Here is a 72089-nt window from a genome sequence, read left to right as displayed (position 1 = left end):
AAAAAAGAAAATTAAAAAATAATGTTGATAATATCGTTCATCATATTCCGCCTGTGTTTATTTACAAATACACGCCATCATATTTTGGTTGGACGATAAATGCCTTGGAAAAGTCACTTCTGATTAATGTTTATTTTATACATATTCAAATGAAGAAATAGTTTGCGGAAATTTTATATAGTACCTCCAGTTTTATCGTAAATTAAACTCATAATAAAATAAGGAAATAGGAAGGTTCACACAGGATCGAACAAGGGGACCATTCGATCTGCAGTCGAATACTTCACCACTGAGCTACATCTCCAGATGACAATAGTTCCGTTTCTTTTTAAGAAGACATTATTTGCTGAGAATTGAATCCTCCTTCATTTGCTCAGCATTATATTCTTTGACCGGTTAACTGAAAACATTTTACTCTTAAAAATCTTTTTCATCTATAAGAAGAAAAACACTGTTTTTTAGATCGGATTTTTTCGATTTCCGATATTGGATGAATTTCTGTACGAAACATATCTAAGAACACTGCCAAACATATAAATTACCTCAGTGTGAAATTTTCAAAAATAGGCTCAGCCATTTCGGAACCCAGGAGCAAGGAACTCACACACACACACACACACACATACACACACACAAAGTGAATTTTATATAATAGTAGATATTTCAACGCAGATTTCGTATTTATCATTACAGAGTCAATTATTTCACATTATATTGTACCCAATATATAGTCATAATTTTAAGATTAAAAAAAAATGATTTGAGGGCAATCAGCTAGAACCGAAACATTAAAAAAAGATGTTTCATGATTGAAACTATGTCTACAAGTTCAGAAATGACTGAACTTTATATTTGCTCAATATAATTAGACTATTAAAAAGAATGTGCATTTTATTAAATCCAAGCTTGTTCCCATGAAAACCATGTTTTGAATGGACAAGATGCGAGCAAGTGCGACCAGACGGTCCACAGAGCTTTATGATTATAGATATTATATTACACTATTTAAAATTGATTCTTCCATGAAACTACATTGTATTATTATGAGGAAGACCCGATGTTGCACTGAACGGAATGCAAATCAACAAAGTGCTACAATTCTAAGATTTTATTGACATCATAATATGGTACTATCGCTTTCCCAGGGAGAGATAATTCTTTGAAGAACGTGCTGGAAACGCAACCACGATATCCAACTATACCTAACAATAGGCACATGTTGGAAACAGCAACAAAAACGGGTCGATATGTCGTCGGCTATAACTGGCTGGCATTAGTCGCTTCTTCATTGCGTCGTTACAGGCATCTTCTCATCGTCGGCATTAATGGCATGCTTAAATCGAACGCTTGTACAAAAAGAGCGAACAACTACATTTTTATAAAAATATATAATTGGTTTGAGATTTCACAATGAGTAGCATACTTTTATAAAGACCAGGTGAAACCAGACCCATGCTATGTCGCGTTCGCCGACCCCAGAATGCAAGCGTCAACAGTTTAAAACAATGAAAGTATACTTAATTCTCTCTTTCTTCATTGAAAGAGAGAAAATAGAGAAAGAACGAGAGAGAGAGAGAGAGAGAGAGAGAGAGAGAGGCACAAATATCATACATTTTGAACATTGTTTTGTTTTCGAATGCTTCGTTGACGAGATCTCAGGGTCTGACGTTTCAAATTCTAAGGTCTTATATCGTTTTGCCTTGGTTCCATATTATAAACAAACTTGGATTGAGTCATACCACCCCCGGATTTGGTTTAGTCCACAATACATTGTAGTTTACATTGCAATATAGAGCATCTATTTTATCGTTTATAAAATTAGTTCATATAATGACTTGAATTAAAGTTTAAAATAAAGTTGTGTTCTAAACTGAAACATTACTCTTGTACGCACCTCTGTTTTATCAAAGAATATTCTGTTGGATGCATATGCTGAGCCGTTCGGGTAATATCGTTATATAACTTCCTAAATGCACTAGTGCTACTAGGTTACATAACGGTCTTGACTTTGGTTAAAATCGGACTGCTTATTCTTAGTTCAACTTGTTTCGATTATAGATTTCGACACTTACTGGAGTTATTCCGATATCAAAAAGACACTATATAAGAAAACTTCCAGACACATAAAGTAATTTTTTTAAATTCTTTTAAAAATCGGGGAGTAATCTTGGAGTGAAAATGCACTAAAGCAACGCGCTGAAAGAGTTAATGTGCTATTTATTTATAAGTAGAGATATTCATATTGTTTATATTGAACTGTACTTTCTATTTCTAAACAATATATATATATACACATGAAATAATATAATACTACAATATACATGTTCATATTGCTTCCTATTATATGTAGTGCTTGCTGTCTTGTATTGTTTAAATTGTCTCATATTGTTTTATATTTTTGATAATACAAACCTAATCTATTGGGAACAGATACGGATTAAATTTATAAAATAAACGAGTGTTTATTTTTTTAGAAATATATTTCGGAGTAAGACTCCCTCGTCAATCTTTTGTGTTTTTTTTTAATATTCAACAATATAATAGCTATTTATTCTCGATTACCGTAAAAAAACACTCGTTGAATATGCAAATATTTTCTCAAACGTAAAAATACTAAACCACATTTGCATTACATAATTATTAGTGGAATCTGTCTTACCCGTGGTTTATTAAAGGATAGAAATACACGAACAAATTAAACAAAGAGAGATTTATATTTCTTCAATAAGTAGACACATTATATGGTATTTTCTTCTTTGGTATAAAGAAAGATGTAAAGAGGGAAAATAGAGAAATAGGAGCTCATCATAGAAAAATATATAAAAAAAGAAAATGGGAAGAAATATATTGTGTTCAATAATTGCATCTCAACATTTCTCACTGCGGTTTGACGAGTTTATCTTTTAAAGTTTTTATTGAGTATATATTATTTTTTTAGTAATATTATGGGAAACCTTTTTAAAGTGTAGGTTGCAGAATAGATAAGATTATTAAAAGATAATATGAAAGAAATATCTTTACGGGTATATATATATGGACTTAAACCGTTGATGGTTAAATAAGCCACCTGATGACCGAAATATATATATATATATATATATATATATATCGGTCATCAGGTGGCTTATTTAACCATCAACGGTTTAAATCCAAGACTTTTCTTCGCACCGAAATTATTCGCGACTTACTCTTCGTTGACGATGTCGCACTGGTAGCCACATCCTTTGAAGAAGCGCAGGTCCTTCTTGATCGATTTTCAGCCGCGTGCAAGGCCTTTGGCCTGACAATTGGCATAGGGAAGACTGAGGTAGTGCATCAGCAACACCCTACTCCAAAACAAGTTGAAGGCGTAAAGCAAAATCCACCAGAGTATAGATTTCCTGCGCGCGAGCTGAAGGTCGACGGTCACGATATCAATTATGTCAAGTCCTTTCCTTACCTTGGTAGCAATGTGAACCAGGGCGGTTCTCTTGATGATGAAATTGTCAACAGGATTGCTAAGGCCACTTCTGCCTTTGAAAATCTTCGCCATCGGTTGTGGAACGAAAGGCGTATTCGACTAGACACAAAAATCCTTGCCTACCGTGCTGTTGTTCTTTCCGTTCTTCTTTATGGATCTGAGTCATGGACCCCATGCAGACATCACATAAATCAGCTGGACGTTTACCACAAAAGCTGTCTACGCTCCATATGTGGTCTTAGCCTCCGCGACAAGGTATCAAATGCCGGATTATTCACAAAATGCAAAATATCTGGCATTGAATCATTCCTTATTCAATCGCAATTGTGGTGGGCTAGTCATGTATTGAGGATGCCGATGACAGAATCCCAAAAATTGTGATGTACAGTCAATTTGAGGGTGGTAAAAGAATTATCGGACGTCCTTGGCTTAGGTACAAGGACAAGTTGAAGAGTAACTTGTCTGCAGTGAACATACCATACAGGAGTCTTGAAGATGACGTTAATGACCGAAATGGATGGAGATCAAGGTGATTTGAAGGTCTCCAGAGGTTTCAATCTGAAAGCTTAAGGTAACTGAAAGAAAACAGAGTAAGAGCAAAACGACTAGCAGCCGCACCAATATCTGCAGCGTTGAATCCACATCCATGTTCTATTTGTGGCCTTGTTTGCAAGTCCCTTTCTGGACTAAAACTCATCAGAGGCAAAAGCATAAATGAGTTTTAGAAATATGGGTTGTCCGAACCTCATACGTCGAAATCGACGGCAGAGTCAATCATATATATATATATATATATATATATATATATATATATATATATATATATATATATATATACATGTATATATATATTTATATATATATATGCGTGTGTATGTGCGTTTATATATATGTGTTTATATATATATATATATATATATATATAAACCTAGGTATACATACACACACAAACGCTTATATGTATATGTATATATATATATATATATATATATATATATATATATATATATATATATATATAAGCTGAACGTCTGTGTATGTGTCTGGTCTAGAATATGCTCCTATATGGTTGACTATTATAGACAACTGATCACATATAATGATAGAAGATGTATCGAGACACAGGATTGTATATGTTATAACTGGCATAATGATGATTCATTAAAACCTTGTCCACGAAATATGGAAATAAAAAATTTTACAATTAAAAAAAAAAAACGTTTACAAGTGCTTTTGATATAGATGTACATAATAATACTTTTACACGTATGTTTTCACTTAAATAGGGATGATATAATAAAATTGTGGGGTCTGCGTTCGCGCCTGACCTCCATAAAATGGAAATAGGCACAAACTTTAATAAATGCTTTTCATATCTATCTGCGCAAGTATACTTTGATAATTATGCTTCAGTTTGAAGAAATATGGTATAATAAAAGTATGGGGTTTTGTTCGCACCTGACCTCCAGAGAATGGAACTATGTCACAAAGTTTTACAAGGTTTGTTTTAATATAGATCCACAGAATATTGTGATAAGTGTTTCAGTGTGAACAGGTATTGTATGATACATTATGGGGATTATCTATTTTATTTTTACTTTATCAAATTTTTCTTTGGTTTTGATACCCCGAAATTCGAAGCTATCTCTTTACAATCCTTCCTCTTCATAACCTATCAGACTTTCATAAATCAGAGTCCATTGTCTGTAGGCTGTTTTTGAACCCAGTCAACGACGGGTACTTTTTTTAGTATATATATATATATATATATATATGTATATATGTATATATATATATATATATATATATATATATATATCATAACAAATAGTTGCATACTTATTTTGAATAAAAATCTGAAAATTTTATTGATGTTGTAAGTCTGATATTTTATTCATTTTCATAGAGGAAGTAAGTCCTGGAGAAGAAATTTAAAAGTAGGAGCTGTACTTTTTTGATGTGTGCGTTCGCCCCAGTTTCGAACAGGAAAATGAAATAAAGAATAAAAAAAAACCCTACGGACTGACTAACTACCCCGATGAGGCTATTTTTAGCGAAATATCGGACTCACAACATCAACAAAAGGTCATAAAAATGATTTTATCATTTTCCTGACACTTAAAGTTTTCAAAATTTTCAAATATATATATATATATATATATATATATATATATATATATATATATATATATATATATATATATATATATATATATATATATATACTGGCAGTTCAGCCCTGCATTGTTCGGGCCGTATGTACTGTTCATCACTTGCTCTACGTGTGAATAAAATTTATGTAAGATTTCAAATGTTTAGACCAAAATTATCTGAGTAATTTAATTGAGACCGCAGAGGTCATTTTTTTTTAATTTGACCCCAATTTTGACCTTAGTTTTTATTATTTTGGTCTTAAATCAAAATAAAAAGTTTTACCCATGTCCAAGTGTCCACCATCTATAATTCCAAGTATTCGACACAAAATTGGAGGAGAGATTTGGTAGAATCTACAAATAACTACTCTTTCGACATTCATCTTTTGGCAGCTAAATATTCGACCCAAATCCGATTAAAGTGCTTGCCGCATGTCTGAAAAGCAGTTATATATTAATTTCAAATGTTTAAACGCAAAATTGGCTGAGTAGTTTGCTAGACACCGCAAAGGGCAATTCTTCTGAAGTTTGGCAGTTCAAATTTTCATCCCAAACCTATTAAAAATCTTGCCTTATGTCTGAATACACTTCATGTAAAATTTCAAATGTTTAGATCAGAAATTAGCTGAGTAATTTATTAGAGCCCGCAGAGGTCAATTTTATTTAACATTGACCCCAATTTTACCCCTTAACATTTGATGTTTTGGGCACAAATCAAATTAAAATGTTTAATTCATGTCTAAAAAGCCTACATTTTAAATTTGATGTGTTTAGACAACAAAATTGGCGGAGGAGTTCTGTGGAGATTTAAAAGGTGAAATCGTTTAATTTGACCCCTTGACAGAAAAATTTCTGGCCGCAAATAAGTTAAAAAGGTTTTCCAAATCTCAGTACTCCTTATGTCAAATTTCGAGTCTCTAGAATGAAAATTGACAGAGTTATTAGGTAGAGAAATGTACACAGACACACATACAGAGAGTTTCACTTTAATATATACATACAGCACAATCCCGTTGGCACACATGTTCTCGCCAGATCTCCGAAGTAAAGCAACGTAGAGCCTGACCAGTACAATGTGGCTGACAATTGGGAAGGCTAGACGCTGTATGTACTGCGCTGAATGGTAGAAATTTCCAGATTATACATGTATCAAGGAGAAGGAAACTCTGATGAAAAAACCTGTGGTCCGCTGTATACTGTCCTGTGGCAGTAATCTGCACCTACAAAGGTCAGCAGTCATACCATCAAGTGTGATTCTTTTTTACAAAGCCTTAACCGCTATAAAGAAATCATCTGTGTTGATTTCAGATCAAGTTAGTTGTTGCGGAATCTCATACGTCGAAATCGACGGGGAAGTTCGTTATATATATATATACATATATATATATATATATGTATATATATGTCTGTATGTGTGTGTATACGTATATACATAATGTGTATGTGTGTGTTCGCGAATATTATAGGCAAATTTATAATACAAACAGGAAACAAAATAATAAAATTAAATAAACCTAGTAATATATTAAAAAGAAATATAACAAATTACAAATGTGTATCCATGAAAGTATTTGTATTCACAACTGTGTGTGCCTGTTACCATACTTATGTGATTGCATACACACGTGTATATGTGTGCACGCATACATGTATGTTTCATATGTATCAATATGTGTAGACTATAACATGTATATGCGCATGTGTGTATGGGTTTTTGCATGTGTGTGTGCGCATGTGTACATATATGTGTACATATGATCGTATGTGTCATACACGTCATGTGTGCATCCATAAACATTATATGTAGTGCGCTTATGTATTTGTGTATGTGTACATATATGTGTACGTATATGAGTTTACATGTGTATCCAATGGGTATGTAAATGTATGTAAATGTACATAATATCACACAATGTACAAATGCAACGTTAGTTTATAAAAGAGGTAACTCAATTAATATATAATTATCCAATGTTTTTTTACTTGCACTTAGAATATTAGGTTTATAGGCATCATTGCGAGTAAGCCACGAGTAGTTCTTTGGAATTAAAATTTAGATTATTATTGATTTGTTTAGATACTACGACGTGCATTAAATAAGTTCCCAGACATTTTTCTATGGACACTTTTATTGATTGAACACGCATTAAATTCTAGCCCTCTTCAAAGTGATCATCTTTGGCTGCAATGCGCTCGTTGTACTGTTCCAGCAACTTATATGAAGTCGCATTGAAGTATTCTTGTGTGAGCGTTTCCATGACCCATCTTACAGCCTCTTTCACTTCCCAAATTGTCTCATAACGACATCCGCTAAGGTTTCCATAAAGATTAAAGAATAACCAAAAGTAACAGCGAGCAAAGTCGGTCCTATAGAGAGAGCAAGGAACTGTGTTGATGCCCATCCTCGTCAAATAATCTGTTACAAGGATGAAGATGTGGAGTAATGTATTGTCCTGGTGGAAATGCCACTGACACGATTTGAAGAATGCTGGCCTCTTCCGACGGAATCGTACCATGAACTACGCTAAAACCTCAAAATATTATTCCTTGTTGACTGTCTGTCCAATGGGAACTAATTGCTTATAGATGATGTCCATGTAGTCTAAAAACAAGAATTATCATATATTTCTGCGTGGATTTGCTCTGTTTGACCTAATTGAGTCTGGGAGAGCCAGCTTGCGTCCACTGGAACTCAATCTATCGCAGTAGATTCAGCTTTAATCTCAGGTCACCACAGCATCAAGAACTACGGGATTTGAATTGGTCAGCTGGACAATCTTCTTACCGTTATGTCAATGTTTTTATTTCTGCTCTTCTCTTAGCACTATTGAGAAAAAACTTCGCGCAAATATTCCGCATCTTCAATTCATTTTGAATAACTTTCGGTACAGTTTATACACGGAAATCAAACTATGATCTCTGCCCTTATTCAGGAAACGCTTTATTTGGCAATTCAACTCTAGTATTCTGACTTCATTACTCTTTCCACACCTTTCATCATCTCTCATGGACTCTCTGCCTTCCTTGGATCTCTTATGCCCCTTGAGCACTGATGCTCGATTCATGCAATATGGCCCAAAAGTAGTCTGAAGCATATCATATGTTTCTGTGGCGTTTGTCCAGTTTAAAAACAGAATCTTATTATATATCGTTCTTCTAAATGATCCTCACACCGAGATGCATTTTTGAAATTCAAAAGCTGAAACAATCAGAATTTAGTATTGTGTATTTCACTTCCTACTGTATTTGTTCATTTGAACCTGAAATAAGAAAAATTGGTCCGCCATCGCATAAGATGTATAACAATAATATACTGAATCTTAAAGTGTCTAAGACAATTTTTAATTTCTGTGCAAAAAGTCTGGAAATTCATTTAAGGCACCGTGTACCTGGAAATATGTTCACAAATAAACATACCAATCCTAATATATATAGCGATATGTTTACCGTTATAAAGTAATGTGCTATATACACGATTGACTCTTATTAATTATTAATTACTCGAAAATGTGCGCATTTTTGCGTGCGTATATGTACTGTTGCTTTTATAATGTGCAATACGCCTCTCTTTAATCAAAAACAATAAAGAACAATGGATAGAATTTTTAAAAAAATCTCCTTTAAAAGTCACGTTTTTCGGGTCGGTAAGAAACGACTCATAAACAAAAATAAACTACACTCCAGTCAGTTCATACTTTTTCACTCATAAATATTTTCCCCATATATATGTTGGTTGTAAAAAAAAGGAAAATTAATACGGTAAATTTAAGGGGACGTAACCCTCCTTTCTTTTTCTTTTCTTTCTTTCTTTCTTTGCTATTTTTTTTTTTTTTTGCAGTTTTCTATAAACAGGTAAACTCCCCGTTATGTTTGCGATAAAAAAACTAAAAAAGAGAGAAAAATACCGGTAGATACAGATTATAGGTTTTCGAATGGCAATTACCATAAATAAAATCGCTAAGAACGCATGAAAGGCTGCATAAATCAGAACGCTCGCACTTCTCTAATTCCCAAAATGTAAAAAAATGATGGAAACTAAACTCGCTAATACATTCTAATAGATAATATAAAGACAAGAAATATGTATATATGTTAAATCCCTCCATATCTATCCACATCTCACTTTCTCTCTCTTTCTCTCTCTCTCTCTCTCTCTCTATATATATATATATAGGGTGACCCCCTCAAAACGGGCCCTAACTCGAATTAGGCCCCGTTTTTTAGTGTTTTGTCCAAACGAAATAAAACTTTGGTTATAACTAGTTTATTATATTCAAAGTGTCTTTGGCCTTTTTTCTCCGTTCTACAGCATATGTTCTAGATGGCCTTTTTTGTTTTTTTGGGTGGGGGGTGCCACCCTGTATATATATATATATATATATATATATATATATATATATATATATATATATATATAGATAGATATATTTTTTCTGTAGAAATATATTTTCTTATAACGTATACCGATCCTTATTTAAGAAGCTCAATGAAATTACAGAGCAATATAGAGAATAAGTAACAAAAAGGTATATTCCAAAATTCATGATTTGACCATCTTATAATTTATTCCTTTAATTCAGTTGACAGGAATTGTATAAATAAACTGAATTAAAGGAATACATTATAATATAGTCAACATCATGAATTTTGGAATATAACTTTTTGTTATTTATTCTCTCTCTCTCTTCACCCCCCACATATATATATATATATATATATATATATATATATATATATATATAAGACTACCTGTGAATTATTGCGTCTGTATGTTATATTAGCTATGGAATTAATATATGAGCGTAACTCTTGTGACCTAAAGAAAATAGTTGTTTGTGACATAACAGAAACATTTCTATGAAAGTATATTAAAATGAAAAAAGAATATAGATAGTGTTGTGGAGACGCCCACTGATTAACATAGGTGGGTGAGTGAGATATATAAAGGTATTAATCAGCAATACCGTAGAGTTCTGCAACGACCGTTAAATGGGCAAGATGCCTATGTTGCCTCCAGTAAGACATGCAACACGCCACCTGCCTGCTTATCTCCAACTGAAGTATATCTGAAGACATGTAAATATGTATATAACTTTTCTTTCTAATATATTATTGTATACCTTTACTTTCGTGTTCTTTGTAAGTATTTGTACAGACACAACAGATAGATTTCAATGAGTCGTTCTGTTTTATAATTGTTTATTTTTGAAAAAAACAAAAACAAACGTACAGCCATTGAATTATAAGTGGTTTTCCATACTTATAGGTAAATTTACACTGAACAGATCCCATACTACTTAAAGGTAAATTCAAATTTTGATATATCTTTTAATTTAAACGCAAAAAATACAATTGGGACGCTGAAAACGTACACAGTAAAACAATACATTTTATTGTCGCGTTGATTATTTATTTGTAACGCAAAAAGCATATTTTAAGGTTTATTTATTTATGTTGGTAGTCTAGAAAAATGTATGAATGTTTTTTAAGATAGGTGAATTAAAAATAGAGAATACATTTAAAAAAAAGGAAGGCGGTGGGTAAATAGCCGCTGTAAAATGCTCTCATGGTTAAGTAAATTTATTTGTAAAATGCTCTCAAAAGGTTCAAGTAGATTTATTTGTAAGAGAATTGCTTTAAAATAACTTAAACGTAATACAGAAATGAACGATGTAAAAAAAAAGCAGAAAGTATTAACAATTGTTTATTTGGATAATTTAAACGCGAAAAACATATTGGGACGCTGAAAACATACACAGTCAAACAATACGTTTTATTGTAATGTTCATTATTTAGTATAATATATATCGTGTGTATAAAACATGTCAATGGTTATACGTATTATTTGGAATCACGTTTTCCGTTGGCTTCCCATGTCTTGAAGTTTTTTATTCAATAAATTTAAGGACTTCCGTTTGTTCGAGCGAAACCGGTCCAGCGATTTGTGTTTATTTGTTTACGCTGTTATGGGTTTATGTTTATGTAAGCATATATATATATATATATATATATATATATATATATATATATATATATATATATATATATATGTGTGTGTGTGTGTATATATATAAATATATATATATATGTATATATATAAATATATATATATATATATATATATATATATATCGTAACATAAATTAGAGGATGTGAATCAATCCCCGAAAAAGCTAATCTGACAATTTAAAAAATGTAAGTTGCCGAGTGAAGGTCAAACAACGACATTACAAATATCCATGCATAACGTAATAGCTATTTATTCATGTTAAAATTCTAAAAAGGGAAATCTTGCTTATGTTTGTATTTTACCGTCTTTATAGCTCAGGCAAGAAAAAATGAACCGTTAGCTAAAAGTTTTTTGGGTTCGATTCTCGGTGGTTGCGCCTTTTCTCAAAAAGAACTATTAACCTCATTACTATATATTGGGTCGAAAATAATATAATAATAAATACGTAATCTGCATGAATACCAATATTATAATTACACGTATTTTCCGACCGAGCAATGCCGGACAGCCTGCGTGTATGTATATATTGTCTTAGTCTACACCCAGTTTACGTAATATTCGCTGTGTCACGTCTTCGCTTGTATTGCGCACTCTAAACATAATATAACATACTTTTGTTTATACGATTTTGTTATTTATATAAGTTGATTAAAACCGAATAATGCGAAAAGAATCGATCAAGTAGAACAATTTGTTGATACTTTTAAAAGAGGGTTTAAACGCGATCTGCATATATATATATATATATATATATATATATATATATATATATAATGAACTCGAATAAAACCACTCGAATTTTCATGTAAGCAGTGAAAGACATGTTCCCTACAAAACAATTTAAGACAGACTGTCACCCGGTTATAAGAAATTTCAGGGAATATAAATGTACGATATATTTATATATATAAATGGACGATATATATATATATATATATATATATATATATATATATATACACATATATATACATATTTGCAATGGAATTCATTATTGAGATAGTGTTTATTAATTGATTTATTTATTACGGACTATTATCCTCGTCTTTATATAACTACAAAGGTGAGACGACAACAACTACGGATTAAAGTAATTGCTTAGAATGCAGTTAGAAGATTTGGAGTTCCTATCCCGTTGCAGTTGTCACCTAAAAGGCCAAGGAATAGTTGGCCTAAACATCGTGGATAATAGTCCCCAATAAATAAATTAATAAATGTACGAGTTTTCTTATAAAACTAAAGCCTACAATTTTTATAGGAAACATGTTGTAGAACTACAAAGGTAGGAGTGGAACCATTAAATCGAGCGGCTATTTATGTTTCAGGATATATTCTTCTTCTCTATTTTCGGTGCACTTTTGCCAACGATGAACGATGGCTGTGCATATGCACCCTTATCACACTCCTACGAGTGTAATTCTAAAATAAAGTGTGCTCTTTTTTTAAACGTAAATAGTTGAAGAGCTGCGAAAACGGTTATGAGCAGACGAAACCCGAAAGACTACGCCGGGCACCAAAGATAAACAGGAAGACGTCTCACGGGGTCATTCGCCGATATATGAGTTGTTTTTTGGCTTTTAACGAAACGCCTACCCCCGCAAGTTTAACAGTTTGTTTGGTCACCCAGAACAATCTCACACACGATACCTTGGTGATCGTCTCCACGCGGACAGAGTTCGATGAGGGATTCTGGTTAGCTGTTTCACTAAGAAATCTCCGTCCATCCAGGGAGATAAGTGCGGCCACATATCACGTTGTTATCCCTCGTTGATCAATGGGACAACTCCCTCCCAACGCTGAAGTAGGCACTACTTCTCCGATATCTGTTACCTGAAAAATAAGTCGAGTTAACCGTCCGGTCTGGTAACAATGTTAACAACCTCCCAGAAGCAATAAGTATAAACTAGAGTCGTTGATTTTTTTTTAATAAAAAGTATATTAACAGAACCTCTATATCTATAAAGTTCTAATATAATACTTCTGTCAAAGACAAGTGTATAGTTAGTTGAAATCTAATCACTTCAGAGTCCACGGTTCAACACGCGCCGTATTACCTGCGACAAATAGCGCTTCATTAGGAGGGATAGTCGTCCATAATTCCGAAGTACAATTTCTGTATATCGTAAATCGCGATAGTGGCGCAATAGTAAACAGTCACTAATAATTGAGTTCGTCTGTTCCTTCATTTTATAATGTTGTCAGCAACAGCCTGCTCATACGGGGTAAGGGGGATTTTTTTTTTAGCGATAACGTCAAAGCGATGAATCGTTTTAGCAGCAAAGAGGTTTTAGCAAGCCACGAGTCTATTTTTGCGAAAGTGCCATACATAACAAAACTACTCAACCAGGGTTTTTTCAACTCGCTTAAAGAACAATAGTTGACGACGATACTAACCTCCGCGTATGGCTTAGCGCTCAGGCGCTTCGTGATCTTTTCTCTAAAACATAAATTCAACTCTTATCTCCTCTCTATTTCATTGTATTATCATCTAAAATCGCTCGTACATAAACTTATGAAATGTGGGGAATGGTAGGAATTGGAGATCCTATCGGTGATCGCTGCGTCATATCCCTTCTCTTCTGGTTGATTTATTGCCAACCGTACATAATCGCGTATTGAGGTAAATTTTTATCAAGGTGTTCTCTTGTCGGAAAATCCTTGGGATCTGGTTTCATTTCAGGTACTGCTACCGGCCATTGAATAAACAACTGTTCACTACGATTCTCTCGAAATACAGTGTTTTCTTAGCAAAACAATATTAGTATCAAACTATTATTATCAATCCCAAATCCGCCAACTGAAGCGGTTTTCCTGTGGTTTGAGTTGTGTCATTGACAAAGAAATGGAGTCAGTGGGATTATTCACATAATACAAGCTTTAACTTAGCTCTATTATAACGTTGTTAATGTAAAATTCCATCATAACAAATGGTTGCGTCTCAGGGGAGCGGTACAATTAAAATGAACGGCCTTTTGTGCACTAGCATTTGTTTTTTTTAATATTTACTATCATTTACAGTGTAAGTTTCCTAGGAATTCAATGACGCATTTCTGATTCTGGCGCACGCCCATGACAGGAGTCTCACACCGTTAATGGATTCAACAAAAGGTTAAATTTTCACCTCATGTATGCATCAGATCTGTTATCATTAAAAAGCAGTTTGCAATTCCGTCTGGCCGATTCGGACGCAAGAAAAATTAGGGACATTACATTAAGAACGCTCTCGTAAAGAAATAGACATTTTTTTTAATAAAAGAAAGTTATTTTTTTCCAGAAGGGATTCAACACCCCGAAGTATGTGTTATAATTGGCATTGTTGATAAACGAATTGAGAATATTCTGTATTTGTGAATAAGACAAACTCCACCCTCAAGCGCATGTAAAGTTAATCAGAAAATTCATTCCGATATTGCGGAAACCAATACTACTAATAATAACTAAAGGACATTATGTTGGACAGATTTTAAGTACCAGTCGCGCAAGTAGTTTCAGAATAACAAAAATCTAATACAAAAGAAGAAAGGACTGACTTCCCGGAAGTGAACATCACGAAACAATGTTCTTAGAATCTTATAAAGCAAACGCCTCTAAATATATGTTATATTGTAAACTAATGTACGTGTTACAGGAATTAGCGACTTAATCAAACTAAATAAATATAATTAGGAGTAAAGTCGTGGCAAATATTGATGGCAGTTGTGTTTCAATAAAAAATGGTGCGTACCTCAGTAATACACTTGTGTTAATACAAAATGAAATCATTGTGTGAGCATTTATTATTAACGACACAGCAAGGATACAGTGATTTGCAATGCAACACTTAAATAATGGAGGATTTTACTTTCAAGATAAGATTCGATGTTTTTTTTTTTACTTTTTACGTAATACTCGCATTGATAACAATCAGTAATATATTTAGGTTGCTTTCACACAAATTTATTTAGAAAGTCGCTCATAATATATTTAAACGTATATAATATTTTTTAATTTATTTTTAACCACTATTTCAAAGAACAACACTTCTATAATTATAACCAGAATTCCTTGTTTATAATATCCTCTCTCATTAGCTTTGTTCTCCTCATATTTCTAAGTGTTAAATTTACCGCTTCACATATGACACGCGTACTGAACTTATACAGCCCAGCGTAGAATTACACACCCCCTAAACGAATTACTTACCAATTATATCCAATATGTGATAATCACAATGTCGTCCTATGCAACCTTAATTACTGTAGTTCGCTAACTTTCTTCTATTCACATTTATACTGTTTGCCCTCTCCCGAAGACACCAATTTTTTTCGTTCCAGATGTAGATATCTCTAGATGTCACATTTGTTATCCTCTACTGATGAGAAACATTAGACCTCTAAATAGCTAGGTATAAAAAATATGTCTATCCCGTGCGCTTAATTGATGCAATCTCCATATTGAATGAACGATTACATTTATATGCATTAGAATATATCATTATATTGCCAGTTTTTCCTTTTCCTTCTGTATGTATAGTAAATGAATAACACAAGTCTGAATTCCAAATCTCATGATGTTGATCATCTTATAATTTATTCCATTACTTCACTTGACATTTAAAACTATTGACAGTATCGGGTTCGTAGCGCAAAAACAATCACTTACATATTATATCAACTAGTGAATCTTTTTTTGCCCGCAACAATCAATCTCCCAAAACGGTATTATATATATATATATATATATATATATATATATATATATATATATATATATATATATATATATATATATATTGGTAGTCATCGACATACAGCTCTGCTTCGTTGTATCACAACTTATTAGTGCCGCTAGACTAGCATCTCTCCCAAGTCAGGGTTTGACCCTAGAACTGTCATGTTGACAGTCGGCAGTTCTCCCACTCGACCACGGAAGCGACGCCCGCAAATAACCCGTCGGAAGTGGACATCCGCCACCACTTTTAATGTGCTCAAACCGCCTGTTTGTAAACAAACAAATAACGAGATTCTCACTTTTTAGCCAATTAAGTAGATTGATATTAATATATATGATATGGAAGGACCTGAATACTCAACGTTTCGACCGATTTATACGGGCTTTTTCAATGGCCATCCCTCTTGAAAACGCCCGCATAAATCGGGCGAAATGTTGAGTATTAAGGTATTTCCACCTCAATTCTATTTTCATATTGCCGGATTTAATCCAGCTTAACAATCATATATATATATATATATATATATATATATATATATATATATATATATATATATATATATATATATATATATATATATATACCATTATATATTTTTTATTAATATTATTTTAATATATAAGTAATATACACAAATATATTCTAAGTAGCGCAATTGGCCAATACGCTATAAGCATGCCTAATATATAATATTACAATCTAACTATTGCTATTATTAGCTCGTACAAAATATATGAAAAACTGTAATATAGATATAGGTATGATAAATTAATGTAAATAATAATACGTGATTAAATTAATTAACATTATTTTTTTAGATTAAAATATAATAATAAAATTAAAAAAAAAACTTATTCGAATCTTATATAAAACAATTATCTGATGCCAATTACCGGAAGTTGTGTATAGGACGTAATATATCATATATAGTGTTTAAAAAAAGATTGCTATAAATATATCAATGCGTCTACGTAAAGACACGGTATCTTAAAGATACTGTATTATAAATAAACTAAAGACTAAGTATAAAGCACCAATATAGAAAATGTGATTTACCTATATGCATGACGTATATTTGTTGGGTGTATATTGTATTAAAAACACATTTCAAATGGTAAATACAAGGTGGTTGTAAAATACCTCTTCCATATGTTGCTGTTACGTTGGTTTAAATATTTTTGTGCTAAAGAGTTATCTAGCTGCTGGGTATTTTATAATTAATTACTATGAACTTAGATACCAGCTGTAGTTCGGAACTATTGTGTGTAAATATATATATATATATATATATATATATATATATATATATATATATATATATATATACTTACGATTAATATTTATTATTTTGTATTCCGCCTGATAGCAAATTGCATTTTATGATGAATTTCCTTATGCATTAGGCCCGGAAAGATACGTCTCTATCTCGAAGATATTGACATATGAGACTTTAATACAGCAATCCATGTTATGAACGTGCGCGCGGAGCATCAATGTATTATTGAATCCATACATAGAGAACAAATTGAACCGATCAACATTTATAGGCGCATGTTTAGCGCTTGCAAAGTCTATGTAGTTTATGTCAACGGAATTAGAAGGGTTCGTAGATTTCAAACTGCCTACACGTTGGTTAGTGAGATAGCGCAATTTTACGAACCAGGCATTAAATCAGGCCGACAAAAATGGATTGAGAATGAAGTTACTATATAGAAAAATAAATTCTGGCGCACCAAAAATTTCGCTTGATTTAGTAGTACCTATTTCCTCTTTGTAGCTTTTTTAAGATTTCGCTTTGGAGTTAAAAATAGGAGGGTTACCGTTGGGACTACTTTGTATACAAACACAGACAGACACCACGCACGCACACATGTAAACGCACACACACACACATACACACACATATATATATATATATATATATATATATATATATATATAAATTAATACCGCAGTACCTTTAACGTGCGTACGTATGTGTATCACGGTTTCCAGATTTAATTTATTCCATAGGAAGATCTCATTCATGGAAAAGGATAATACAAGGTGATAAAATACTGCGACCATTAAATTATAGGGAGGTCACTAAAAAAGCGGATCATTTGAAGGTCAGCTTAGATCATGAATAAAATGCGTGATTGTTATTTTTGATTGGTTCTTTTGTTGTCGAATAGTTGTGCAATCTGCATATTGATTTCATTACATCTTGCTTATTTATTTCTTCGATTAAGATCTTGATACCCACATTATGGACGGGAGCAGCAGAAAACATACACCCTATTGATGACTTGAAAACGTGCTTGGCAAGAGCTTGGAATGATATCCCACAACTTAATGGTTCTCGTCTTGGGGAGGCCTCATGTTTTGTCAAGCTTCTGGGCCTGACCTTTATTCCTGATCTTACATGGAACACATACATCAAATCCATTGCCAAGGCCGCTGGAAAAATGGTGAAATGCTTCTATCGATCCAGTAGATATCTCACTGCATACGCAATTCTCTATCTATATAAGAGCCAGTACCTGGCTCTTATATAGATCGTACTTATACTGTTGCCACATCTGAGAAGTAGCTGCTAGAAAGGACTTATCCTGCTTGATAGAGTTCAAAATAAACTTCGCACCCTCGTAGGGGATGTCATTTTCACTTCCCGGTAACTTCTTTCTCACAGAAGAGATATTGCGAGTTTGCCTCTGTTTTATTGTTATCTTCATGGCAAGTGCTCGACAGAGCTTCAATCTATGGCCCCCCTCGCCAAACTTTGACATAAAAGACCCGTCTAGCAGAAAACACTATCAACAATTTCCCCCACTCTTTATCTGTGCCTAAACCTAAACCTAGATTCCATGAACAAAGATATTTCTTAGAATTACACGCCTATGGAATTATCTTCCGTTTTCCTGCTTTCCAGCTGACTACAATATGATTGTCTTCAAGTCTAACGTAAACAAGTTTTTGATGAGCCGTTCGATATAAATTACCACATTTACCGAATCTTCATTACTTACGATTACTATATTGTGCAATTTCTACTGTACACTCTTTAACCCTTATCCTCGAGTGGTTTCTTGGCCTTGATAAGTGGTGATGCCTATGTAAATAATAAACGTTACCCTTCAAAACGCCACACGTGCTTGGTTTTCTAGGTTAAGAGGCTACAGTGAAGTGCACGGACGACATTTGGAGTATCTGAGTATAATATAACATTTGTCTTAAAACTTTGTAAAAATTATTCTTTGTAAAAATAAATCGTTATTTGACAAATTTTCGGCTTTTCTATCGATTACCCTGTAGTATGTAGACACTTGTTGAATGTTCGTAGTATATTATCATTTTCTACTCTCGTTTTAATAAATGGGATCTCCCGATCACTGAAGACGCAATGCAAAAAAATAAAAATAAAAATAAAAATAAATGATGTCGCTTTTGGGCCGTACGTTAAACAAATATATACATTCTTGGTTTTCTGGCTAGAGTGCAAGGATATTATCTGTTATTTCTAAAAATCGTATACTGATATCATAGCGTTTCCGTTCTCGCCAGGCGTCCACATAATGGAAGCATGTCACCGATACCTATAAGGAAATTGGAGATACACCGTAAGAACCAGATATATTCTGACACTACATTGGCTAAATTACTTAATTACATAATTTTAGAGTCTTAACAAAATGGCTACAAAAATATTAATAGTTCTTCAGTCACACTAAACATCCACAGTATTTCCATCTGCAATATATTACACATGAAAGATGCCGCTCTGGAATTACCACAAACCTCGCTATTATATATAATTTAATTAAACGTTTGTACATATTTATTTAGTATTTTGTGTATTGCTACTAGTATGAGACGCCGTTATTTTATTTACTATTTGTGTAAAAGCTGAGGAACAACAGTTTATTGTTTATGACAATATCTTTAATCTTAAATGAAGAGTTTTTTTAATCCCTGTAGACATCAACGTCTTTACATGCCAGACCGTTATCTCTTCTATCTTTGCGTATAAATTTTACACAACAATTAGCTTTTTTTCTGAACATTTTATATTTTATAATTTTTCATGAGCAGTCGAAGTGGCCTTTGTAGTTATAGTAGTAATTTATATTTTTTATTATTGCTACTCTCCGAAATTACATCTCTGCTGGAAAGTAGATGAAAGTATTCGGTTAGAGCTCTCACATAAAATCGTTTACAGCCTTTAGAGCTCTCACATAAAACCGTTAAAGTTTACAAGTGGTTACATGTGAAGACACCGAAAATATTTTAAATTTAATCGGAGATTATTTTCGCGTATATTTTAAGTAATATTAGTCTCGTATTTTGGAGCTATTCTAAATATTTCTAATTTTCTTATCTAATACCGACTGCTTGCGACGGGAAATATTCTAATACAGGTTCAAGTGGAATTGCAATGTTGTTGAACTCTCATCCGCCTGAATGATGTCCTCTTATACACAGTGTTGTAAGGACTTGATGAAGAGAATCTCCATGTCTTTGCGCTACTTTTAATTTGCTCCTCTTAGCTTCTTACATCAAATGGATTGATACATTTACGGGGATGGCTTCTATAGTATTATATATATATATATATACATATATATATATATACACATATATATATACATATATATATATATACACATATATATATACATATATATATATATATATATATACCATAATACAGGAAAGAAACACTTGTGTTTTAAACTCAGGTTTGAAAGAGAGATAGACAGAAAGCCGCAAAATAGACTGCCAAACACACACAATCTCTCATAGATATTACAAGACGCATCTAAAGAAATAATTTTCAAGTAAAACACCAAAAAAAAAACATTTCTGAACGATATGAATATCGGTATTTCAACACCCATTATCTAATTAAATATCATTGCGCACGCTTCAAAATTACAATGTGAGAAACGATAACTTAATTTACTTCAAACTTGCAAGCAACGACATCTTTGTTTTGCGATATATTGTGTTTCTTTTATTACTCTAAGTTATTTGTAGATTCAACAAAGGAATATTACTTATGAGACAAAAAAATATTGGGTTTTGTAAAATAATATATACCAGACTTAAACAATGTTAACGCTAAAGTAAACGACATGAGATACACATTATTAGTGTATAATCGTATATAAATAATACTTTTAAAAAAACATGCTCTCTTTAGTCATATAGCAAAAAAGATGTGCTAGAGGATGTTCTAACGCAAAGAGAAAATATAATACACTAATATCTCATAGATTTAGAATTGGATTCTAAAATTGTATAGTAAACCGAATTGGATATCACAATGTGAAGAATATTGTTTCCATTTCAGCTAAACAAGTCCCAGCATGAAGCACACAGATACCTAATAACTATTTGCAATATGTAATTCATGTTTTAGATTTTGTATTTCTCCTTATATATGCAATATTCTAGATCTCGATAGTATTAGTATTGTAGAGATGACTATAAAAGCAAATCTCACAATGCGAACACCGCAATATAATTCAAAATTTACTCCATTTTCGAACACGTTTTCTGATGAAGAAATGATTGAAAAAGAAGTGAAGCATCCATGGTCCCTTGTGACTACACAGTGAACGAGGCAAATGACTAACTTCAGCATTTTCCCACCCAATTCAGCCCCAAAATCTCCCAGGAGACGTCAAATCCTAATGGAAATGAACCAACCCTGCAGTTTTCGGCCTTAACATATATAAATTTGAGGTCTGCATCATGCAGAAAAAGAAATGATTAAGCCACTCATTCCCCCCCCCCATTTACCCTTTAAATCTCCAAGGTCTTAGCATATTTAAATTTGAGTTCAGCACCAGGCAAAACTGCTAAATACACATACACAGTAAACATTAGACAAATATGGTAAGCTAGTTTTTAAAAAAATAGAGTGTTTTTTTAGCCCTAAAAGAACCCCTGTGGCACACTCAAGAATCATTGCGAAGTATAGACAAACAAAATTATATAGAAATCGGTTAGTTACAACTTTTCAGAAAGTTTTTTTTTAAACTCTAAGGAATCATTTGTTTTTAATAAGCACTAAAGTGGCAATTTTAGCCGTTTTCACCCAAAGGCATCCCTAGGGGGCAATGGCGTTTTTCCAGAAAATCGGTGCTGTTACTTTTTTTACTCATAAGATGTTTAATGTTTGTGCAAAATTTCAAAACATTCCAAGACGTAATTGTTGAGAAAAGTGGGGGCAGAGGACCGGACGAACGGACAATGGTGAATTTAGAGGTCCACGCTTCTTTCGTCAGGTGACGAATAAACCATCTAAATGAGACAATTGAGTGGACGGCTGTTGCAGAACATTATAACAGTATAAATTATTAGGATGGCGCAAAAATAAGTCGTGTATATATATATATATATATATAGTTGAACGTACAAAATGCAACGTTATTTTTGCCCCAACCGAATACAAAGTACGTTCATAGTTGCTTTACTTTACTTGTATTTAACAGCTGCCTCGCCGCCCGACGTTACACGACCTTAAATTACATATATTTTAATTCATGCAGATTTCGGAATTATTATTACTCTCTATCTATCTATCTATCTATCTATATCTATCTATCTATATCTATCTATCTATATCTATCTATCTATCTATATCTATATATCTATAAAAACAGAGATGTGTGTGCCACAGACGATTTCTGATTGGTTAATCCAATAATCACATCTCCTAAAAAACAATCGTTTCTACGCTCTTACCTTTACCATAAAATATTATGGCTTTATTTATTGTCCATCTTGGAAGGGTTTAATTTTTTAATAACTTGTTATTTACAAATTAAAAAAATACGAAACTATTATGCGAAACTAAACTACACGAAATACGCGCACACACGCACACACACACGTTCACTACCGTCACGTTGTTATGGCAACCAAACCCGCTGACTTCTTTTTCTCATTTCACTCGTGGTCTTAAATTAGATTCGAATAAGTTGCCAAAAAACAAATATATAACAAATAAATGTTATCAAAGGCAAATTTTTCGTGTTTTTATTCAATTTAACATGTTTAATCAGCTCGAAAAGCATACAGTGTTTACCGATGTATTGGAAAATTCAAGATGGCGGCCGATTCTCTCTTTAACACGGTAAGTTTGGAAAAAGGTGTAATAAATAAAAAACCGGTTAAAATACTGTTAAAAACTCGCTCAATATATGTTACCGTGACATAGGTTGACATATATTCGGCGGGTTTTTAATGGTATTTTGTATAGTTTTTTATTTATAACACCTTTTCCCAAACTTACGGTGTTAAAGAATGTGTGAGACGCCATCTTGAATTTTCCAACACATCGGTAAACACTGTATTCTTTTCGAGCTGAATAAACATGTTAAATTGAATAAAAACACGAAAAATATATCCAGTTTTTATCGGTTTTTTACCTTCTCTGCAGAAGTACAAAAAAAAAAAACAAAAAAAAACAAAAAACGGAAGGTACTTTTACAGAATGTTAAACTAACCCTAACCGATGTTTTATGTTTAGTTTAGGAAAAGTCAGAAGAAATAAAAGTCATTATTGCATGAAATATACGTATTTAGTTGAAGTATTGTTTATGTCAATTCTTTCGAAGAAATTTAGCAAGAATACCTGTAAACCAGGAAATCGGTAAAATGTCATCATGGATGAATACTTGTCTATTATAATTTCTACCCTTGACAAAAACTTAGCCATAACAAAAGAGATTTATTGTTCAGATTGTTTTTGAGATTGATTTCTAAAAAGATATTTTATAAATAAAATCGACTTTAAAATTAAAGACTTAAATTACAATAATTGAATTTAAACATTCTTATTTCAATATTTGGCACATAACACCTGCAAAAATGATCACAATGTCAGGATTTCATTTTATTTCAGAATCGATGGCAAATACTAATATTTAACATTAGTTTATCATTTAAGCCGATAAAAAGCCCTTTTTTTCCGAGTCATAAAAGGATTTGGAGTTTCCTAATCAACCTTTCGGGTGCAGTTGCACGCTCTCAAAATAACTAAAGTGTTGGCTTTAAAAAAATTGGTTCATTAAAACTAAACAGGTTTAGTTTTAATAAAAAAAAAATTTAAAAAAAATCGCTTTGGTAATTAGATATGTCGTATGGTTATCCCTAATCGCTGAATAAAACCGCTAACGAGTTGAATGATTACGACATAAAATTAAACTCGGGTTCCTGAAACGGAAACTTCGTTTGTTTTTGTTTTTTTCTTATCAATATATTTACATTGTTATTTTGTTTTCATTTTCAATCATTCGAACAGTTTTCTTTTTCAAGTAATCCAAGTTACAAAATTCCCACTGTTTACTATGCTAAAATCACAATGACTAATGTATCCTTATCCTTGAGTGGCCTCTGGGCCTTGAGTGGCCTCTGGGCCTTGATAAGTGGTGACACCCATGTAAAAAAAAAAAAAAAAAAATCACTCGAACAGTTTTCTTTTTATAATGTACAGTTTTAAAAGTTTAAAAACTATATAGTTTTTACTTCAGGAAAATTAATGGGTCAGTTTTTACGATGTGCCCTGTTAAAATACTGTTAAAAACTCGCTCAATATATGTTACCGTGACATAGGTTGACATATATTCGGCGGGTTTTTAATAGTATTTTGTATAGTTTTTTATTTATAACACCTTTTCCCAAACTTACGGTGTTAAAGAGGGTGTGAGACGCCATCTTGAATTTTCCAACACATCGGTAAACACTGTATGTTTTTCGAGCTGAATAAATATATTACATTGAATAAAAACACAAAAAAGATATCCAGTTAGGTAGAAAAGTAACTTATCTTGCCTTTGATAACATTTATTTATATATTTGTTTTTGACTATTTTTTCGAATCTATGTGTACAGTAATCTTGCCAGGATGCGGAGGAAAATGAATGAAGGGGGAGGGGAATAAAATAAAAACATTTTGGAAACAGAGTAAGTTTGAAAGAATTGCTTTGCACAGAAAGAAATTAATGAAAAAATAAAATTAAATTTCTTTTCTTTCTTGATTTTTTTTTTAGTTTTTTATGAAAAAGGAAGTCAAAATTAAGACTATAAAAAACAATTTTTATTAAGAGCGAACCTCAGTCGTCAGGTCTGTAAAAAAAAGACGTGGAATAATAAATGTTTTCTAATACAAATTGTTTTTACTTATGTGTTCATTTGTCTCTTTGAAGTTCGTTTGTTTAATATATCGGTTTGCAATATAATTTTGTCATTCTGTCAGACTCAAATTTTAAATCTATATATCTATAAAAGTTAAAGTGTGTGTGTGTGTGTGTGTGTGTGTCTGTGTACATTTCCCTACGAAATAACTCTGTCAATTTTTAGTCTACAGACTCGAAATTTGATATACAGGGTACTGAGATTTGGAAAAATCTATGTGATCGGTTTTTAGCCAGAAATTTGGCGATTAAGGGGTCAAAGTTCAACGATTTGAGCTTTGAGAACTCTACCAAACTTCTCCGACAATTTTGGGTCTACACACTTTAAATTTTAGATATAGCTTCCGTGGACATGAATCTAACTTAATAACTTGATTTGAGCCCAAAACAATAAATTTTCAGGGGTCATAATAGGGGTCAAAGTTTAAAAAATTACCCCCTTTTTTTTGCTCAGCATACACCTCCAAACACCCGGGCAACGCCGGGCACCCATGTTAGTAAATTATAATATTGTACCTAATATATAGGAGTTATTAAAAATAAAAAAAATACTACTTGAATGCAATCGGCTAGAATCGAAGGCAAAGCATATAGTGCTAAAGCCTTACATGTTACTGTTTGAGCTATTGCCAGCTTGATAAGAAATACTAAACATTGAATATACTTTTAAGTATAAACTAATGTTTTCGCATGTGTATATTGGTAGATTCTCGGTTAATTTAAATAAACTTAACATGTAAAAACTCATAAAAGTTCAAGTGAACTTTTTAAAGTGGGGTTCTTGGTGAATTCCCGCAAATACATTATTTCCCGTGTTGTTGAGCGTTATAATTCGGTGTTTAAAAATGTGTCCTGATAAGGATATCTTTCGCTCTCCCCCTCTCAATCCTAGGGAGTATATTACCTCTTTATGGCTAGTAACACTTTTGTAGGATTGCTCAAATTGAAACCTGCATTACGAGGAGCTAACCCTGTCTGCCCATTAATTATTATCATCTTTCCTTCCCCAATCTTAAACTGGTTTGAAGCAGTCATCCCTGTTGAAACATTAAATAAAGCAAAATGCATTTGAGTGAGTTTACATTGTCCTCAGCGATGATTGCTCTCTTCATTATATATTTCAGGGTTTATTCTCATCAGAACGGCTTGGACAACCACCCCGATCTGCTATAGATCTGCTATACAATCCTACAGGTCGCCATCTTGTAAATATTTGTGCTAGTGTTCTCTTTGAATAATTTATAATTACAGCTATTCTTCTTCTTCGCGAGTCAGTCAATAAAAACAAATAGTGTTTGGTAAAGTAATATATATATATATAATATATATAATATATATATATATATATATATATATATATATATATATATATATATATATATGGCGATTGTCACTTCTTGACAGAAGAAAAACATCTTTCCCTTGCTTTATTGTTGATTACTCAATAATTTTCATGTATTTTTGAAATATATTTTTAAAATTATATACACATGTATACACTTATATAAACACACACTCACACACACACACATATATATATATATATATATATATATATATATATATATATATATATATATATACATGTGGAGATTTGATCAAGATGCATCAACTCCAATTTTCTGTGAGAAATACATAAATAAATACACACACACACATATATATATATATGTATGTATATATATCTTTATATATATATATATATATATATATATATATATATATATATATATATATATATATATATACGGGAGATTTTGGATTATTTTGGACCATCTTCCAATTACGGGATTTCTTTGGATTTTACTTGTGCAAATGGAAATTCAATTAACTTTCTTGACGTTATATTTTTGGGTTTTACCGTCATTTACGATAATTTACCTTTCACCAGACTATCTATTCACGTGTAATCACCTGTTTCTTCACCATATTCCCTCTGCTCTACTTTTTTGTTATCAAGTAAGATATTTGACTTACTTGTTGTTTCATCAAATACTTTTGTATACAAAATCCGATCCCGCATTTAGCTAATTCCTACCCTCTGATGAGAAGGGAAGTATTTATTCAAAACTCCGCAGATTAAGGACTATTCACTAATCAAGTGTTTCCTTGTCAGGTTAAATATCTTTTTAACTCTTTTTCAAAGTTACCCGGAATTGAATGATGGTCAACGGATATTTAACCCTCTTATATTTTTATTGTCATCAACATCCGTAAAATCGCCCGAGAGGAAGCTTCACATGCCGACATGCAATATCTTATTCCAAAATATATGCTATTCCACATTTCACTCCAGAGAACCTACTTTTTCCTTCATAAAATTATTTTATATAAACTTCTTTCATTTAACGAAAAGAAAAGAAAAAACAATAAGAAATTAACGTGCGGGGTTTGAACCTACAAGCCACGTCATGCAAATAAAAAGAAACACGTAAATTTTCGTCTCATAAAATTCTTTGAAGTAAATGAAAAAGAAAAATTAAGAAATTTTCGTGCGGAGTTTGAACAGACAACCCCGTGCAAAAAACAAAATAAAAACAATCAAACAAACAAGAAAACACACAATCAAGTTACCCACAGTAAAATTCTTACGGCACGTTTTTCTGTCATTGTTGCTAAGAGACGACATGGAGAGAATGATTTTACCGATGATAAATAAATAAAAAGGATAGTTTCGATTATCGATTATCGGTAATTATCTGGGGTATTCGAACACAAAACCTAACTAAGATCACTCCAAGACTTATACACTAAATTCTGTAAATTTGTAAGAAAATATTTTCAGCCGTTTCGAAGTCCATAAGGAACGAAATCACACACAGAGACAAAGCTTCAATAATATAGTTGTAGAAGATATATATATATATATATATATATATATACTATATGTGTTTGTGTGTACATATAATATACATATAATATATACACACACATATATATATATATATATATATATATATATATATATAATCAATTTATACCATTTTTAGGACAAGATTTTACCATATATCTGTTTATTTTGTCTTAGCTTATTTGTATTCATTATTTCGAGCTTTTTTCTTAACTACCTACCTGTAATTGTCTACATATCTATTAATTTCTAATACTCTCCATTGTTGTTACTCGAGGCCTTTTTCAAATGTCTGTAGCAGTTTGATAAATGTTTTAAAAAAATCGCTGCAGATGAGATTTCCTTAATGGCGTACACAAGCACATTTATTTACTTGTCGCAGGTGGTTTCCTCTATTAATTTGACGATTTCCGAACAATAAGATGTCTTTATCCTTACAGGTAAAATTAGTAAATACGTAGATTGTCACTGTTAATAATACTATTTGATTTACAATTAACAGTAAAGTCCTGCGTGTATAAGACAAGTTGCGTTTTGGTAGGTCTGTCACCCATCAGTTTTATATATTACTTTAATCCATTATTCGCCTATCTTCTTCCTTGTGTATCTATTAGATATACGTAAATGTTTATGTATTTCTATGTAAAGGATTAACACCTAAAAAATCACCGATCGTTATAAGTTTTGCAACACAGCTGTTAGCGCCCATTAAGAGGCCAAAATTTAACGACATCGCTTCATGAAAATTTAAATACGCCAAATTTGATATACTTAGAAATATATTTTATGTACTAGTTACTAAATAATCATTAGAGGAAATGCAGACGGTGGGTGGGATTTCCATTAAAAACAATATTTAGATATTAAATCCATATTGGCAAAGCCTTATTATTTTCTTAGTACTGTGGTTATTTTTAACATATTAGCTGTTTATATTAATTCTTATGCTGCGTCATTGCATGAATCATTAGCCTAAGATAATCTATACTATTAATAAAATTCTAAATGTTTATGTATTTATTTGTATATATATATATATATATATATATATATATATATATATATATATATATATATCAATAAAACTTTCGAACGGATGCACCGAATTGGATTTTCCCCCTGAAAGATGTGAGCCCCAAAATTGCCGTTATCTATATATCATTCATAACGAGCAACGCGAAGTCACACAAAATGGCCGAAATATGGGTTTGTGTGCCGTTTCGTGCAATTATCGAAAAAGTTCCATGCCCATGTCAACGGAATTTAGCGCTGTCTGTATACAATAGCGGTAACATCTTTCGGTATACGGACAGGACTTGTGGCGCAATGGATAACGCTTTCAACTACGAATCAGAAGATTCCAGGTTCGAATCCTGACATGTTTGTAATAATTTTAACCATCATTTTATCCAACGTTTACTCGTTGTCCTTACCCTTAGTTAGGGTATTTTTTTCAGTGATTTTGTTTTGTGTATATGGGAATTTCCCATACTCTGAGTTCACAGGGTAAGCGTTGATAATAAGATGATGTTGAGTTTACTTGATGTTGAGTGTATTCAATTTTTTGTTTGACTCGGCGTTGTGTGTGCCGACGCGGCGCAGCCACTACTTTATAATATAAAACTTTTTTTAAGAATAGCATTATTACAATTACTTTGTCTTAAAATGCATACATAGTTGCATTCTTTTGTATGGAGTGGGCGCAATTTTTTGCTATTATAAAAGAGTATGATTACAGTAAAAAAAAATGGAAGGTTCGATTTCTTAACTGGGATAATAGAAACCTAACAAGCATACACAAATATACTCTGCTAACAACCAATTGGAAAGCGGAATACCTCAACAAAACATACTATATATATACGAGAGTTCTCACGCATAACTTCTCATGTCCACATTAAAGCAATTTTGCTGTTCGTCTTCAAACCTTTATAGTTCAATCCTTGCACAGATTGGCTAACCAACGGGAACCTGTATTATTCGTCTTCATCTTGCTTTTGAAAATTCAACACTTTTTTGGATTGACAACTCCCATTTTTTTTTTAAGCAGGACTTGTCTTTTCCTCCGGAAAGAAAATCGAAACAATATTGGCTTATAACTCAAAAGAAGTAATTATTAAAATGAAAAGTCTACTCGTATGCAGTTTCTGCATATTGTAGATATATTCGCTTACATAGGAAGTGACGGTGATCTGGTGGTTCATTATACGGACTGGCATTTTGATGTACCAAGTTCGAATTCAGGTTGTTCCACACGCAAAAAAAATCACGTTCACTTAGGATATTCGCAGCCTTCAACTAGTCGTTCCCGTGAGTATCTGATGTATTTCTAGAAATAATTCTGAAAAGAAAAATTAGTGGGAATTCAATACTTACAATAGAATGTTCAGAGTCATACAAGATGAGGATGAGGAGGAGTATGGCTGCCATCTAAAAATGCTTATAATAAGAGATATGTAATGCTATTCTGGAATTTTATAATGTTGTTATTATAAGAAGAAATTGTATATTGCCTTAAATTAGTATTTTGATTCGGGTTTATATATATATATATATATATATATATATATATATATATATATATATATATATATATATATATATAATGTACGGTGACCCCCCCAAAAAAAAACAACAAGAGCTAAATGGAGGCCATCTAGAACATGTGCTGTAGAACGAAGAAAAAAAGGCCAAACACCCTAATGTTTTGATGTGATGTTTTGAATATACTAAACTAGGTATGACCAAGTTAATTTCATTCGGGCAAAACACTAAGAAATAGGGCCTAATTAGGGTTGTGGTTCGCTCGTTTATATATATATATATATATATATATATATATATATATATATATATATATATGCCTATTTTTGCGTGTATATGTGTATATATGCATGTGTTTATAATGAGCAGCACTTTTTTTCACCGTCCTCTTCGATTTTTTCTCCCTGCTGACTACAACTTGGTTGTCTTCAAGTACAACATGAGCAAACTCTTGATGAACTGCCCCCCCTTAAGTTACCAAATTTACCAAACTTCCATTACTAACGATTACTACGATATTATTCTAATGGCTACTGTAGACTCTATAACCCTTATCCTCGTATGGCTTCCGGGCCTTAATAAGTGGTGACTCCTATGTAAAAAAAAAACTTATTAAGGACATTAACCGAATAAAGAAGCTAAACTAACACATGTTTTTCTATTATTTCTTGCTTCGTAAAAAAGATAAGGTTACGGGAGACTAACTGCAATAGGAAAGAAAGCACAAACGGCAGAGGGAATAAACCGGTCTTTCGCAACCAAATAGCACGTACATCTCTTGTAATTGTATAATAGACTAAAGATCAACGATAGGCGTGCATGGGCACAGCCGGCGGGGAAATACGGCAATAGACAAATCTGGGCCGTAAAACTCAACTTTCTCCTGAGATAGACGCTACTAACAATACTTGATCACAAGTTTATTAGTTTCTTCACCACCGATTTTATTACAAGTTAAATCATTACTATTCTGAAATTTCACACTGTAAGCGAGTTATGACTTTAACACGCTCTTCCACTCTTTGCTACATTGCGTAGAACTGACGTTACGTATAGTAGCAAAAAGTTTGTAACAATCACACTGAACAATAAATCACAGTATGATACAAGTGTTTATAAGTGATTAAAACAAAAAAAAAAACCAAATTTCTCCTAACACGAGCTGCATTAATTCCATGTTCTCCGGGAATATATACATATAGGCTCTTTCAGTCTTTGTCAGATGATGGACGCCCACGAAAGAGTGCTAGCACGTCAACTTTTTGTGGCAAGGGGTGCCAATCTGCAGACACCCTTCTCCTGAGTCGACATTGTTAAATACCAGTGGCAAGTGAAGCATATGTACAAGACGACTGGAAAAATGCCGAGATAAGCGGAGAGCACATACGGCACCTAGAATTCCCAAATCGTAACCCAGTTGGTACTAACTAGTCACAACACAGTTTAACTTCGGAGATCTGACGGGAGCCGGTGTGACAACGCGATTATGCCATCCCCCCCCTCTCTAGTAGAAAAACCTTTTAAAAATATTTCGGTGCTTGTGCATCCTGGGAACCAGATTCTTGTAAATATCCGTTTGCTTGACCACAAACATTTGCACACGGCAAGAATATGCCGAACGCTTACCAATTTAATCAACCAATCAGAAAGCAAAAACAGACACCATAACACAGTGAGGAGTAAAGTAATTAGCTGACAACATTTGCTATAATGTAAGAAAAGGGAAAGAAAAAAAGTTAGTATTAAATTTTAATCATGGAGTAGCACACGGTAATTCATCATAATATGATGGAAAACTTAGTGCAGCCACCGGAGCAAGTCGTTCTCAAATAAGGTGCAGGTCATGGCCACAAAAATAATTCTGAAGAAGAGAATGCGGATTGATCTCCGAAATAATCTTAACTTTTACCCTCACTTTACCTCCAGAAACATAGTTCTTTCAATCACGCAAGAAGAAATGTTTCTCATTATCGAAAAGAAATTAAATATACAACATTAATTCATAAAACTTACGTTAGTTTTAATTTATTTTTTTATTTCGGACTGTTATTCTCATCTTTATAAGTTGTTTTTTTACGACGTTGCGGCCAACTATTCCTCTGGCCTTCATCAGGTGGTAACTGCGATGGGATAGGAACTCTAAATCTCCTAACTGCATTCTAAGCAATCACAGCCATCTGTAGTTGTTGTCGTTTTACCACGCTTTTGGCCAAGTAAACCTCTGTCTGGCTTTGAGTAGGATTGAAACCGCTATCTTCAGACAATGCCCACATGAGACCATAGAGATTCAACGTCTCTATCAACTGCGCCACGGGCCCCGAAAGGCGATCGAGGTTGGATTCTTCGATCTTATGAATCCACGTTTATTTATTATCTGATCTTCCATAGTCGGATCCGTACCGATTGGTATATATATATATATATATATATATATATATATATATATATATATATATATATATATATATATATATATATATATATATATATATATATATATATATATATATATATATATATATATATATATATATTATTCCTTAATTGGAATTCATTTTTGAGATGAGCATTATATATATTAATTTATGTTACGTTATTTTTTGTTATAATTTATTTTCTTGCTTCTCTGTAATTTTTTCTAATTGCCTACCCTATCGGAAGAATGTTGCTATTTTCTATTTCCTAGCGTTGTTATAGTTTGCTCGCCAACACCTGGCATATTGTAGAAACTTAACTTAGGTGCCGGGCAAACCTGAGCGTACATTTAGAGATACCCAGTTCGTAAAATGCAGAAACAAGTTATGACAAAAACAGGTGTGAAATTTAGCACGCAAATATGCAAATATTACTTATCAATGTAGATATTTATGCTTTTGATAATTTGAAAAGAGAAAAAACTAAGGTGATATAAAATTAATGTCATTTTTAAGTATATATGTACATCTGATTTAAAAAAAAAACGACATTATTTTTGCACCAACCTAATAGAAAGCCAGCACCACGAGCACCTAGGCATAATACCAACTCAGATATTGAACCGTAAAACATAGTGTTCTCATTTTTTTTCAAACATCTAGTTCTTCGTGACGCTTATTTATTGTAAATTAATGTATAAGCTTGGTGCTAAAGTAATTTTGTTTTATCAGATATATATATATATATATATATATATATATATATATATATATATGTCAAAAAACGACATTATATTTGCACCAACCAATTAGAAGCATTTCACGTGCCGACTCAAAAGTTATTTTAGATTCATGAATGATAATATAAAAAAGAAGACACCTCGATAAAGTGTCACCTTTAAAACTATAAATATATTAGCAGGGTAACCGGAGGATACCTGGGATTGAATGATAATCAACGAATATTCCATACTCCTATATTGTTGTAGACATCGAGGTCCGTGAAATCGCCCAATTTTCAATCAAATTACTTGATGTCTGCTCTAGTTGTGAACACAACAGAATGCATCGGGAGTAAGCTCACATGCCTCTCTATTCTCATGTTATGACTTATTTCACAATACATTGTAGTCTACATTGAACTACAAAGAACCTATTGTTGATTTTCTATTTTTGATATGTAGTGGCTGGGATTTTAGTTTAAAATAGAAAATTACAGCTACCATACTCTAAACAGAAATATTAATTTCAAACGAAACCCTGTCATATCGAAGAACTTACTGTTGATTTCATGTGTCGAGCATTTCGCCTTGTGTGGTAATAAAGCAAATAAAATGCACTTTTCATGTGCGGCTGTGTAAGGTGATGACGCCGGTCTTAATCGCCTGTTTCTTTCATCAGATTGTTCGATTATCGAGTATCGATCATCGGTACTTATCGAAGATATTCCGATAGAAAATATGTCTAATAACACTGCCATGCAATTCCTTCGTATTATATTTCATAAAAATCGGCTTAGTCATTTTCGAGTCCATAAGGAACGAACTCATAGATACACAGAAAATGATCTTTATATATATATATATATATATATATATATATATATATATATATACACTAGCACGCCGCTCGGCATTGGCCGGTCATAAAATACGCTTAAATATGATATTTTGATTAATGCAGATTCTGTATCTATTAATGTTTTATTGGACCCAATATATAGCAATGATCAAAAAGTTTGTTTGTTTTTTAAATTACGTATAGACCACCACTGAAAATCGAAACCAAAACGTTTAGCTTACGATTTCCCATTCTTTCATTTTTTTGACGTTTAAGCTTCAGCTATGTACATTTGTTTGCTACAAGGTTGACAATTAAAACGTGAACCAATACATATTACGTTACACATGCTTATACATAACGCCGTCGTTCGACATTAAGCTGGGAAATTGACTTTTTTTAATTTTCCCTCCTGTGCACAGATTTTCCCAGCTAAAACACAAATACAAAGTTTTACATTGGTTCGAATACTCTATATATTAAATTTCATACATCGAATATCTAATTCATTAAGTTTCATATTTAATCATTCACTTACATTTCTGAGAGTACGTACGTAATCCCCTCTTACACACTTATTATTTTTGTACATACGTAAGCACCGTGTACACAAATTATAATCGTATATATATATATATATATATATAGTAGAAATGGTAATTAATAAAAAAAACCGGTATAAAGTGCTCAATACTGTTGGAGAGAAAATGTGAGTCTTATTTTTTATTACAGTATTCTTCTGTTAAGTTACATTATTGTTTCGACGACACGGCCGTATTTTGGCCGTCATGTAGCTTCCTCAGACTTTTAGAGAAATGTTCGTTTATGGTTGAATGAAAGGGCGAGTAATGTCAGGGGAGGTCTGCGATGAAAAAGCCGAAAAAGAGGAAGGAAACAAGAGAATAAGTTGGTGGGGGTGCTTGGTACGTCGGTAATGTTTTAGTTTTGGTGTTTAAGGAGAGTAGGGGGTGTGGGGGTTTGATAAGTTCATCTCTTGTGTGGGTGAAGGAATAGGGATACATAGAGCGGGGAGGGAGATATGTGGGGGTAGGAGGAGGGGGTTACTTTAAATTTCGAGTCCTAAGGTTAAGGTTTTTGGCGTTCATTTGTGAGATGATTTCTTGATAAGTATGTGTTGACCTGTTGAGTGTTCTATACATATGTACATATGTACATATATACATATGTATATCTATATATATATATATATATATCTATATCTATATGTATATCTATATATATATAGGTATATCTATATCTATATATATATGTATATATATATATCTATGTATATATATATATCTATGTATATATATATATATATCTATGTATATATATATGTATATATATCTATGTATATATATATATCTATGTATATATATATCTATGTATATATATCTATGTATATATATATCTATGTATATATATCTATGTATATATATATCTATGTATATATACATCTATGTATATATATATACATCTATGTATATATAGATATATCTATGTGTATATATATATATCTATGTATATATCTATGTATATATATATATATCTATATATATGTGTATATATATCTATATATATGTATATATATCTATATATATGCATATATATATCTATATATATATATATGTATATACATATCTATATATATGCATATATATCTATATATATATGTATATATATATCTATATATATGTATATATATATATATCTATATATATATATATATCTATATATATCCATATATATATTTTATATATAGATATATATATATCTTACTATCTATATCTACATATATATCTATAAATATATCTATATATATCTATCTATATATATATCTATCTATATATCTATCTATATATATCTATCTATATATATATCTATATATATCTATATATCTATCTATACATATATATATATATCTATATATATATCTATATACATATCTATATATATCTATCTATATCTATATATATCTATCTATCTTTAACTATATATATCTATATATCTATAACTATATATATCTATCTATCTCTTACTATATATATCTATCTATCTATATCTATATATATCAATCTATCTATATCTATATATATATATATATATCTATATCTATATATATATCTATATCTATATCTATGTATATATCTATATCTATGTATATTTATATATATATATATATATATATATTTATCTATCTATATATATATATATATATATATCTTTTTTTTTTACATTTTTAACCTCAAACAAGGCAAATTGCCACTTTGGTGTAGGGGGCTACTATCCGGGGCAACAACTACTGGGGTACTATGTAGGGATTTGGGCAGCAATATGTCTGGTCACGTTACACTTGAACTTCTGCACGTCAGTACCGTTGAGGGAGCAGGGACCTGGAATGGAATTCCCGAGTCTAGCGGTTCTGGGGAAGAAACTATTGGAGTAAAAAGATCTTTTACATCTAGGGATCTCTACTGTGTGGGAGTGGGATTTAGCAGCCAGTCGGGTTTGTCGAGGGTGCTCACGTAGTGGGGGCACAAGTGATTGCAGTTCGTCAGAGCATTCACCACTAAAATACTTGTAGAAAAGGCAGAGTGATGCAACATTTCGTCGATGGGACAGAGGCTGAAGCTTAGAGGCCAGTTAAGGGCCTATCAGGTTTGCGACTCTCTTTTGGACCTTGTCAAGGAGCGAGAGACTAGTAACAGATGCACCAGCCCAGATGTGGCAGCAATACTCCATACATGGGCGAATGGTGGCCTTATAGAGGTACAGGATACTTTCGGGTGTTAGTAGTTTTCTAGCACGGTAGAGAGAGCCCACCTTTCTTGCAGCGGCCCTGGCAATGCCTTCAATGTAATTGTTCCAACTCATGTTTTCTGTGAACGTTAGGCCAAGGAGTTTGAAAGATGGACTCTCAGATAAAGAGTCGTCGGCCATTGCTATAGGTGGTAGAGAGGGTTTCTTGTAATTATTGAATGAAACTAGTTTAGTCTTGGCAGCATTGAACGCGACCAACCACTTTTGACCCCATTCCACTACAGATTGGAGGTCTTCCTCTAGTGTTTCTGCCATTTCTTTAGAAATGTGTTCATTCGTCTTCCTGTCGTGCCTGCCATAGAGTGTAGTGTCATCAGCATATATACCCATCTCAGAGGCAATTTTGTCGGGGAGGTCTTTTATGAATATCAGGAACAATAGAGATCCAAGGATAGAACCCTGGGGCACCCCGCATTTATATCATATTGTGTAGATGTACGACCGTCGAGGACAACCTCGATTTTTCTCTTGTCCAAGAAAGATTTAATTATGTTAAGTACTCTACCAGTGATACCGTATGATCTGATTTTCCTGAGGAGACCCTCATGCCATACCCTGTCAAAAGCCTTAGATATATCTAGAGCTACCGCTCTACCCTCCCCCGCTTTGTCCAGTGAATGGTATATACGTTCAGAGATCACAGTTAGGATGTCTGCTGTGGAACGGGCTCGTCTAAATCCATATTATTTGTCAGTCAGTAGTTTAGCATCTGTAAGATGATGGACTAGAGCATGGTTAATTATGGTCTCAAATATTTTGGCAAAAAGTGGGAGGAGGCTAATGGGGCGATAATTTGATGGGTCTGTCCTTTCGCCAGAATTCTTGAATACTGGTACAACAGAAGCAGTTTTCCAACAGCCCGGAAAGCAAGCTTCATTAAGGCATTTGTTGTAGAGTTTGGAGAGAACTGGAGCTACTTCGGCTGAGCACTTTTTTAATATCACAACCGGGATAAGATCGGGTCCACAAGCTTTTGAAGTGTCAAGGTTTTTTATGATAGCATGCACCTGGGCAGGGGTGGTTTGCAGATCGTCTAGCGTGGCGTCTGTCCGCATAGGAAAATCAGGTTGTGGTTGGTTGGAAGGGTCCAGTGTGGAGTTGGAGGCAAACCGACTGGCAAGCATGTTAGCCTTGTCGGTTTGCTGAGGAGATAACTTCGTGATTGTTGGTTAGTGGGGGAATTGTTGATTGCCCATTATTTACTACACTGTTGTAGATTTTTCAGAAGTCTCGAGTTCCTAGTTTTTGTGCTTCGATGCGCTTTTTAGTGGTTTCCGTAAAATCTCTCTTAGCTGTCGCTATTTCTTTCTTAACATTATTTCTAGCTTCTATATACTTCAGTCTGTTTGAACTGGACTTATGTCAGTTAAACCTACGGTATGCATGCTGCTTTTGAGCAATGGTAGTTGCACAAGTCGACGTAAACCATTGGGGTGAGTGGGGCTTACTATAGAAATTCCGCATGGGAACATGCGCTTCGATTGCGGTTTTAAATCAGTCAGTGGTCTCGTTTGCACATTGTTCAGCAGGGAGAGAACAAATATTTCTCCATGGGGCATCTCTAATTAGTTCCCTGATGGCTTCCCAGGCAGCCTTTTTATAATATCTCGTTGTTTTGAGCACTGGCTCTTCAGTTTTGGCTCTAGAGTCAAGGGCGATTTCAACTATTATCACTGCATGATCAGCGTTCCCGAGTAGGCTGTGGGCCTTCGTTATGCAATCATCGGGAACTGTGGTCAAAAACAGATCTAGAAGTGATGCGCGTTGTTCTTCCTGGTCAGGGAAACGGGTTGGAAGCGTAACAATTTGTGATAGGGAGTGAGATATAGTGAAACTATGAGTTGTGCTGCCCGCTGCATCTGTGCAAGTAGAGAATCCGAGCCAGTTTTTGTGGTGGACATTGAAGTCACCAAATACATTTATTTGTGCGCTAGTGTCGAGGGACAGTGCCGTGTCTATGCTGTCAGATACTTTGTTTATTATGTTGCAGTCCTGAATCGAGGGAGAGCGGTAGAGAAAATAATAGTAGCTAATATTGTGTTGCATGTTTAGTCTAAAGCACATCAAGGCTTGATCATCTGTTTCTAGGTTTGTTTCTCTAGTCAAGGGAAGGGTATTACGAATGTAAACTCCAAGTCCGTGCATGTGTCTGTCGGAGTCCTTACGGCAGAGTTGGAGATATCCAGGCATGTTAAAGTGGTTAGAGGGAATGGAGGAGTGTAGGTTAGTCTCACTTAGTGCTAAGATATCCGGGGTATTTGTTAAGAGAAATGCTTCAACATCAGCTAAGTTAGTTCTAAGCCCACGAATATTTGTGAATGAGAGCCTCAAGGGATGAGGCAAGTTGAATTTGTTTGTCCCTAATCCTGGTTTAAGCTTATTTTTAGATTGTACTGTCGTCATATTTTTTTAAGAGTTTCGGTTTAGGTAAGGGGGAGCTAAACAAGAGGTTATGCAGAGCTTCAGACATGCATCACAAGTACACCATCAGCTGACCTTTCTCCAATTAGGATTGTGGCCTCAGGAAAGCCCACCGGGGATGAGTGCAGGGTCCCTTTCCATGCGCGTCATGGCACTACAAACAACCCGATATTATTCAACTGTTGATGGAGCAGCTGCTCTAAGCGCTACCAAAGAGTTAGGGCTCCTGTACTAGCAGTCGGGAACAGCAGCCAGGAACTGTCAATCCGGTACCCTCAACCCATTAGAAGAAGGTCAACCCAATCTAATTGCTCAGGCATGTCTCATATTCAAGCACTCCCAAATGTTCAGTTTTAGGGGTGGGGCGTGTTGGGAATGGGGAAAAACCGGCGTTCGTTGCTCTAGCCAGGAAACAAGATCTACCGCTGGGTGTTTCTGTCGAATCACTGAGGCAGTGTCTCTGTGCTTGGCTAATAGGCAAAGAAGGAGTATGGAAGCCGGGCGATAGACAGAGCCTATCTACTCCTTAAGCAATTTAGGTTTGCAAACCGGTGAATTTGTTTGAGTCACCAGCTATAGGGAGGTTGTCATCCAAGACTGAAGAGGCCTCTCTCCCCTTTGGTTTAGTTTCAGAGTTGTCCTTCTCCTAGACGGATGATCTGGGTAGACCTACTGGGTCCGTCAGCACTGAGAGAGTTTTCTCCGCACCTAGGTTCTAATCCAGGTATTTCTGCGACCCCGCGTGGTTAGTGTTACTGGGTTAGTTTGTGGGGGTTATATCTCTGTTGATCAGTTACACTCCTCAAAGTAATTTTGGGACATGCTATTTAATTGTTAATGGATAAAGGGGGTGAGTGAAGTTCATGCAGTGTAAGCGTCTATGATTGTAAGAGGGCTTGTTAGGGAGGAGATAATGTGGTTTTAGTCTTACCCTTTTTTAAAAATTATATTTATGTTAGCTTAGGTCTAGGATAATGTTGCAGTATGAGTAGGTATTAAGAATTGTGCTACGAGTTGTGCCCGAGCTATTTTAGATGATAGGAAGGTTAAGATGCAAGTGCAATATAGTATGGATAAGACAGCAAGTTTTGAGTCATGCGTAATTAGGTGAATAGATATATGGGCAGGTTTTCAGCAGGTGCGAATAGAGTTGAAGTTGTAGGTATTTTCAAGTAAGAGTCATGGGACATTTTGCATAACAAGGAGTGTCGTTTCAATACGCATTAACCATTGCAAAACTCGAGGAGACAGTTATGCAGTGCAGATCTCTTTGTTTCTGAGTACTTTGGCTGTTAAGTACCTGCCTCTGTGTGCTTAGACTGTTAAATCTCTTACTGGATAGGAATGAGCTGTAGTGCATGCCTTTGAGGTAGAAATGTATAGATGTTTAGTGATGGCTATTAAAACAGTTTTGATGTGAGGGATTAGGGGCTGGAAGTTAGCGATTCCACTTCAGATGCGGGGCAATGTGGGAGTTTAGTGGCGGGTAGGTTGGAAGGAGTAGATTGTTAGCGTTCAAAAGAAAAGTGGTTATTTACAGATAGATTTCCATTAGGATTTTTGAGTTACAGGTAAGGTTTAGTTTGAAGAAGGGGGGAATTTTTTTTTTTTGAATGCAGGTAAGACAAACTGAATCGTCTTGGAGGTACAATGTATAAGATTTCGTAGCTAGCTATTAGGTTTTTCCTTCCCAGTTATAGGAACAGCTAGTTCGTTGGGATTCGGAATTGTAGTCATTAAGGTCAAGCATAGAGTGCTGCATCTACTCAGAAAAATTAGCCCTAGTATCACAGCTAAGATTATGTATATTGCAGTTACAAATATAGTAACAGTTAAATTATAAGTCAAGTTCAGTGGTTTGGTATGGGTATCATGGAGGACACTTTAATACAAGCAAGCGTACGGTGATTGCATATATTAAGTATACTACTTAAATACAGTTCTTCTGTCTTCTATAGTAGAAAGAAAGGTGGTCCTAGCTCTGTTCTATATTCTTGCATAGGCTATTCGTTTTCGAGTAGAGGTCTGACCATAAAAACGGCTCGCATGGAACTAAAGTGTTAAAGACCATTTTTACGCATATGTAATTAAAATGCATTAAATAAATAAATTTAAAGAGAAGGTATAAACAGTTGGTAAAAGCTAAAAAGAGAGAAATAAATTAAACAAAATGAATAAGTAAATAAAAAATAAAATAATAGAAGAAACGGCTCGCATGGAAGCAAAGAGTTAAATACAATATATGCGCATATAGTTAAAATACAGTAGTCAAATTTAAAAAAAAAGCAGTTGCCATTTTGGTAATATTAGGATTTGTTAAATTAACTTAGCTTATTTTGTTTGCCCATCTTCAAATTGTCGCGTCTGTCAGCGAGCGTAACCATGTTTTTAGTGTGACGGTAGGTGGGGGCTTCACTTCCTTTCCCCGGATTCTGTATCTATTTATAGTGCGCACATGTGTATGATAATTTTACTTTCTTTTTTTTTTTAGGTTAAACTTCTGTCATCTATAGTAGAAAGAAAGGTTGTCCTAGCTCTGTTCTATATTCTTGCATAGGCTATTCGTTTTCGAGTAGAGTTCTGACCATAAAAACGGCTCGCATAGAACTAAAGTGTTAAAGACCATTTTTACGCATATGTAATTAAAATGCATTAAATAAATAAATTTAAAGAGAAGGTATAAACAGTTGGTAAAAGCTTAAAAGAGAGAAATAAATTAAACAAAATGAATAAATAAATAAAAAATAAAATAATAGAAGAAACGGCTCGCATGGAAGCAAAGAGTTAAAGACAATATATGCGCATATAGTTAAAATACATAAGTCAAATTTTTAAAAAAGCAGTTACCATTTTGGTAATATTAGGATTTGTTAAATTCACTTAGCTTATTTTGTTTGCCCATCTTCAAATTCTCGCGTCTGTCAGCGAGCGTAACCATGTTCTATATACACACATATATATACACACATATACAAACATATATGTTAATTTTATGTATAATACATAGTATTTCCAGTTGCATTTAGAGTAAACATCTAACTTTGTTGGGGAGCATACTCTACTAAACTAGTTTGTCAAGCTTTCTTCTGCATACGTTAAACTTGATATATAGGGTATTCAAATCTGTGGAACAATATCGATTCAAAGTTTTAGTCAGAAAGACGCTGCTAAAGGGGTTAACATTTTAAAATAGATATTGGCAGGAGTACTTCGAGATAATGTGTAAGCTCTATGTATGTGCAAATGTCTATTTATTCATTTAACCACGTTACTTTTTTATTTTTGAAATTCATGTGGACTGGTTGTAACAAATAAAATTGGAAATGTAGGGTAGTCCGGGTCTATTAAGTACCATACTTATTCTTTTTTCAATTCTGATGCTTGGGTAAGGCATACGAACACTTGATACAGATAAAAAATAAATCTTACATTCAGTTTAAGTATTATACAAAACAAAGAAAGAATAGAATTATACAAAGTGGAACTATTGCCTTTAAACATCGTTGAATACATTTGAAAATGGTGGGCTTCCATACCTTTTGTTTTACAATTACATAATGTAAGAAACACCAACAAAATCAGAGAATAACAAAGCCAACCAGTACCCTAATCATTTATTTCCCAACATAGAATAGGCTGCGGTATGGCTTGGAAATAAATATACAAAGAGAGACTATTCATCTGTCTATCGTCTAAAAAACGAAAGCAAAAAAAAATAAAATAAAATAAAAATAACGAACATCACAAATACTTTAGACGAGTTAAATGAATTAATTCATTGTACTATTATGGCTAATAATAGTTTAATAACACGAAATATGGCTACTAAACCGTATATCATAGTAAAAGAGCAATTGAAACTCATTACTTGATCGTAATTCCAAACTATGGTTTAAATTTAACCCCTAAGCTTAAAGAGTCTTAGAAAGAAAATTAAATCGAGGGGATTTTGTTGAATTGGTCTAGTAATGAAATTTAATGCAAATCTGAAATATGTGAATTTCAAATAGAATGTGTTTTCGATATTTTCAACAACTACAACTCGTTTTACTATAATAATTTTTCCACTCGAAAGGGAGGAATATTTAATTATCAGTGTCTTATATCAGATTTGTAAAGTTTAAAGGATCTTGGTGATATTTCTTTAGAATAACTTCTCGTCCGGTATTTTGTATTAAACTAAAATATTTGATTAGTGTTTTACCTTTTTGTTTTGTTGACGAATGAAAACAAATTAATTAGCATCGGATAAAAAAGATAAGTATTTGCGTGAAACTTTTTATACTATTTTTGACTTATTATTTTTTAATTAGTTGGGTTAATAAGCAAGCATTTTACTGATTCTACATTGAGGTATCACGACGGCATGATACACTTTTATAATTTTTGCCTAATTAAACCACTGCATCTAGGCTGTACTATGCTAATGCTACTTAAAGCGTATTGTTGGGTCCCTGAAAAGTACCGAGTTTACTGCTTACGAATTCAGTTTCATCGAGGCATAAACTATTTTACCATGTTTATTCCCACGTGATGATTCTTTTGTTTCACGTTGACTTGTCATCATGTTGGTATTTATGTCTTTAGAATATGGGGTTTAAGATAATTAAATATGACGTGGTCTATTTTGTCAATAGAAATAATTGAGTTTTAAGCTCTTTAAATGCAACCCTAAAAGTGTTTTGATTCATGGCTGTTTCTAAGTACAACGACAAACAGACAATTTTAGTTGCGTACATATTTTAAAGTAAAATATATTTCGACGTTACTCCTCAAAACATATTCCGTTTTAATTGTGATGTCCTTGTAATAAATCAAATCTTAAACAACACTAGTTGATACGATGTTTCACTATACAAAGGAAAAAAAAACGAAATAAAATTCTATGGAAAAATATATTCATAATCTTTCTTGACCAGTGTATTAATAGGCAATCTAAGGAAGACCGCTAACTCAAGATAATGTAGAAATAATTCGTTTTGGTGGAAAACCAAATGATGTCGAAATCAATGTAGAGCAATCATCCACTGTTTTTTTTTTGTTTATCGTTTAGTAACTTCCTTTCCCAATCAATTTTTCTTCCCTTCCCTTTCTATATTTGTCATTTCCTCTCTTCTTCTTTATCTTTATCCTTCTCCGTTTCTATATGCAGCTTTTCCTGGCTTTACTGTATCTATTTTTCTCCTTTTACCCTTCCCTTCACTACATCTTTCTTATCTTCTTCTTTTGCGCTTTCATTTCTCGTATATGTATTTCTGTCGCGAACCCATATTTATTTTCCTCTTTCCTCTCTCTTAGCCTTCTTTTTGCCTATCTGTTTTCTTTTGCCACTCCCTCACCATCTTTGTTTCTCCCTCTCCCTATCTACTCCCCTTGTTTCTCTTTTCTGTATTAATATTTCGCTTCCTCTATTTCCTTATATATTCTTCTACTTCTTCTTCTACTACTATCTCTCTTTCTTTTTATCCCTCTCCCTATTTCTCTTTCTTCCTTTCCCTCTCCATCTTGTCTTAAACGAGATCAAATCGCAGTTAAATTAGTCTGTTTGTCCCCGTTTCCATCTCACAATGCATAAATACTCAATGGCTGGTTTGGAGGACATAAATCATTTAAATGTAAACTTACTCTTAATCACATTTTAAAATAGAATTGACCCTCTATCGTATCCGCCATAATTGAGTGTTTGATGTCTGTTATTGAGAGCCTCAAACCTATAAAATGGTATTCCAATAGAAACCAAACGGACTTATATGGCGTCACCATTCCTGACTTGAATCACTCTTTCAATTGCTTTCAAGTTAAATATGCCCTGAAACTAAAGCAGACATTCAAATGCCTGCAGAAATGTGATAGAAAACGCGACAGAAGTCTATTCTCAATCAGTTAAATCTACAACGACCAAGAAGAAGCTTGGTTCCCACGATTTATGACCACTAATAAATATGTCATTGAACAGATGCAGGACTTATTTTTCAACCACAATCACTGAACTAAAAGTTACATCCTCATAATAATATAGAATTAATATTTTTTTGTAGAAATCTGTGCAGCATCACTTGCATCTGATGATAAGAGTGGCGCGAGAATCAAGAGAAAATACGTGATGCCAAAAATCCGCTTTCTCCCAGGATGGAGTGCATCTTACAAATCAGAAACATAAAACTGAACTCAAAATTCGGTTTGGAAGCAGATGAGATATAACTTTAAGGAGAATTTACGAATCTCATGGACAGAAACGAAACCAAGCACATAAGTCATGCGTAACACAGAGTTCAGCAGATCACTAATCAATACCCTGCACGCCAGACAGGGTCGATGCGAATTACCAGTAATTACCACAAATATTTCCTCAATAAAATTCAACGTTTGTACTGATAACAGGTACATTAATCAAAGAGACATCTAGATATAGTAAAAAAGAGCCAAATACAGACGCATACAGTTCAAATCTCTCAATAGTTCTTAACAAAACTTATTCTTCACGCCATGCGTTTCATTCTTTTTCCAAAGAACGGTGAACACCAGCAAGTGAATTACTATTTCTTTTTTACATTTCAATTTCTTGTTAAAGTTATATAGTCATAGTTGCAACATTCACTCTCAATCGGTTGAGCTGGCGTTTGTCAACACGTTTACTATGTCATGAATGCTTCTTGACCGGGCACGGCCATTCAAGTGTGCTTCTGTTATAAGTGTAAGCTATTCGTCGTTCCAACAACGAACCCAATAACTAAAGAATCATTTAAGCATCTTACTTCACCGTCCCGAGTCTGGTCTGAGTTGGCCAGTTCAACGTTTCTCCCAGTCTACTGGTGGTGCTAGGTTGATAGTTTCAGAATGGAATCGTCTGGGTGTGATCGAAGGGTATGGCTGGATCAACGATTACGTCTGGTGAGAAGGATTTTTGGAAAGGAGTGGATCCTGCACCGTGCAAAAATTTTACTGTTGGAGATAACCTATTCCCAGCGGACACGAAAGGTTCTCTGTTACCTCTGATCTGTTGAACTTTTAGCAACTACCTAATCTCGTCCATTGCAAGGTCACATATAACTACAACGTTTTTTTTTGTACTATGTCATATGAATCGCTTAATTGACGAGTACTTTGTTGTTTACTACTATTTGTACTCACCTTTTCATTTTTGTATTTAGTTTGTGTATTAATTTATGCATTCGTTTGTAATAAAAATTGTTTTATGTTCATTCGATTTTTCTTCCTTTATATTTTCTAAGTTATTTTTTCTTGTTTTCTATTTAAAGAATTCTTTCTGTTTCTCATTTCCTCATTTCATTTTTAAGTCCGTTGTTTAATGTTTTTTTTTTTACTCAAACTTTCCAACATTGAAACTTTATTTGATTTGATGTTTCGTTGACAGACACTTCTTTTGAGCGAATCATTCTGAATTCCTGTTTTTGAAATCCGTTTATGGAATCCAGGACATAAATATGCCAGCCATTAACAGCGATGGCGTGAATGTTCATTCGCATTTCGATAGACGCAGATTTTAATGGCTGCCAAGCTGACTACAATAAAAAAAATGGTGCACGATTTATTAGTTGTCGCTAATGAAAATTGTCAATTGCAAAACTCCATAATTTTATTTTATCGTTATTATTAATACAATTATAAATAATCTAATAACTGTCAGTACATCGGAATGTGTGAAATCATTATTAGTAGAAAAACATATGCCAATTTAATATTTTATTATATGAAAATACAGTAGTATAATTAAACAATTGTAATATAGTTTGTTTCTCATAAATTTAGGTAAGTATGTAATGTTCTAAAATTACCAGAGGAAAACGTAATTTAGAAATTATCACCTGTTTGAATAATATAAACTAGCGGGATCTGTGGTTATTCCAGGGGAGACTCATACATATGTAATATATTAATGTTGGCATTCTTTAGATGGTCAGCGTAAATCGAAACGTCCTGATATTATTGTAGCTCTTTTGTTTAAACTGCAAAAGTATTTTTCTAAGCAATCAGTGATTCCCGGCGTAGCCCGGTCGTAAGGTACGCTTAAATAGAGTATTTAAATTCTTTCGGATTTTGTATATATTATTATAGAGTTAATGTTATACTGATTTTTTATATATTATAAAGTTGCAATTTCAAAAATAACAAAAAAAATATATCCATATGACTTGAGTGAATCAGCTTGAATTGAAACCGAAAACAATACTTATGAATATATATATATATATATATATATATATATATATATGACTCGAGTTCCCTCAGCTATATTCGAACCCGAAACTTAAATTATGAAGGATTCTTGATAAAACATATTTAAAAAATAAATAGGTTAAGTTCTATCAGCTATAACCGAAATCGAAACCATAGTGTATAAATAATTTTTGTTAAACCTATTTATTACAATTAATAGAAGTCTATAACAATTAGATGACAGTCACTCAGATGTAAACGTGACACACAAAATAAATAACACACACGCTATCCTATTAATATATAGATAAACTTAGCGAATAGCTTAAGAAATGTTCCAACCATAACCAAAGTTTATAGATATTGTTATTTTAAGTAATATTTCAATTTTCTGATTATGTAAAATAAAAGCTAACAGTTTTGTTCTGCTATTAACACGATGGAATCTCTAATAGATTTTTTCAGTATACGAATGCACATTTCTAATTCAGACATATATTTTTTTAAATACAGGGTATGTAAACTGACTTGTATTTTGATTTGTTTCAAATGACAAGAAATAAATATGCACACAAGATCAGTGGGGCATTAGACTCCATAGAAACGGATGTGGCGTCATATGGTAAAACGAAAGATGGGGAGAGAGAAGACTTTAATTCTTTGGAAGCACTATAAGTGTGAAGGTTACTGTTGATATGCGTTCATCATATATTCTTAAACGATTATCATTAATATTTCTATCAGACTCGTACCGCTCTTTATAGTTTCTTTTTTTTTTTTAATGAGGTTTGTTTGATTAAATATCCTCTATCAACCTACAATGTTGGTTTGGCTTAGCAACTTTGAAAATACTAAATAAATTATTTGTAAACGAAATATCCTCATATTTGAATGATAATATAAACTGTGTCAGAAGAGAAAGTCGCCGATACGTCCCTGTTATGAACTTTTATAGGAAAGGTTGCGATTTTGCATTTCAATATGTAAGTGCCAATGTTTGAAATGAATAGTAATATAAAATTAGTCATATATATATATATATATATATATATATATATATGAGAAAACAGTTAATAAAATATGTTAAAAAACACTTTGAAATGAGTTAAAAACATATTCAATCTGAAAAGGAAACACTAGATAACCTACCGCAAGTGCTTTCTTTCACCGGTTGTCATATCGGTCTGCCTTGCTTGAAAATCTGTATAAAAACTTATTCCCCAAACTCTGTGCTAAATTCTTATTGATAGTTTAACTAGCGCTGAGTAACGGCATGATCATTACCTGACTATGCTACTAATTATAATAAATTAAGCCGATTGGCTTAATAAAACTTTTTACAAAACGAAAATTGCTGAAAAGTGTAGTGTGTGTGTCTATGTGTCTATGTGAATCTGTGTGAATTATTCTAAGAAATTACCATTTCTAACTGGAAGACTGCCAAGATAAAAAGCTCAATTATATTATACGGACTTCGGGGCATTGTTTTTTCTTTGATAAAATGTCAAAGGAGTTGGTAAGTTGCTTGATTACATGCAGTTGAACGATTATGTGCGGGATTTGTAGATTTACAAATGAATGTCAATCATGAAGGTTAAGGAAAATGTAGATTACGAGTGACGTTTTTTGTTGATTTTTTTGTTTATGTTGATTTATTCTTAGAAAAAGAAATACTATGCATTTGTAAAAGACGGGAATTGTATGTGAGCACTATTTCAACCTTGAACGTGATAAATAAGAGATTGAATATTATGGATAGATGATGACATGTGTAAGATGTATATTACAATAAACGTAACTGACAAACGAAGACAGAAATACCATTTCCTTGTACAATATGAAATGCACCGTCACTTCTAAAGATTATAACGACGCATCTTTGGGAAGAAGAAATTGGACTTTAGGTTTATGTACGTTAGCATCCTGCCTATCCTTTACTTTATTTTGTCCTTTGTAGAGAATGTATATAAATGTGCCTTCTTGAACTATTTACAAAACGTCTATTTGCGAATCAATTGTGTTTGTAACGTGTATATTGGATGTGTTGTTCATAAAGAGTGTATATATGTATTTACGCGTATCCGTGCTGTTATATACGGCCCATGTAAAGTTTGTCTGTGGTTGTATATACTTTCAATACATTTATGAACGGGACAATACATAAGAAGCAGTTCTTCAAACAAACCGGCGAATGATATTGTCGGAAGCGGATACTAGCAAAATACATACTTTTTCCAAATTTTGTCGTGCTTTTTGCAATTAAAGATGATCTCTTCACGTAAAAGAGAGCGCAAAATCATGGACTATATTTGGATATAATTATTATTTCCATGCGGGGTCGCATCATCGGAGTTGGGCCAACTTTGGACAAGTAAAACATTTTGCTATTTAACGCCTCGGGGTTCGATGAACACCAAGTTCAAACCCCGGAGCAAAAGAGCAATGACTGTTCGCTAACGCATTGAAGGCCGAACTAATTTCTCCTCACTGTCCACCTTTGTATCTATTTATCTTTCTTTTTAGTTCCATGACATCACAAATGCTCCATTTTTAATCTTCAGCTAGATTCCAATTTATGAAAACTAAACTATATTTTTATCATTTTAACCTCCTTGGTACATATTTTAACATAAGTATTTCATCTTTAATTGCCGAATCTGCTTCGATAATATTATGTCAGTTATTCAAACATTCTTTTTGTTACCAAAACCTTTAATCGTTCACGATCGCTACATAGAATTTTCCGCGATAGACAACACAGCATTTGAACACTTCACCTTTCATAAACCAGGTTTCTGACACTGATCAATTAATCGCTGGGTAGCAATATATTCATATATCACTTGATTTGGGGAGTCCTAGTATAGTTAAGGTAACTGCGTACATCAAATAGCTTTATTTCTGCTCAAGGACTAGGTCTACAAAAATGATGGTATTCCAAGCTGAAGGCTCGTAGAACGATACAAAACTTACTACCATTTTAACCTTTACATAATTTCAGGCCGGAGGAATTTAGTTCTGTTAGAAATCATCAGTGTTTGAAAAGTGTGACCTGATAGTGAGTACTATTTCAAATGAAAATGTGACAAAAGAACGAAGGAAGCGATTATTGTATGCTTGGACGATATTGCTTATAATATACATGTAGCTCTAAACGTAAGTTTTGTTTTATCTAGTTAATGATATATTATTAGTGACACTGGTCACGTATAATATTCCTTTAATAAGATTTATATTGCATAGTTGCAGTTAAATGGGTTGGTACACATCAAAACAAAATAAAATAAATACAATCAGCAAAAGTTCAGATAGAATTCGTCTCTGACTCAACATCCAGTACGTGTTCTCCCGACCACCTCTGCCAACAGGCGTTTTATTAGAAAACTGGCCCCATTCCATTTGCATACGTGTGAAGTGGAAGATGAGATCTCGTGAGATTCCACGTGACTGCACCTTATAAATCCATGGTTGCCATCTTTAATTTCTCTCTCTCTCTCTCTCAGATCCCATCTGAAGGTAAGTTGTATAACCGCATAACACACACACACGCGGGCGCTTTCTTCCTTGATTATTACATTCAATTCTACAATAGTATTTTCTAAATGTTCTCTTCGTTCTTCTTAGATACAATTTTCCTATCGTCTCTTAATTTATTTATCCGTCAATGTTTTAAAGTCTCCTGCTTACCAAACATACCCATCTCCTATTATTTGGGTGGTTCATGTTTCTTTACTTTTACCATACATTTCTTTAGTTGGGCATTTTAGTGTCCTGGCTGAATAAGTTGTTGTGTTTATAAGTTTAATGCATTTTCTTTTTGCAAATATCCTTAGATCCTCCATGTATATTAGTTGATTTATTTAGTGTTCTGTATAAGACTTGTATCCGTCATCACATTTTTAGTATGTAGCTACGCAATATCGGGACGTTGATAAGCAGTTGTTCTTTGTCGTGTTTCTTTGGAAGATGCCGCTCTCCGATATTATGTCGATCGGTGTTATTTGTTTTCCTCCAGTTTAATGTTCATAAAAATCGGCCCAACTGTTGATACTTCATAGATACGCGCAGACACACAGACAAAGTTCTTCGAAGATAAAAGTAAAGATATATATATATATATATATATATATATATATATATACATATATATATATATATATATATATATATATATATATAAGCTATGCGTCTGTGAGTGAGATTTAAAAATTTGGAACGGGTGAGCAGGTTGTTTTTTATTCTACAAAAATATACTCCAAGTGTCTAGAAGTGTTTTTGCATAACTATAGTATCGGGACGCCATCCAGTAAACAACGGAAATGGATAATCGAAAGAAAAAACACACAATGATAGAACGAACACATCTGTTTTGATCAAATTATAAAGTTACCCCCCAAGTAAATTTCAGAATTTGTATCACAGCAAAAGAATAATGGCTAGGCATAAAAGATTAGCAGTAGCAACTGTGGAAAGACACGATGGATGTTTCTTTTTAAGAGCAAAATTCAACCATGATATTGATTCTGCATTTTAAACTTTAATTCAAGCCATTATAATTAGAATGTTATGTAATCACAAGTAGTTTCTCTTCAGCAACACGCATACAATATCTTGTGAACAACGACACTCTGTAGAGTCATGTGAACCTTCTTGCAAATAGACGGCCCTGGTACAGTACTAGATCAGGTTACAATCGAAATTGAAAGGAAAATGGTCTTTTTTAGGTATTTCTATGAAATTAATGTATTAGAATGTGGAGCATTCGTTTAATTTCATTCGATTTCAGGTAACGTTGGATCTCTCAGCTAATATATTGATATTCATATGTATTGATTTTTAATCTCGATACAAATCAATATATATATGAAAGAACGTTCTTTATATCCCATATTTAATTTATTGGAATCCTGTTTCGTATATTATGTTCCGTCATGGAAACCAATAATAGTTCGACAAAAGACCGCTAATCTCTTAACAATGGAAAGAAAGTAAAACGTGTCAACTTTGATTGGTTTCCGTTCTAAACTGTATTGATTACAATGTATACTCGACTCCTGGGTTTAAGGCATTTCAATGCATGGATATCAAACCGAGAATAAAGAATGACATCGGAAATTAACAAGAGAAAGAAACTGAATGCGGCATAAATATATATATATATATATATATATGTGTGTGTGTGTGTGTGTGTGTGTGTGCGTGTATATATATATATCGCACCTGTTTGGTCGTGTGTGTGAAGGTACGTATGTTTGGGTATTGATGAGTCTCGCAAAAACATTTGTCACCCATATCAGACCGCGTCGAAACTAATACCATCTGAAAAGGCAATCCCTCGGTCGTATAATATGAAAGAACTAAATGGCTAATTACTTTGTATACAAATACAGTTTTAGTCCGAAAGGAAGGTCAGTCAAAATGTCTCTTTCTAACCGATTTCACAAACTGCGCATTCGTCAGGCATATTTTTTGACTGGTTCAAATAAAAGAATTTTCAAAGTTATTTCGCAATCAGCGTTGTTGGCCAGTAGATTAGGAGGTTGACTCGTGCGCTTTAGTTTTGACGTTCGCTTACACGTAAGCGTAGTCTTTGTTTGCGTTTAAACAATTTTGTTTTGTAATTTACTTACAAGAAAAAATTCCGTTCCAAATAAAAACGTTTATCATTTACATATTTACAGTATTTTCATTTTAAAACCCTGTATTCATCATTTGACATTTTTTTTTTATCGACGGTTAGTTAAATAAAAACATAACATTTTTTCGTATTTCAAACGTTACATTTTTGACATCGTAACTGCAATGTTTATCTTTTAATAACAAATCACGTCATAAGTAATCATTATTGTAACGGTTATTTCGGTTAAAATAGATTCGACTTTGTTGTTTTTGTTTTCGTTGTAACAGATCGTAACGAGAAATCTTTCTAGACCTAGGCAGCACTAAAACAGTTCGATTAAACTAGTATAGCCTCATCAAAAAGTGCCCAATATCCGTATCTCTTCTGCAAAAATATCGTGCGGATAGGTTTTCACGTGCCTCTCCTTTGGGGCGACTACATTTTCTGGTTTTTATTTGTTCCTGTGTTTTTGAAGTTGCTGTGGCAGGATAACGATAGAGAACGCAGCTGTGATTAAACCGAACTTTATGTTCATCCGGGCAACGCTGGGTATCTATGCTAGTCTATAATATATATATATATATATATATATATATATATATATATATATATATATATATCACCTGTATGTTAATGTGTGTGAATGTATGTATGTTTGTATGTCTCGCCCAAACTTTTTTCAGCCGCATCTGAATTAGTCGAACCATGCACCATTAAAAAAATCGATACCTCGGACGCATAATATCTGAACATTAGAAAAATAGATTAATTCTGTTGTGGTCAACGGGACCATTTCTTGCAAAGAGAGGTTACTTTTCCGTCAATATTTTTTTTTAAGTCATGTAAGCGTTTCGAACTGAACGTATGTTTAAAACACGTAATATTGAAGGGTCATGGCGTTATAAGTTGTAGTTGCTGTCAGAGTCAGCAAGTCACCAAGTCAGCATTTTATTTTTTTTTATCTGATTCGGGTTTCAGGCTGGAACCTGCCATGGGCGCTCGCTGCTATTTTTATCAAAAGAAGAGTTATTTGGATTCATTTATTTTTGGAAAGAAGGGTTCCAGCGCACGGGCTGCCGAAACTTCTTCTGTTATTTTCTGGGTGTTGCACAGTATCCTTAGTATAGCAGCTCTATCCAAACCGAAATCCATGTTCATCGGCGAAATTTTAAAATTATTAAATATAACAGAGCATCACAGCATCGATGATTTTCTGCAATTTTTTATCAATTGATCATTTCTCCAATGAAGAACAATATTTATTTGCTAGAAATAATCCCGTACTATTAAGATTGCTACTTCATCTATAGTTAGAACATTGAATCCTCGCTGGTGTTATTAAGCCGGTGTTATCCCAGCATAAATGATAGTCTTGTGTGTATCAGAAAGCAGTATTTCAAGTGATGTTTTGCATAAACGCACTAGATTGATTTTATGATGCATAAGTTTTTTTTTTAGTTGGAAAACAGTGGACATTCTTAAATCGCTCAAAATTCCACAGCACTCATTAAGTTCATCATTGCTAGCACCAATGAAATACATTGGTTGTAATTTATGTTGAAGATCTTATAACCGGAGCAGCGATCAAACTTTATGTTAAGTTTTTCATTTTACTTAAAACGTGTGCATGCGTTGATCTGTAACTATTATTGGAGAGAACAATGTCATTTGGAAGCTGGAATTTTATTTCCTAATGCTAGATCGCAAATAATTTCATTCAGTATTATACCCAAGCAAAGATTTGTTTATGTTTCTGGTGGGTTTCTAGTGAAAACAGTTTACTTCCGGTCGTAGAGCACATTCATCTTGGGTTTTCTGTAAACATCAGAGCCTTACAAAATGGACACCTTGAAGTTATAGTTCCGATGAGAGTATTATCGGTTTGCAAAGCGACCCCAATTCTGTTATTGTTGTGTTGGGTTTAATGTTGATCTGTTATTTGTCGTGTACGTGTTTCGGTAATTATATCGCGTTCATTCTGCTGAGAACGAAGCAGATCTGAAAATGCAAAACATGATTTCTGGACCCTCGATCTTGTAGGCTTATGTCTGCCCGCATGTCACTCTGCTGCTTCATTGATACGGATTTTGAATCAGTCATTGTTTTATATGCTTTTTTGTTGATATTTTACCTTCTTTTGGGGGGTTTACTATCAAATACTCGTCGCAGAGCGAGTGCAAAGTTTGAATATCTGTGGTGCATTTCATAAAGGAGAAATGCAATGAAAACTGTACTTCATACTTAATTTTTTAGAAAAACCAAATAGATATATGTTGGTATATTATTTTCTCATGAATATGTGTGTTCCCATCACTTGAAAATGTTACATTAATATATTTTGCCGATTTTTTCTGTATAAAAATCTAGTCTTATCGACTAAAATCTGTGGAAAAAAAATTAAAAGAAACGTTTATAAAGAATGTCTGTCGTGTATATCCCCCAAACCCAAGTTACAGAGCTAAAGTCACATACATAAACCTCTTTTAGTAGACTATCTCTTAGTCTTTAAACATTACAAACGTTTTTATTTTTTTAATATATTTAATATATAAAGAAAATTAGTGGAATACCGATAATAATACAGAGTGAAAATAAACAAATCTTTTTATAGATAATTTGTAAAACGAAATTTTATTACCAATAAAATTAAAGGGACAATAATGAGTTGCAAAACCTAAAAAAATAAAGTTTATTGTTTTGATAATAATTTAATGTAAATAATCAACTGAAATATTTTTCATGTAAGCCTGTCGTATAAACCTACCTAATCAAAATGTAAAAGAATATAAAAACAATATATAGTAAACCAACAAAATAGATATGTCGATAATGAAATGCTCAGAACATCTATATTAGATATAACATATGTTTATACAAGCATATTTTGTATGCATATTGAGAGATGTGTCCCGATTAAATTATCTTAAATGAGACGAGATTGTTGCAAGTGTGTAGCCAAAACGGTTTGCATAAGAAATGATATACACATTAAATGAGTCTATCATTGATTATTCTTCTACTAAATAATGGGGTTGCTATAATTTACCTTATAGAGGTTAAGTATTCTGGATTATATATACATCATGATGAAGAAAACTACCAAATAATATGCGTACAATTCTGTCACAGGCATTGAAAATCCATGGTGTTCGAATGAGCGGATGTTGTGAATATCGCATAAACACTAGTTGACTGCAGTTTAATATACACTTTCCAGACAATTCCCATCCTAAAGTATTCGTAATAGGGCTTGATAATTAAAATTTGTTAAGCCTTCATTTCGGCCCAAGAAAAAACGTTCACTGACATGAAAAGAATTTACCAATAAATAAACATACAATTCGAACACACTTGGGTAAATACATTTCGAACATGGTATATTATACTAGCATGACGTCTGGCATTGTTCGGTCGTAAAATAGGCGTAAATATAATAATTTGATTAATGCAGATTTCATACTTATTATCATACTAGCGGGAGCTGTGTAAATTCCACAGGAAACTCATTCATGCGTCGCATATTGATGGTGGCATTTTGTAGATGTTCAGTGTAAATGGAGACGCTCTGATATTAGTGTAGCTTTTTTTTTGTTACAACTGCAAAATTATTTATCTAAGCTAGCACGAACTCTCGGCGTAGTCCAGCTGTAAAGTACGCTTAAATAGTATATTTTAATTCTAGCAGATTTCGTATATATTAATATGAGTAAATGTTTTATCGATTTTATATGTTATGAAGTTGGGATTTAAAAAAATATCCATTTCACTTGGGTGCATTTGCTTGAATCGAAACCGAAATAAAAACATATGATATATACATATATATATATATATATATATATATATATATATATATATATATATATATTTTATAAAGCTCCCCTCTTTGGTAGAGCACTCTCGTAAATTATCTTACTCGCTACTTAATTTAGCTGAAATAATGCGAAGCTCGCGATTTGTTTACAAACAAACGTTTGAGCCCTCTACGAGTAGCGGACGGATGTTTATTTAAATAATCGTTCGGACAGGTTAATTTCGGCCACCGATTCCGTAGTCAAGGGGTAGAACTGCCGACTGTCATCACGACGGTTCTAGGTTCGATCCTCGGCTTGGGAGAGGTGTTAGTCTAGCGGCACTGATGAGTTGTGATACAACGAAACAGGTCTGTATGTCGATGACTAAAATATATATTTTATATTTTATAAAGCTCCCCTCTTTGGTAGAGCACTCTCGTAAATTATCTTACTCGCTGCTTAATTTAGCTGAAATAATGCGAAGCTCGCGATTTGTTTACAAACAAACGTTTGAGCCCTCTACGAGTAGCGGACGGATGTTTATTTAAATAATCGTTCGGACAGGTTAATTTCGGCCACCGATTCCGTAGTCAAGGGGTAGAACTGCCGACTGTCATCACGACGGTTCTAGGTTCGATCCTCGGCTTGGGAGAGGTGTTAGTCTAGCGGCACTGATGAGTTGTGATACAACGAAACAGGTCTGTATGTCGATGACTAAAATATATATTTTATATTTTATAAAGCTCCCCTCTTTGGTAGAGCACTCTCGTAAATTATCTTACTCGCTACTTAATTTAGCTGAAATAATGCGAAGCTCGCGATTTGTTTACAAACAAACGTTTGAGCCCTCTACGAGTAGCGGATGGATGTTTATTTAAATAATCGTTCGGACAGGTTAATTTCGGCCACCGATTCCGTAGTCAAGGGGTAGAACTGCCGACTGTCATCACGACGGTTCTAGGTTCGATCCTCGGCTTGGGAGAGGTGTTAGTCTAGCGGCACTGTATGTCGATGACTAATATATATATATATATATATATATATATATATATATATATATATATATATATATATATATATATATATATATATATATATATATATATATATATATATATATATAATTTTAGTTCTTTCCACTTCCACCATAATCTAAACCGACACAACAACTATGGAGATTCTTCATACAATTCTTTATAAAATAAAAATAGATTACTGAAGTGCCATCAGATATGATCGAAAATGAAACTAAAACTTATGAATAATTCTTGATGAAATTATTTATTTAAAAATAGATAACTTATGTACCATCAGTTATAATCGAAACCGAAACAAAAACTTATGAAGGATTCTTTGTAATTTTTTTTTTAACAATAAATGGAAGTACATAAAAAATAAACGACCCGGATGCAAACGTGACACAAAAAATAACGCAAAGGCTATCCTATTAATATATAGAATCAACTGGACCCAATATATAGTAATGATTTATAATTTAACAAAAAACTGACTCGTGCGCCATCACCGAGAATCGAAACCAAACGTTTAGCTTACGCTTTATTTTTGCCTTTGTCGTTTATGACTGAGCTATGAAGATATATTTGGTAATAGGTCAAAACATAAAAACATGAACAACTAGCTACAACATTATGCATGCATATTCGTAATGCCGGTTCTATCTTCACCTCATATAGGAAGTTTCATGTCTTTCTTTATGAGTGGTTTAATAGGCACATTTTTTTTTAAACAAATATATATATATATGTATACATCAATATATATGGACTGAGTTTAGTGTTTACTATAAACATTTTACGAAAATATTACGCAAAGAAAAGTCATGTAGAATATCTGCATGGATATACTTACACGTAATAGTTAACTAAAGATAATCATCTCATGAGTAAACCTAGAAAACTAATAGAAATTAATTAAAATGAATGTTTAAAAGAATATGTAAATTATGTAGATCGTTTGCCAGTGGATTCAGTTCCGCGATCCATATATATAAAAAAAGTTGTATTTTCTTTTTAAATAAATGAAAAAGATTTTAATATGAATATAAATACACACAAAAAAATAAAGGAATACTAGCAATTCAGTCTGATTGTGCTCGGGCCCTATGTATTGTTCATATTTTTATGTGCATATATATATATATATATATATATATATATATATATATATATATATATATGTGTGTGTGTGTGTGTGTGTGTGTGTGCATATAAAAATTGACTTATATACAGGTAACCTACATCAAAGTTTCAAGTGTTTAGAGCCAAAATTGGCGGAGAAGTTTGGTAGAGTCTGCAAAAGACAACTCTTTCAACCGTGACCTCTTGTCAGCCAAATTCTCACCCAAGTGAGTAAAAAGCTTGCTGCATGCCTGAATACTCTTTATGTTAATTTTCAAATATTATCTGAATAGTATGCTAGAGACCGCAAAGGTAAACTCTTTTAAACTTTGACCCTTAGGAAAAAAGATTATCGTCCAAAACAGGTTAAAAAGCGTGTCCCTTGTCTGAATACACTTTATATAAAATTTCAAATGTTTAGATCAAAAGTTGGTTGAGGTATTTGGTAGATACAGCCGAGGTCAAATTTGTTTTTGATTTGACACCAATTTCGAACATGTAATATTTAATTTTTTTTTTGATTCATGTCCAAGTAACCTAAATATAAAATTTCAAGGGTTTAGGCCAAAGATTGGCGAAGGAGTTTGGTAGAGTGTTCGAAGGTCAAATCGTTTAACTGTGACACCTTACCCGCCAAATTTCTGACATAAAACCGTTTAAAAAGATTTTCTCAAATCTCAATACCTCTTAGGTCAAACCCCGAGCTTGTAGACTGCAAATTGACAGAGTAGTTTTGTAATATTTATAATATATATATATATATAATATAATATATATATATATATATAATATAATATATATAATATATATATAATATATAATATATATAATATATATATATATATAATATATAATATATATATATATATATATATATATATATAATATATGTATATAATATATTGGGTAGTTCTAATAGCAATGCATCCCAGTTTTAAAACAAACCAATGTACTGGATATTTTGCAAACAACATATTAAAAACAAAGCGAAAATAACAACGTTCAAGCACCTTTTCTGCAAAGGATATAGCGAACTCGATATCAGAATTTAGATATGCCGGAGGAGAAAATAACCTTTCCTGCGTATTTTAAACGATACGAGATTTTGAAAAAAAAATATGTCAATCATGTTTCGACGAAGAAAAAATATATTATGTCACTACAAATTCATGCGCTCACGAAACCACGAAATATATTAATTCCATTTTTCCGAAAAAGACTGAATAAATGTCGTTGAAGGATCTGCTGAACCGCTATCCAAAGTGTTTTGAAAACGGGATAGTTTATTTCATACCCGTAATAAATGTTCCAACATAATTATAGAATACTATGAAGATTTCGTGGAATACGCTGCAAAAGTAAATGCTCAGTGTGAACAGTTCAAACTTAAAGACCTTAATGGAAACATGTTTAAGTGTCTTATATTTATACAGCTTTTTGCATTGATTAAAGATAAAGGGATTCCGTCGAAAATGTTAACTGCAAGAACAAGATATGGAAATTACACTACAAAAAGTATCGGGAGAATGCCAGAAATTAATACATATAAGAGGTGATAACGTATGTATTCAAGAAAATAATGTTGCCTAAATCTAATATACAAAAGGGGATATGTCTGTCCGCTCGACAGTCTCTATTTAAAAATTCTATCGCTTCTGAAACTAAAAGTCATTGAACGGCGATTGGGGGCCTATAATGATTGGATTTCTAATGGGCTGTTGTTTTATGGTGTTATTAGCCGGTTAAATTAGTGTGTCGAGAGGTCAAATCGGGACAAAATTGGAGAAACACGTTATACGTTTTGACATTAACCCTAGATTAATTTTGATTAGTTCATATGCGTGTCACGTTGATACAAAACTAACGTCACCGTCTTTGAATGCTACATTTTGACTTTTGGTTTCGATTCTAGCTGATGGCAGTCAAATACATTTTTTTCTTACTTTGGAAATCAAGAATCGATAAGATTATATACGAAATCTGGACAAATTAAAATATCATATTTAAGCGTATTTAACGTCCGGGTAAAATCGGACGCTCCTCTGCCGCTAGTCTTATATACAAATAACTATTCATCTGTTTGTCTGTCTCTCTGCTTCTGTATATATATATATATATATATATATATATATATATATATATATATATATATACACGTTTATATTTCGAAAGAAAGATAAGCAGACATATATAGAGACGGACAGATAGCCAGAGAGGCAATCAGTCAAATAAACTGAGACACACACAGAAATAGATGCGTGTAAGAGAGTAGAAAAAGGGAAAGAAACGGAGCGACAGAGGGGAGTAGAGAAAGATAGAGAGAGGAAGTAATTCCTGAAGTAAACAAAAAAAAAATGCAGAATGAAAAATGAGATGTGCCAATCGCTGACGGCGCGAAAACGGTAAGTTGAGTGGAAGGGAAATAAATTTACGAACGATTCTGGCGGGGAAATATTTCCTTTGTCTGATGGAATGGCGTTTGGAGTTCTGCCAGGAAATGAAGAATAAAGACGGCAAATACTCCGAAGAAAGAGCCACAGCGTCATACGGTAAGGAAAGAATTGCGAAACAATTGTGCGGAAAAGGAAAGAAGTTGATTTTTCGTTTCCCGAATTTACAAATATCGGAAGAGTGTCAAACGGATCAGAGTCTGTGAATGAAATCAAGACATACGTTCTTCATGTGATTATTGGCATAGAGGTAGAAAAGGCGAAGAGGAAAATATGCTGATACGTATGGGTGGCGCTGAAAGAGGAGGGCGAAAGAAACCGTGGTGTCAGTGATAGTAGTCAGATGCACATTACAAGGATGTAGGAAGGAATAAGACGAGTAAGGGGAACAATATAAAGGTTGCAAGAGGAAGTAGAGAAGAAGTGTTGAGGACTAGCTGGTTGCGGTGACAGGTGGGTTTTACAAAATATAGGCGAGGAGAAGGCATGTATTGGTAAAAGGGTAGAGGTAAGAGGAGAAGTAGGACGAGGAACACATGGTGGTTGCAGTGATGTATACACTAATGAAGAGTAGGAGGGATGGAGACCAGTTAAATAAGGTTATAGGGAGAAATATACAAAGGTATTGGGATGAGAACTCGCTAGTGGCTGCAGCGAGAGGAATATTTGAAACGATCGAGAAGGTAGAAAACTAATAAAAAAAGGATAGACAATCCAATAAAAATGGATTTTCTTTATTGTTGCAGAATATGTAAAGATAATTTTTTAAATACTAATCGGGTGTATTTGAAAATCATAGAACAATTTTTTTATACTTAATGCAGTAGTAATGTTATACTATGCTCACTAGTAGTGTTTGGGGTTATAATAGTTTTAGTATTATTAGTAAAGTTACTAGTATCAGTAATATTACTAGAAGAATATGTTGCTTTATTACTAGGTGTATGCGTGGTATTAAGAGTTCCCGTAAAGGCGTAATTAATATATGTATAATAATAAGATATAGCATGTGTTATTTATTTATAAATAATTTTACCAAGAATTCTTCATAAGTTTTGGTTTCGGTTTCGATTATAGTTGATGGCACTGAAGCTTTTTTTATAAATAATTTTAGCAAGAATTCTTCATACGTTTTGGTTTCGGTTTCGACTTTAGCTGATGGCACTCCAGTTTTCTGTAAGTTTTGGTTTCGGTTTCGATTATAGCTGAAGAAACTCGAGTTATATATACATACATATATATATATATATATATATATATATATATATATATGTATATATTATGGTTTTGATTTTGTTTCACGCTGACGAACTCACGTCAGATGATTATACTATTTTATTTTTGAAATCGCAACTTCATAATATATACAATTACATAGAATATTAACTTCATAATAATATATACGAACTCTGCAAGAATTAAAATATCATATTTAAGCGTACTTTATGACAGAACTATGCCAGACATCCTTGCTAGCTTAGATAAATACTTTTGCAGTTTTAACAAAGGAGCTTCAATAATATCAGAGCGTCTTCATTTACACTGAACATCTACACAATGCCAACGTCAATATATGGTATATGAATGAGCCCACTGTGGAATTTCCATAGGTACCGCTAGTATCAGTATTACTCATATTTGACGTAACATTTATCTCTTTATTAGTAGTATAACTAGTCGTAGTATAACTAGCTATAGTATTGGCATTTCTAATAGTAGAAAGTAATAGCAGTAGTAAATTCAACTGTTATATTTGTGTTGGTGAATCTCTATCTAAATTAGAGATGTCTTGAAAATATGCAAAAAACAGATTTGTAATTTGATTAACACTTGCTCTTTCACTTCTCTCTCTCTCTCTCTCTCTCTCTCTCTATCTCTATCTCTATCTATATCTTTATCGCTCGCTCCCTCTCTTTCACGGCTGTTATATTGTTACTGCCACTCTATTTTTATAAATGAACTCATGGCGTTTGTTCTACAGCATTTCCTCATGTATTTCTTCTTTTTTTGTTCCAGCTTCTTTTACTGGTTATTCTAGACGCCCCAATATATTTTCTAAGTAGATATTGATTGTAGTATAGCTTCCTATTTCACAAGCCTTTTTATCCGAAGAACTGCAGAAATGCGACCTTGAATTGCATATATTGTCCAATACAAAATTCCGTACAAGTTCCCAAGTTTGGAGTAAAGATTTCTATGTTTGACTTTTAGGTTTTCAAGTTCGAAAAAACAACCGTGAAACAGCCGGAGGTTACATCGACGCAAACGTTATGAGAATATTGCCTAAGATCGTCACAGTGGTCAGAATAAAACAGATTATACAGATAAGCAAACTTCGCCGAAAACATTCGTAAACTTCTCCGCAATTTCAAAACTTTTGATACTATGCATATATAAAATACAATGAGTGACGGTTCTGATGATTATGTCGCTGTTTCGATATTTTATAATGAAATACAACCGAATAAATATATAGCGTATATTTTACTAACTGCTAAAATATATATAAAACAATACATGTTTGTGTGTGTGTTTGTCTGTGTTTAAATATTTAACCGATAAATACATTTATCTGGTCACATAACACTGGCATTAACAGGAAATATTAATCATACATCAACTATGGTTTATAACGAGTACAAGTTTTGATTTGGATGCAAAACGCGTACAGGCATAATACAACAATTTTAAATGCAAAAGATTTATTTTCACTTGCTGCCATATTTCTGATTATTTCTGCGAATGTCTAAATTCTATAAACATCTTCAAGTCATTTAATATTAAAACTTTCTTACCCATCTCTCGATATGTACATTGGCAGGAGACGCGGCTAGAATGCTAAATGTTTTTGATTAGATACTAGCTGATGACACCCAATTCATTTACCAAAAGAACTTTTAGAAAATCGCTACTAGATAATAGGTACAGTATAATATTCAATAGAAAATTGATTCAGTAATATAAATACAAGATCTGCATGGATTAAAATATATTTAAGCGTATTTTACGATCCGGCGAAGACATAGGATTCCCGGTAGTAAAATAATCTATTTTCTTCATTTCCATAATTAACTTATTTTCATACTACTAATGACTGTCATTTAAAGGTGTTCATCTAATTAGCGATAATGAACTAGTTATATGCCTGGATTAAGCACAAAATAATAATGAATATTATGAGAAGATTGAAATCATTTTTGGGTGAATAACACAGATTAATTGATAAAAGTTTTGAAGATGACAATGCTGTAACACACAAAAAAGCTATATTTTGCCAAAGTATAAAACAGACCTAGAATAAGTAGATTACATTACTGTTAATCAAGGAATTATTTTAGGGACTATTTACAGATACAAACCGCTGATATAAATCAAATACATGCAATCCAACTTGGAAGTGAATTTACTGTGTACATATTATATTTAGGAAAAAAGCTATTTTCAAAACCCGAGGACCTTTATTTTATGCAAGTGATTGTAAGTCAAAAAAGAGTTACACTATGTGAGTACTGAGACCAATCAATGGTATAAATTGTTAATTAGTTTTTGTGTCCTTTTGACATTAGGGCGGTCCTGGATATGACCTTAAACTATATCCGATGGTGAGGCTCCAGCTTGTGGGCTTTGGGGAGTGTTGAACCACCCTTTAATTACCATTGATCCCAGGTCCACTGTGACACGGAGTGGAACTACTTGTTAGGGTCTCAAGTATGGGTTAAATAGAAACCATCTTGAAAAATAAACAAATATATTCTATTAAAAAAAATCTTCAAACTCACTGGATTCGACATAAAATGACCTGAAAATGGTTGTTATGCCGTAAAACAACCAACCCCTGAACAATCAATTTGGCATTAGTTTTTTTTTGCCGTTGTGATGAGTTCCAAGCACAATAAGCCACTAGATGGAACACTTTTTACGCTAATTATGGTAAAAAAATGGAGATATTAGTTTTTTGCTGGCTTAGCCAAATGTGTTATTGTTGCGAATGTCTCATAATTTTAACCAAATATTTGATCTCAGTAATACACTTTCGATTTAAATAAAAACAGCAACATTAGCAACATTTCTTCTGTCATAAAGTGTTCATAGGGAAATCAGTTTCCGAAGTGTGAACTTATAAACATGATGCGACCAATCAATGAAAGTTACACAATTTTTGTTTTGGAGGCCAGACTCTTATTATTGTTATTCATTCTATCTACTTGTATCTCTGAACATTAATCAGTCAGAAACGCCACCACCTAAAATAATTCATTATTTCTTCCTATAGAAATAAAAACCAAATATACTGAACGTCTCATTCGTCTTACCCTCTGGCATCGTTTTCTCCGCTGTTTTGAACCTTTAATTGCCTCAATCTGTTCTTCAAATGGAATATCTTTAAGATTAAAATCGTTATGCGTGACGTTATTTCTTATATTTATATGCCCGAAAAGTGTTTACTAATACCATTTTGCATAAATTAGATAAAACTTTATAGCATTTCCCGAGTTTATTCTCCAGCAGAATTGTATCAAGAAGACGGTAACACAATTAGGACGTTATCTTTATTATATTGCCGCTATATGTCCATATATACCTATCTTACGCGCTTACTTGTTATGTACTGTGGACCCCACGGCGATCTCTTGCAAGGAAGTTACGCCCTCATGATTCAGTAAAAACAATTGATGTTCTTATTTTGATTGCATATTCTATTTTAAAATTTGAAGTATTTTACCCATTCTTTGTTTTCAACAACATAAAAAAGATGTGTTATTTCAATTCAAATTATAACTTAAAACCTGTCAAAACAGGTTCAGCTTTGAATTCAAAACGAGCATTGAGAATTACATCTTAAACTTATCCTTTATCAGTCCACTTTTGTAATGCAAACACTTCGCGTCGTAATATGTTAATACTAATTATTATACGATCACCATTATACATCATGACCGACTTAAAACTAGCGCAACCCCTCTAAGATTTCTCTTAACGACCATCTGACACCAAAAGACAAAATGCAATTTTTTTCCAACAAGATACTGCTACATGCTACACTTGTCACAGATCACAGCACGAATTCATGATATATTTACGGAAGAGAGAACAATAAGCAAATGGTTATGGCCACCACGTTCTCCGGACTTGCAGAAGGTGAGTTTAATCTTCGGAGGATTTCAAACAAAAAGTTTATGCAATGAATCTTCACGATCTAGACCAACTAAAGGAGAACATCACCAACGGTGTCAGGAGACTCGCCAGAGAAAGTACTTCCAACATATTTTATAACATTTCAGGTAATTTAAGCAATGCTATGGGCAATTTAAACACAAAAATAATATCCCCAGATTCTACTATGTTTTTTTTCTACTTTAAAGTGGCCCCTCTGTATACCCCTATAATAATACAATTGTAAGATTGAATATTTAATATCTATTTCTGTACACAGATTATCACATCCCACGCACATTACAAAATATTCAGCACTCTCCCACTTTTTAAGTGATTAATGAGAAATTAAAACGCAGTTACATAACACTTCTAACTTTAGACATTTCTAAATGAAGTATCCAAAATCTGATCATGTTGTCCCGACACAAATTATGACAATTACCCAAGGATATATTTCAAAATATAAACGTTCAGTTTCGTTATTAAATAATATTCAGGGGACAAATAAGCGTACAGTTGGAGAAAAAACTATTTGTTCATTAAAATTAATTTGTATAATCCCGACTATATAATAAGACATCCTTTTTAATTTTCTTAAAGAATATTTAATTAAAACAACATTTTTTTTGCGAAAATAGAAAATCATTTCTTTATAATTGCATTGACAATACCACATGTCTATTATTTCAGTAGAATCATGCTCTACACAATAGTGTAACAAAAGTAGCGTTTTTATCTATATAATTAGACAAATCTGTGGAACTTACTGGCTTTCCTGTTTTCTTGCAGTTTGTTTTCCACAATCGACCGCTTCTATATAAAAAAAACGTGATAGCATATAAATGTATATATATATATATATATATATATATATATATATATATATATATATATATATATATATATATAAATTACAATTAAATTTACCAAAATGATCCAAGATGGTAAAATTAAAGTATATTATATATATTAAAGAATTAATATTTATAAAATTATCTCAGCCAGATATAAAAGCTCGATAAAACCAAATAGGAAACTTTGCTTATAATACGAGCAAACAGTTAATAACACATGTTAAAAACAATTTGAAATGAGCTAAAAACATATTTAATCTGAAAAGGAAACACTATATGAGTGGATAGTCCTTAAGCCGCAGAGTTTCGAAGAAATACTTTCCTTCTCGTTAGAGTGTAGGAATTAGCTGATTGCGGGATCGGATATTGCATGCCAATTCTTTTCACTTTCTTGAAGTTATACATTTGAATTTTACCGTCACTGGATTATTTATCTTCCACCAGACTATCCATTCATGTGTAATCACCTTTTTCTCCACCATATTCCCTCTGCTTCACTTTTTTGTGTTCAAGTAAGATCTTTGACTTACATGCTGTTTCATCAAATACTTTTGCATGCAAAATCCGATCCCACATTTTGCTCATTCCTACCCTCTGATGAGAAGGAAAGTATTTCTTCGAAACTCCGCAGATTAAGGACTATCCAATTATCTAGTGTTTCCTTTTCAGATTAAATATGTTCTTAACCCATTTCAACTTGTTTTTAACATGTTTTATTAACTGTTTGCTCGTATATATATATATATATATATATATATATATATATATATATATATATATATATATATATATGTTGTTTTAACAAAATCAAGAAATGAAAGACTAGATTGATAGTAACTAATATTGTGTGTTTCATCGTTAGTTACAATTGTGTCAAGACAATTGAGACAAATTCAAACTTAATGCTGTTTGAATATTTTTACAAGAACAGCCTTTCGTTATACGTATTAAATAAAAAAAACACTTTAACAATGAACAGTATGGAGTCAATTTCCCTTATATGGATAACATGAAAAAAATATTTTACCTACATCTCATCCTTCCGAATTTTGTCCTAAAGGTATTTTCATAACTTTATATATATATATATATATATATATATATATATATATATATATATATATATATATATATATATATATATAAAGAATGTTAGTTATAAAACTACATATGGCAATAAAGCTAAAACTCGTGTTTCATTCTCGATAGAATTTTTCAGGCTTACGCCTGACAGATTCTCACAAGAATGAAACCCGTATTATTCTGTGTAGCTTAATTACCATATATATTTCCATAATCTACTATCTAGCTGTACCTATGTATCGAGCACTGTTGTAGTATATACTGAAAAATTTGAACATAATTATATACACGGAGATATAATTTATGTGATTAAATGAATTAATCATATAACTATATATATATCTATGTAAATATATAAATATATATATATATCATATATATGTGTTTTATATATAATATATAATATATATAATATATATAATATATTTTATTATAAAATATAAATAATTTATTATTTATATTATATATACATATAAATATATATATACACACACATATATATATATATATATATGTATATATATACACGATATAATATATAATATATTATTGCGCCAATAGAAATGGCGTATTTAAACACAAAACTGCTATGCTTTCAGGGTACGTTATGGAATTGGAGAAAATCTCTTAAAACATGTATAATTATTGCAGGAAAACTAATATTGCCAATATTTCCTCTAAACTATATGAAAAACAATATCATTTTATCAAGCTTTTCGATATATTTCAGAAAGTATGATATTTTCTTATATTTCCATGGTTTTCCCATTAAGTTCGTACATTCAAGCGAAATATATTATATGGCTTAATTTTAACATTGCTGCAACAGCAAAGAAGAGGAAATATGTAAGTGTATTATAATTGAGATACCGTTGCAATAATAATTGGATTAGTGAAAATACTGCGTTTTCTTAACTTTAATTCTGTATTCTGCAGAATCTATATTATTGAATTAAATAATTATAGTCAACGTTAATTATAAGCCCGTCAGACTTACTCTTTTATTTTTCTCTAATTGACTAGGTGTCATTAGGTAAATATACATATTGGCATATTGAAAGCTACGATATTCATGAGTCTGAAGCTACCTAACAATTCTTTAGATGGAGATTATTTTCCAAAATGATTACGTTTGTGAACACAAATATAAATATTGTTGTGACCCCAAATTGTCAGTAAGGATGCCTCGGACACGGACATGGTTTAGACCAATAGATGAATACATGAGGAATGATGATTGCGCTACTTAAGTACAACATGTATTCACTCGCGTCCACGGCGCCAGAACGTGACACAAGGTCGGAAGATGGGAAAAATTTACTAAATCCCCAAAAGAAGAGGCACCCTAGTTCTGCAAAATAAGCCTAACTAGATCCGTCGGAATTCTCTTGTGAGGTAGGCCCCGACAACCCGCGATAAACTTTCTCTACCACAAAAGGCCATTAGGGAGACCTATGAAGGCGGACCTCCCACTGATACCAAGAACATTTACCTCAGTCCAACATAGAAAAAAAACACCGAAATGTTCCTCGCCAATTGGGTTGATTGTTGAGTGGGACAAGTTATGCAATACACTAACATAAGACGAAAGCGAATAAGTGTATGTAATGATGGATACATATATATTATTATATAAATAGTCAGATTATACACCATTTGGACAACCTTACACTTAGCCCAAATGTGCATCAACTCCCCCATTATTAGAATAGCTGATTAAACCCAAGTATACAAAGCATTCAATCCAACATCGATTCCAACCCAACGAACATCAAAACGTATTTATCCATAGATCGCCTCCAAACAGAAATATATACGTTTTAAATAAACTTCATTAAACCAGATTACACCACGATAGCAAGCGTAACGAGCAAACTGTATTTCATCAAATCAAGTTACTTTTTAATAAACCCTCAAATTAAAAACACCCAACCTCCAACTCACTTACATAAGTAATTCCCCAAGCAGTTCCAAAATATAGGCCTTTACCCCTCTCCATTCCCACCTCACCTACTCCCCCATCCGCACAGCATAAACAGCATATCCACCCCGTCTCATACACACTCCCATAAACAAATCACAAGAATATATATTTCCCATTTGAACCTAAATTTAAGAGGTCATCACATTGAGCGAAACCTAGCACAGAATTCTCCCCCCCCCCCTGAAGAAATTCTATTATGCACATGCCTGTTCGCCCAAAGCTAACCTTCTCCCTTCTCTCCTTACCCTCTCTACCTCACCATGTTCCTCTCCGCTCCCTCATCTAAACGGCTTCCTTCACCTTTTCTCAAAAAGAAAGGTGACCAGGAGTGTAACAGGAATTAAGCCCATATCAGAAGCTAATTGTCTAACACCTCGGATCGAATAAACACCTCTCCAAATAATGTTCAACTTAGGCCATTGATCTTTAGATCCATCGCACCATAGATATACATATATAACTTATCATTCAAATTCCATCACTGACAGGAATATATGCAATGGAATGGAACATTCATCCCATATCTGATACACTGTTTCTTCCCCTAAAAAAAACTTTGGATCACATCTACCAAAATATATTCAACTCACCCACGAATACGGCCGCTCTGTATAACCTTCGGAAAATCAATATGGAGCAACCATGCATTCTTGTAATATATGGGATTACTGCCTTCTCCCCTGGACCACTATTCTGCCT

This window comes from Euprymna scolopes, chromosome 2, assembly GCF_053919585.1.
Source record: "Euprymna scolopes isolate OS-2025 chromosome 2, ASM5391958v1, whole genome shotgun sequence".
Taxonomy (NCBI): Eukaryota; Metazoa; Mollusca; class Cephalopoda; order Sepiida; family Sepiolidae; genus Euprymna; species Euprymna scolopes.
The sequence above is the reverse complement of the archived record's forward strand: the minus strand, read 5'-3'. Positions refer to the sequence as shown.